The 72,089-nt window shown below is 37.8% G+C and overlaps 1 protein-coding gene and 2 long non-coding RNA genes across 7 annotated transcripts; 1 reads left to right on the plus strand and 2 right to left on the minus strand.

The window, feature by feature from the left end:
- Positions 1-23,320: 23,320 nt before the first annotated feature.
- On the minus strand, positions 23,321-25,304 carry LOC113772341. The gene is made up of 3 exons (XR_003468524.1): positions 24,202-25,304; positions 24,017-24,112; positions 23,321-23,819 (listed from the first exon to the last, which is right to left on the minus strand). It is a non-coding gene; the product is annotated as an uncharacterized LOC113772341 (long non-coding RNA).
- Positions 25,305-26,872: 1,568 nt separating this feature from the next.
- On the minus strand, positions 26,873-28,532 carry LOC113772597. Its single transcript, XR_003468575.1, has 3 exons — positions 28,120-28,532; positions 27,935-28,026; positions 26,873-26,923 (listed from the first exon to the last, which is right to left on the minus strand). It is a non-coding gene; the product is annotated as an uncharacterized LOC113772597 (long non-coding RNA).
- A 1,147-nt stretch (positions 28,533-29,679) lies between these two features.
- LOC113770164 (protein ENHANCED DOWNY MILDEW 2-like) lies at positions 29,680-49,583 on the plus strand. 5 transcript variants are annotated; one of them, XM_027314551.1, is made up of 20 exons: positions 29,717-29,766; positions 30,673-30,702; positions 30,996-31,408; positions 31,491-31,587; positions 33,005-33,058; positions 33,145-33,290; positions 33,801-33,897; positions 34,016-34,114; positions 35,777-36,024; positions 36,141-36,230; positions 36,312-36,803; positions 36,947-37,091; positions 37,185-37,286; positions 41,716-41,808; positions 44,163-44,204; positions 45,287-45,397; positions 48,330-48,401; positions 48,487-48,605; positions 48,719-48,782; positions 48,899-49,583. In XM_027314551.1, the coding sequence occupies exons 2-20, from the start codon at positions 30,700-30,702 to the stop codon at positions 49,322-49,324; spliced, it is 2,913 nt and encodes a 970-aa protein (XP_027170352.1). In that variant the 5' UTR covers positions 29,717-29,766; positions 30,673-30,699; the 3' UTR covers positions 49,325-49,583. The 5 variants fall into 5 exon arrangements, with proteins under 5 accessions (XP_027170354.1, XP_027170356.1, XP_027170352.1 ...); XM_027314552.1 differs by having other exon boundaries at positions 41,719-41,808; XM_027314554.1 differs by having other exon boundaries at positions 34,025-34,114.
- The last annotated feature ends 22,506 nt before the right edge of the window (positions 49,584-72,089 follow it).

Here is a 72,089-nt window from a genome sequence, read left to right on the forward strand (position 1 = left end):
CCGGTTTTGTATCTCATGGTTAGAGGCCGAATTGGCCTTGGCTTAAAACATGAAAGTTGTAGGTATTCATGTGTTTGAGGTACCTGTAAAATTTCAGGTTCATCGGAGTTGTGTAGAGTGAGAAAAGTCGATTTTACTGTTGCTGTTCTGGGTTCTTCAGGATGGCCGAACTGCGCCTGTAATTGGCTGTTTTGACTGGAATTGCTTTGGATTTGGTTGTTGAGGTCTTCTGATGAAATGTATCTTGATGTCCTAGCTACCATATGCCTTTGGAATCAATGAATTTGGACCTGTTTAGACTGAGTTGTACTGATTACAGCATAGTGTAATTTGTAAACCTGCAATTAAGGTTCTGGTTTGGTATTTTGCATATTTGACCTAGTTGTGCTAGGATTTGGACTGAGTGGTCTTCTACATTGTCGTAGCCCTGTCTTTTAGCTTCGTGATGGTGGGTCTTGTACCCTCATCCGATAAGCGTAGCGCAATTTGTGCCATTACCGCATAATGAGGACAAAACTGTTTTTGTTGTTAGGGCCAAGTTAGTTACATTTCCTGATTTTCTGGTTTGCTATAATGCTTATATATGCATATGAAACCCTATTGGGGTTGTGATTGGCATGGCTTTATGACTCGTTATCGAGTCTCATTGTATTTGTTTACGTGTTCTAGGGCGTGACGGTGGTTCACGACATTCTCTTGACGGAAGTGCATGAAACAACACTTAATTGATAAGTGAGTATACTACTCACTTGAATGTTACAATGTGGCTTTGCTATATGTGATTTTGATGCCTTGAAGGCTTATTTGGCTATTGGAATTGATTGAGGTGAGGGTGTACTTGACCGCCCTCACCCCTTGTGATACCGTTAATGACTGTTTACCGCTTCACTGATATACTGCACTTGCTATATGAGATATTGAATTCACTTCATGAAAACTGATTTGGTGTCGTTTGGACGAGTATCCAACGGCCTTACTGTACTACTGAACTCAACCCCGTTGGTAGTCAATTGAATCGAGCCGGCGAGGGCTTGGTCGTGAAAATTGACATGCCACGGGGACTGTACTGGGGAATCTTGTAGTAATGAGACTCTTGATTCCGGTAAACTCGAGTATTACCAAAAGCTACTGATTGGAGTGCGGGCCCGGTTGGGGTATGTTTGGTGGAAGGGATGGGAGTGAAGTGGGTTCTACGGTTGGTACTCATAAACGTTGACGGAGAGTCAATGAGATTGGATCAAGAATGTACGCGTGGAAATGGGCTCTTGAGAGCCGTCCGTATCCTTTTACCGACTTGTTTTATTCTTTCATTGTGTACTTGAAATGAAAGGTTATGCTATATGCTCTTTGTTGCTTATGTGGTAGTAACTCACTGGGCTTAAACTCATTCCGTTCTATTTGTTTTCCTTACAGGAAATGACCACTTTTGGAAAAGGTTGTGTTAATTGGTTGTCAAGTTGAGCTCATGTAAATGTCTTTTGAATAGCTCTTTGAATGAAACCCTAATGTGTTTTGGGTTCAATTTCTTTTGATTGGCAAACCGAACATGTATATCCATGATGAATCGTTTTGATATGCCGCTTTGGCTTTTGGCTTGTAAATGCTACATTTCAATGTATATATGTTTGGTTGACATTTGGTTGGATTTCGGATTAAATCGTATTTCAAACGGCAAAAGAAAAATTTGCCTACTCTCGGCCTAGTATCCGGATTCTGACATGGCTGGTACTGTTCATCATCGGTTTCGATTTTCATATTTTTTTATTTTGTGATTTTGACTTGTTTGCGCGCGTTGGTGTGTTCCGGAACGTAGTAGATCGACGTAAACTGATCCGTTAGTCCTGGCGAGAGCTGGGCAGGCAGTCTGCTAACTCCTTTGGTTCGCCTTAGGGGAAGGTGGGGCTGTTACAAATAACACCTTCAAAATTACCTTGGAGTTGTGCAGCTTTTTATGTAATGAATCAAGCTGAAAAAGAAAGAGGAGTTCCAAGATTAGTTATTAATTATAAACCATTGAATAAAGTTTTACAATGGATTACATATCCAATTCCAAATAAAAAGGATTTATTAAATAGATTATATGATGCAAAGATATTTTCAAAATTTGATTTAAAATCAGGATATTGGCAAATAACAATAACTCCTGAAGATAGATATAAGACAGCATTCACAACACCCTTTGGTCATTATGAATGGAAAGTAATGCCATTTGGATTAAAAAACGCATCTTCAGAATTTCAAAATATAAGGAATGATATATTCAACCCTTATAGTTCATTTAGTATAGTCTATATTGATGATGTGTTAATATTTTCAGAATCATTAGAACAACATTTTAAACATCTAAATATATTTTTAAAAGTAGTTAAGAAAAATGGATTGGTAGTATTAGCATCTAAAAGAAATTATTTCAAAATAAAATAAGATTTTTAGGACATGACATAGATAAAGGAACAATAAAGCCAATAAATAGAGTTTTAGAATTTGCAAATAAATTTTCAGATGAAATAAAAGAGAAAAATCAATTGCAAAGATTTTTAGGATGTTTAAATTATATTGCAGATTTCTTTCCTAAATTAAGACATGAATGTTCCATATTATTTAATAGATTAAAGAAAAATCCTAAACCATGGTCAGAAGACCATACTCAAAAGGTTAGATATCTTAAAGAAAAAATTGAATCGTTACCATGTTTATGTCTTTCTCATCCTAAAACTTTTATGATAGTTGAAACAAATGCATCAGAATTAGGATATGGAAGAATATTAAAACAAAGACTAGATGATTTGAAAGAGGAATTAGTTAGATTTCATTCAAGAACATGGTCTGTTCCACAAAAGAATTATTCTACTATTAAAAAAGAGGTTTTATCTATAGTATTATGTATATCAAAATTTCAAGATGATTTGTACAACAAAATTTTTTTACTTAGAATAGATTGTAAATCGGTAAAAGAAGTTTTACAAAAAGATGTCCAAAATATTGTTTCAAAACAAATTTTTGCTAGATGACAAGCAATTTTATCAGTATTTGATTTTGAAATAGAATTTATCAAAGGAGAAAACAATTCTCTTCCTGATTTTTTGACAAGAGAGTTTCTACAGGGAAATGGAGCAAAGTAAGCAATTGCTCAAGGCAATTCGAAAAGGATACAATGATAAAAATAATACGAGAAAATATCTTCGTATTATTTCGAGAGATACAATACATTATGTAGTTCAAGGGGAAAAAACTAAGAGAATTCAAGTATATGATATTCCTAAATATGATGAAGTGAAGATGAGACCTTCAAACGCTATTCTTAGCATTCGAGAACAGTGCTTTGCAAAAAAAAGATTGATTGATCTCACTATATTACAAAAAGAATGGGCCAAAAGAGTTCATGGAAAAGAAGATGAGTCAATAGAAGGATATAATTATGAGATCAAAGAGAAAAAACAAAAATTGAGTTGTATTATTTGTTAAATTTTGCAGGATCATGGATTCAAAAGCAGGAAGTTCTAGACCTAAGACTCCTCAAGACTATGAGATGAGTCTTACTCCTGTAACTCAAAATAGATTTCAATTATTGCAAGATTTTCAAGCATTGACTTATAGTCAAGCTGCTCGTACTCCAACTTCTTCTCAAACAAGACCAATTTAACAAATTCCAAGAACTCTTGAGAAATCCAATGAAAATCCTTATTTCACCAAACTATTTACTCAATATATTACTTTAACTAGATTTCAAGAAGTGCCTCTTTACAATGTACTCAATTCCTTTACTCAAAGACTTTTCCCTTCAAAATGTTTTTGGCAACCAGATGACCCATCCAAAAATTTAGACTATTATGAATTGATTCTCACAGATACTCAATCTGTGGAAATTTTTCCTATTTCAGATAAAAAGAACCCAGAAATAATCAGCCATTCAAAATGCATTATAAAGAAAGTTTGTTCTCCTAATGAATGGACTTCTCTTTATTCAAAAAAGTCCTTCTCAATTAGATTGATTCCAGATGGATTTACTTATCAGGATTACAAAATGGCATGGTATCGTGCTTTTTTGTATAGACCTTTTAATCATTCATGGTTTTTCACATTCAAAGAAAGTTGCAGCAGAGAATTCCCAATTTGGTTTAATCATTAGTGGCAATGGTTTGGGTCTCAAAAAGAAATTCTACCTCCAAACGTTTTAATGGGATTCCAGACCTATCTCAAAAAAGCAAAGGGGGAAGAGTATACAAGGCCAATTTTATTCCACATGAAATTCAAAATACCATGGATTTTTTGCTGAAGTTTCAAAATTCATCAAGAACTAGAAAGACCACTTCCAATGTCACTAGTCAGAGAATTCAAGATCAAATGGTGGACAAGATTCAATCAAGGATTCTGTGATCAAAAGAATGTTTTAAGATTTTTAGAAACAGGAGAAAAGCTCAAATGGACAAATCCAAATCAACAGAATGCAAAAAGAGTTAGTACCCCAACAACTCCACAAAAGAAGGAAAAAGAAAAATCAAGCAGTCCAGTCTCAGAGACAATTGCAAATGATTTTTTAATGAAGAAGATGATACAAAATCTGGAAATGCTTAAAGAATATTTGAATTATTTGTAGAATCAAGACAAAAAAATGAGTCAGCTGGGTCATCGTCGGAATCTACTTTTGATCCTTTCGGTGGTCCTTGTGCTCAAGACCCGACAGATTTTTGATAAAGTTGTCGGCAAATTTCAAAAATAAGGATAAGAATCTCAAAAGCAACCAATCAAAATAAAGTGTCGGCAGAAAAAGCAAATGAAATTCAAATAAAAGTGTCAGGAACCAAATGAAGATGAAATTAAAAAAACCTTTATAAATAGAGTTCAAAACCAGAAGAGGGGGCATAGAGTGTTTTAGCTGTTCTAAGAAACTCTCTGAAAACCTCTTACTTCCCTTTAGTTTTTAAATTCCTCTGTACTCATATTTCAATATTTTAATAAAGATTTGAAGTTTGATTTCATCTCAAAGGCTCTACAATTAAAAGCTTCTGTTTCAAAGATTACTCTGATTTGCTGTAAGTTCTTTATTATGCTTATCCATTTAATATCATTAATTAGATTTATTTTATACTTGGGTTGGTTCTGGTATCAGAGCCCATAGTTCTGGCAGTCTTGGATGTCGTAGATTGGTTGACCCATGGGAGATTTATGGGTTTTCTGGTGTGTGAAATTGTGGTATTGATGTGTGCATGGATCAGGGCCCGCGCAATGACCCAGTCCGAGTCCCATTGGGCCCAGTCACACGTGCACGGGCCAAACTTTTCAAAGAATCCCTCCAAGCACTTGTCCGAGTTGTCCAAGATCAACATGGAGCCCATAGAGATATTGAAGGCTTGGAAAGAGACAATCAAGCAATTTACACTTTGATCCAAGCTCATGAAGAATCGAGTGGGCCTCTTTGTGAGACGGCCGGGTAGGGCCTTAGTCATTGTTATTTATTTCTAGTTGGTTAGTAGAAGGCATGGGCCGGCCCATTTGAAGTCAAGATGGCCGACCTTCCGTTTAGGGTTCCTTTAGGGTTTTTCTTGTTACCTTAAGCCTATAAATAGGCTAGCTTTGTAAGGGTAAAGACACAAGTTTTATGAATAAAGTTCTTAGTATTTTCGTTTTCTTCTTAAGAGAGAATTCGAGCCTTTAACTTTCTTTGACAAGGGTTATTGAGCAATCTTGCGTCTTGTCCATGATTGTTCATCCGACCTATCCCTTGGAGTAATCACCTTCATTGGAGTCGTCGTTCCGCCACTTTAAACCAACTCGTGTCATCCGTGTTGATTTAAGGTCCCGCAAACCAAGCGTAGGACAACCTCGCTAGATCCTTGGGCAAACGTGCTACGTGTCTCGAAACAAGTTGATCGAGGAACGTATCAGTTGGCTTCAGAGCTTTGGTTGAGGTATCTTCCGTTATATCCGTAGCTTTATCTTAGTTTTTCTTTTCTTATTAGATTCCGCTGCCTTTGTTACAAAATTCTGTTTGAGTAGCTACATCTTTGTTGCGTCGTTTGTCAAAAAAAAAAAAAGAAAAATTTTCTGTCCGTTAGTTGCTTCTTGTTGTTGCTTGCGTTGAGCCTTTCCAAACCTGCCCGGAGTTGTTAGTTGCGTCCTTGCTGTCCAGTTTTGTGTCGTTGTGTTCTATCCTGTTTACAAAAAAAAAAAAAAAATCCTGCTCGTTAGTTTCTTGTCCTTGTCGCGTCGCTTCATTGAAGAAAATTCTGTCCGCTACTTGTGTGTCGTATTGCTTCTAGATTCTAGTTTTCGTTTGGTACTCTTGTTGCATCAACTCTGGTCAGCAATTGGTCTTAGCCGAACTACAAAAAAAAAAAGAATTTTTGGCCGTGAGTTGTTTCTTCCATTGTCGCGTCGTGTATTGCTCCAATTCTGTCCGCAACTTGCTTGTTGTGTTGCGTCGTAGTTGTTCACAAATCTGCCCAAAGTTCAAGTCGTGTGTAGTGGATACCCCAATCTGCCGTGGTCATCAAAGAACAAAAGTTCTAGGGGCGGCTAGGGTTTCTATCTTCGCGGCTAGGGTTTTCTTAGGTGCGGCTAGGGTTTCCTTGGTTGCCAAATCTGTCCAAGTGTTCAATTGTTTAACTAAGTTGTTTTAGTTAGTTTTCTAAACTGATTTGTGGTTCAAACTTGTTGGAGTTGAGCATCTTGAAGGAAACTACAAACATCTTGAGGGTTCTTGAAGTTCTTGATTACTCTCTTGAAATTTTTGAAAGTCTTGGAGAAAAAAAAACTGCTAGCTTGAGGAAGTTGGGTTGTGTGTTTTGCGAGTTGAGGGCTGACCTCAATTCTGGAATTTTATTCCAGCTCGGCCAAGTCGTGATATTCGTTTGATATATAGAGGAAAAAAAAAAGGAAAACAGAAACGAAAACAAGAAAAAGTCATTCGGGTGGGACAAACCAAACAAAGAAGAGCCGAACAAGAAAGAGGAAAACTTGGTTGCTTATTGCCAACTCAGATTTGTTACATCTTGGGGTACCAAACCAGAAAATTACACCAAGGAAAAGAAAAGAAATTCAAAAGTTTTGACCTACCTCTTCTTGAAATTCTTGATCACCTTGAACTTTGATCACTTGCACTACCTTTTGAGGTTCTTGGAATTCTTGATTATCTTGGGTCTTGAACACTTGCACCTCCCTTCGAACAAAAAGTTTCTTGTAAGATCTTGCATCCATACGAGGCTTCCTTGGCTTGGGAGTAAACCTTTTGGAGGGATCTTGAGCAACCCGTGGAGGTGAAGTTTGTGTGAGGTCGCTTGAATCTTCTTGCCGCGAAGCCATAATCCAAATCTGTCTTGGTTGTTGCGCAAGAGAGGAAGGCCGAATCTGGTTGGTGTTGGGGATAGAGTGTGCGGCTGTGGAGAGGGTTTTTATAGGGAGTAATAGCCGACTTTGGGAAGGATTCAAGAGGAAGAAATCTGGAAATTTCAGAGTTCCAAATCTGGTTTGTGTTGGGTGTGAAGTGTGTGGCTGCCTAAGAGGGTTTCATAGGGGTTCCTTAGCCGACCTTGGGAAGAAATTAAGAGGAAGGAATTCTGGAAATTTTCGGTTGAGGGAGGAAAGAAACCAATCTGTTTTGAGAAGGATTAGGAAGTTGCTTACGAAAGGTCTTCAAAGGAAGTTTCCAGCTCCAACTTGTTTTCCACACTAGTTTAGGAGACTAAGTACAACACTTGGATAATTATTGGACACTTCCCTATATTTTCTCATCTACTTTAGGACGCTCTCCTACTTTCTCTCATTTATTCTAGGAAATCCTCCTACATTCTCTCATCCACTTTCGGAAACCACTCCTATATCTTAGGAATCCTAGGGTTTCTTTTTTTCTAGCATTACTTCCAAGTCTATCCGCCACATTTCACCTTCCCAAAACCATCCTTACCAGTCCAAGTCTCACCCAATCGTGTCCTACACTCTTACCTACTCTTACGGGGAAAAAGTTGGTGACGATTATTGGACTTGAGCACGATTCCTCAACTACCTACTCCAACAGGTAAGGGTACTTGGTAAGTCTACTAAGAGTGTTTTGAGTGCTATACACGAGCGTGAGTGAAACACTAAGGGAGTGAAGTGAGGACACATTTGCACTATTCTTGTACTACTAACCTTTTGCAGGGCGTAAGGAGAGACATGGAGCAAGATCAACAACCGCCTTCCAAAGACTATTCTATGTTGTTCACCGCGATGAGGCATGAGCTCAAACGCATTAGTGAGCAACAAATGGAGGAGTTACACACCCGGTTTGACGAACTCGCCAAGAGTCTCACCCCAGGCTCTCGTTCTGGATCACACAATCGGAGTAGCCGTGGCCTCAAAGGAGCACTCAGTGAGGACTACTCCGCCAGTGAAGACGACGAGCCACCCGAGAAGCCTCGACGGGACACGCCTAAGAACGAACTCAAGGGGCTTAAGATTCAAGTCCCCGCATTCAAAGGCAAAAGTGACCCTGAAACTTATTTGGAGTGGGAAGGCCGTATCGAGATGGTCTTTGATTGCTACAATTACAGCGAGAAACAAAAGGTTAAAGTTGCCACCGTGGAGTTCACCGACTACGCACTAGTCTGGTGGGACCAAGTAAGGACCCATAGGAGGAGGATGGGCGAACCACGTGTTCGGACTTGGCGAGAACTCAAGGCACTGATGCGCAAGCAATTTGTTCCTAACTACTACAATCGCGATCTCCACTCTAAGCTTCAAACCCTCACTCAAGGCAACATGAGTGTGGAAGACTACTACAAAGAGATCGAGACGGCCATGATGAGGGCCAACATTCAAGAGGACAATGAATCCACGATGGCTAGGTTCCTTAGAGGTCTCAATCCTGACCTTCAAGAAGCCTTGGAGCTCCAACATTACTTGGACATGCACGACCTTCTAGAACTCGCTATCAAGGCCGAGCGGGGGAAGAAACTAAGACGATGAGCACGTACTTTCCAATCTTCTAACACCACTTCATGGAGGGGCAACCAACCACGAAGGGTGACCCACGAAGCTGGAAGTGCGGCAATACCAACCTCTTCTAACCGAATCCCAGGTAACGCCTCTAACCGCAATTCCTATTCTACCCCTAACAAGGTTTCCGATGCATCCAGGTCCACTTCAAAGGCACCGCATGAGACTCCTAAGACTAGGAGTAGAGACATCAAGTGCTTCAAATGCCAAGGGTTTGGACATATTCAGTCTCAGTGTCCAAACCAACGGGTCATGCTCATCACTCACAATGGCGAGATCGTGTCTGATGATGACGATTGTGAGGAGATGCCCGAATTGGTCAAGGGCGACTGCCTGGAAGAGGAGTCAGCTAAGGAGGATTGCTTGCCTATCCAAGGAGAAGTAGGGTGCTTGGTGGCACGACGGGTGCTAACCGCCCGAGTTAAGGAGGACGAGCAACTGCAACGCGAGAACCTGTTCTACACCCGTTGTAAGGTAGGTAACAAGGTGTGTAGCCTCATTATCGACGGTGGGAGTTGCACAAACATGGCAAGCTTACTCATGGTTGAGAGCCTAGGGCTTCCAACTACTTGACACCCACACCCTTATCGCCTCCAATGGCTGAGTGAGGATGGAGAGGTACGTGTCTTCAAACAGGTACGCGTTCCCTTCTCTATTGGAACTTACACTGACGAAGTTGTCTGTGACGCTGTGCCAATGCATGCTACCCATGTCATCTTGGGGAGGCCTTGGCAATTTGACAAACACGTCACATTCGACGGAAAAGCCAACAAGTACACACTCTTGCATGATGGCAAACGCAAGGTCCTCACACCACTCACACCTACACAAGTGTATGAGGACCAATTAAAGTTGCAAAGAGAGTGTGAACAAGACCGTCAAAGGAGGAAGCAAAAGGCGGTCGACCCTGGCAAAGGCTCCACTTCTGCAAGTGAGCCATCGACCAAGGGTCAAGTGAGCACACCTAGTGTTACACATGACAAATCACCCACTACACCTACCACTAGGAAGCAAAACATGATTATTAAGGCTAAGGACGTTAGGAAAGTTGTCAATTCTGATCAGCCTGTACTTCTCATGATTTGCAAGCATGTGCTTTTAGATGTTGCTGAACTCGATAAGGCATTGCCTTCGAGTATGGTTGCTCTTTTGCAGGAATTTGAGGATATTTTTCCCGACGAGGTCCCTGATGGCTTACCACCCATTCGAGGGATTGAGCACCAAATCGACCTCATCCCTGGAGCACCACTACCCAACAAACCTGCTTACCGCATGGGCCCTGAGGAGACCAAGGAGCTTCAAAGACAAGTTGATGGCCTCTTAGGTAAGGGTTGGGTGAAAGAGAGTCTAAATCCTTGTGCTGTGCCTGTGATACTTGTTCCCAAAAAGGATGGTACTTGGCGCATGTGCACTGACTGTCGGGCTGTAAATGCTATCACTGTCAAATATCGGCATCCCATTCCTCGACTTGATGATATGCTTGATGAACTCGATGGTGCTATTACTTTCACCAAAATTGACTTAAGGAGTGGCTATCATCAAATTAGGATGAAAGAAGGTGATGAATGGAAAACAGCCTTCAAAACCAAACATGGTCTCTATGAGTGGTTAGTCATGCCTTTTGGTTTGACTAATGCCCCTAGCACCTTCATGCGACTAATGAACCATATTTTGAGACATTTTATTGGCAAATTTGTCATTGTCTACTTTGATGACATCCTGATCTATAGTCGTAGTAAGCATGAGCACTTGGAGCATGTAAGATTGGTTCTTGAGACACTTCGACAGGCGCGTCCATACGCTAACCTCAAGAAGTGCACCTTTTGTACTAACGAGCTTGTGTTTCTAGGCTATGTGGTAAGTTCGTAGGGTATCAAGGTGGACAAATCCAAGATCGAGGCCATCGAGCAATGGTCAACTCCCACATCCGTCCCTGATGTACGCAGCTTTCTTGGATTGACGGGCTTTTACCGGCGATTTGTCAAAGATTTTAGCACCATTGCCGCCCCATTGACCGCCGTGACAAAGAAGAATGACAAGTTCCATTAGGGAGAATCACAAGAACAAGCATTTCTCGCCCTCAAGGACACACTCACACATGCACCTGTGTTAGCATTACCAAACTTTAACAAGACTTTTGAAATTGAATGTGATGCGTCTGGTGTAGGTATTGGCGCAGTCCTCATGCAAGACAAGAGGCCTTGTGCCTTCTTTAGCGAGAAGTTGGGAGGAGCTGCATTAAACTACCCCACGTACGACAAGGAGTTGTACGCATTAGTGAGGGCCTTGGAGACCTGGCAACACTATCTTCGATCTTGGGAGTTCGTGATACACACCGATCATGAGTCACTGAAGTTTCTCAAGGGGCAACCCAAGTTAAGCAAGAGACATGCCAAATGGGTAAGCTTCATTGACACCTTCTCCTATGTGATTAAATACAAGACTGGCAAGACAAATGTGGTAGCTGATGCCTTGTCACGTAGACACTCCTTACTTGCCTATCTTGATGCTAAGTTGTTCGGGTTCGAAATGATTAAGGAACTCTACACACATGATCACGACTTTGGTGACATATATGCTACGTGTGTTAAGAACCCACATGGAAAGTACTTTTTGCATGATGGATTCCTATTTCATGTGGATAAACTGTGTGTGCCTAATTCTTCCATCCGTGATCTTCTGGTTAGGGAAGCACATAGTGGTGGTCTCATGGGACACTTTGGCATTGTTAAGACTCTTGCCATGTTACAAGAGTATTTCTACTGGCCTCACATGCGTCGAGATGTGGAGCGCATGGTTGGTAGATGTGTCACTTGTCACAAAGCGAAGTCTAAAACACACCCATACGGCCTGTATACTCCATTGCCTATTCCTAACTATCCTTGGGTCGACTTGTCCATGGACTTTGTCTTAGGACTCCCTCGATCACCTAGGGGAAATGATTCCATCTTTGTAGTAGTTGATAGGTTCTCTAAGATGGCTCATTTTATTCCTTGTCATAAAACTGACGATGCATCCCATGTTGCTACTTTATTCTTCAAAGAAATTGTCCGCCTGCATGGCATGCCTAGGACCATCGTTAGTGACAGAGATGTCAAATTTCTGAGTTACTTTTGGAAGACTTTGTGGTCTAAACTTGGCACTAGGTTATTATTCTCCACCACCAATCATCCACAAAGCAATGGACAAACTGAAGTTGTCAATCGCACACTTGGCACACTACTTCGGGCTTTGATTAAAAAGAATTTTAAAACTTGGGAAGAGTGCTTGCCTCATGTTGAATTCGCCTACAATCGAGCTGTTCACAGTGCTACCCACTAATCACCGTTTGAGATTGTTTATGGCTTTAACCCGCTGACCCCTCTTGATTTGGTACCCTTACCTTCCTCTGAGCACACAAGCTTAGATGGGAAAAAGAAGGCTGATTTTGTGCGCAGGTTACACGAAACCGTTCGAGCAAACATTGAGAGGCGTACTCAACAATATACCCAACAGGCTAACAAGCACCGTCACAAGATGATTTTCGAGCCCGGTGATTGGGTTTGGCTACACTTGCGAAAAGAGAGGTTCCCCAATCAACGACATAGCAAGCTATCCCCAAGAGGAGATGGACCCTTTCGCGTGCTCCAACGGGTTAATGACAACACTTACAAATTGGAGCTACCTAGGGAATACAATGTTAGCGCAACCTTCAATGTCGCGGACCTGAGCCCATTTCTTGACGAGAAAGGTCCAGATTTGAGGGCAAATCCTTCTGAAGAGGAGGGGACTGATGTGTGTATGGATCAGGGCCCGCGCAATGACCCAGTCCGAGTCCCATTGGGCCCAGTCACACGTGCACGGGCCAAGTTTTTCAAAGAATCCCTCCAAGCACTTGTCCGAGTTGTCCAAGATCAACATGGAGCCCATAGAGTTATTGAAGGCTTGGAAAGAGACAATCAAGCAATTAACACTTTGATCCAAGCCCATGAAGAATCGAGTGGGCCTCTTTGTGAGACGGCCGGGTAGGGCCTTAGTCATTGTTATTTATTTAGTTGGACTAGTTGGTTAGTAGAAGGCATGGGCCGGCCCATTTGAAGTCAAGATGGCCGACCTTCCATTTAGGGTTCCTTTAGGGTTTTTCTTGTTACCTTAAGCCTATAAATAGGCTAGCTTTGTATGGGTAAAGACACAAGTTTTATGAATAAAGTTCTTAGTATTTTCGTTTTCTTCTTAAGAGAGAATTCGAGCCTTTAACTTGCTTTGGCAAGGGTTATTGAGCAATCTTGCGTCTTGTCCATGATTGTTCATCCGACCTATCCCTTGGAGTAATCACTTTCATTGGAGTCGTCGTTCCGCCGCTTTAAACCAACTCGTGTCGTCCGTGTTGATTTAAGGTCCCGTAAACCAAGCGTAGGACAACCTCGCTAGATCCTTGGGCAAACGTGCTACGTGTCTCGAAACAAGTTGATCGAGGAACGTATCAGGTATAATCGAGTATTGCCTTGTAGCCAGTGATGATTGAATTGCTTATTGAATGAAATAAATCGTTGGACGATTGACAGTGGATGGTACGGTAATAGTGAATTGGCTTCCATAGTGAGCTCGTATCCTTTAGTGAATTGTGCTATTTTACTTCAAAGTTGTTAATGAGACTTGTGGGATTTGCATATATGTTATTATAAATTGATACTTTGGTTGGCAAATACTTGTTTCTTGTACTATTGCTTGCTTGGGACCTCACTGTACATAAATTCATCCATTAATTGTTTTCCTTGCAGGGATGGCGGGTAAGGGAGACGAGGAATGGTGGATTTAAGTCTCGATGTTTTAAAATTGTAATAAACTTGATTTGTAGTTATGATCTATAATTATAACTTGTACTTCAAGTCCTTTTGAGTTGCAACTAGGATTATTGAAATTTTTTTTAATGATAGCGCTTTTTACAATTTGATATTTGTAAGATAACAAGGAGGTTGCAAAAATGAAAATATGATTGAAAAACATGTTTAGATGCAATAAAAAAAATTTAGAAATCCAAATAAATTTTAATAGCATCTAAGCATGGTGTATTGAAAGAGCAACTCTATAAATTTTGAACTCCAAATCAACCATGTTTCTCTTTTTTAGCATTATCAACAAAAAAAAATGTATACTTCTATGAAAAAAAAGAGCTACTAAAAGAAAAGTTTAGACATATGCATATTACCAAAAGAAACTGACAATATCCCGATCATTTTTAGACTTTAAAAATATTTTCATATTTAATTTTTAATAACAATTTTACCCATTATTAAGTCAAATTAGCAAGATAGTCTTCTCAATCTAAAAAAAGTGCAATTATGGAATGAAATTTGGCTGAGACCATATATATAAAATATATTTTTATTATTATGTTAGGAACATTTATTTTTTAGATATTAATTGCCCTAGGTGTTAAATATTAAAGTTCACTAATAATTTTAATAACAAAAAACAAATTGATAAAAACTGACATTAGGGAATAAAACACAAACAAGGTATACTTTAAGGGGATTTACCATAGTTAACTCTTAGGGGTATAAATGTCTTTTTAATATCATTATTACATAATATTAGAATTAACTGAGAGTTTTGGGATAAAGTGAGAAAAAAATGATACAAAGTGCAAAAGTGACTATACCTTAAGGGGAGTTTTTGTTAGGGGTAATTCCACTTTGTCCACTCAAATTATATGTAGAATCTCACTTCAGTCCCTAAATTTCAAAATGGAATACTTAAATCCCTATACTAAAAAATTCGTTCCACTTCACTTTAGTTTTTGATGAAATGTACAAAGCCTAACAGAACAATTGTCAATACTGTTAGTTTGTTATTTATACTATATATAATGTTTAAGCATCATTGTATGGTATAAACACATAATGTCATTTTTTAAACTTCCTAATGTACCCTTAATGACAAGGGTAAAGTTGTCCTAGTTTATTAGAAAAAACTTCCCTTCAATTAGGAGAGAGCTATTTAAATCAGTTTTTTGTTGAGATTATTCACTTTTCCACACTAGCTTCCAACTATCACGTAATCTGCTCAACTTCCATCATCTTCCTGTATAAGTATCTACATTATAAAATAATTTAACCAATAAGAAAAGTATTATAAAGAGATAATTTTGATAAATATTTTTTTATTAACTGCACACATGTTAGGGTATGCCTCAAACACTAGTTGTAATTAAACTAAACCAAATCTAATAGGGACATAAATGTAATTTCGTGAGTGCCAAAAAAGAACTATAGAGATTTGTAATTAAGCAAAAATTTTCTTTTCTTCTCACTTTTCCATTTATTTTTCTTCTATCTTCTTCCTCATTCCTTTCCTTCTTCTCTAGGAGCACATCATCAGAGGTCAAAAACCCATGTTGTTCTTCCCTTTGAGCAAAACGCCATATTCTTGGGATTTTTCTCTAGGGTCAAAGCATAGATAGTCATACTCTCCTTCTTAAAATCTTCTCAACCCATAATAGCCATTAGATTCTTAAGATTTTTGGAGCAGAATAAACCTTAAACTGCCTTCAAGACAAAATACGTGTAACATGAATTCTAGTGGAGTTTGTTTACTTGAATATTGAATATAAATTGACATGTTAGCACAAGTTAATCTTCCTAATTGCTCTATCTCTCTGCTCTAGTTTTTGGAATTTGGGTTTGTAGAAAATAGTGGTGATGCCTTCAAGAGGTTAGGTGGTTTCCTGAGATTCGTTGTAACCATCAAATGGAATTTTTTTCATTTTTTGCTGTTATTCTTTTCTCATCTTCCCCAAAAGACATAGAAAACATCTGTAAGGATCGAAGACAACCTAAGAGGGGGGTGAATTAGGTGGTTTAAAAACTAGCCAAGATATGAGTCACTTTTTTTGAACTTGCTCTCTTTTTCTAAAGGACCACACAATGGAGCAATTGATGAATAAGCACAAGTTCTTAGGAATAGAAGAGCAGACAATTTATATTGCAAAACAGCAAGTAAAAAGATAGAATAGCAAACCAAGTTTCAAACTCCACTTGAGTTTGAATACCACTTTGTATAGCAAGCTTCTTCAAGTTGACCAACTTACAACTAATCTCTTGTGTACAAAGGAAGGATCACTTCCTCCTCGCCCCAAGCCGCACTTGGTCAAGCAAGGAAGTTTTACTATCACTCGAATAACCCTCACAAAGCTACACTGTTGAAGAAATAGAAACACACTTGAAAAACTTATTGAAAATTCCACAACTAAGAGTACAAATCTTCTTTAAAGAGTATTCTCACACTTGAATCACTCAAGATCTGATGTAGTCTCAATGTGCGAAAGTTGTTTGAAGTGGTTGACTTTTTCCATTTTATAAGGGATCAAAAAATTCTTCAATTAATGCTACCAACGGATAGAAGGCAGCTGAAAAGTCAACTAGCCGTTGGTGGTGTCGAACGTCCGGTAGGCTAGTTTTCTGCATTTGAACGCAACCAGTGAGTTCAAGAAGTTTTCTTGAAATGTTTAGGACGTCCGGTACCTCCAGAATATGCGTCCGAAGGTATGATGTAAAATTGAAAATTCTCCTTCAGTTCGTTCGGACGTCTGGTGCCTCCAATGTTTTGCGTCCGAAGTGTCACAACATTTATCAGACGTCCGGTACTCAGGTGTTGTACGTCCGATCGAGGTCAATTAGCTTAGAGGACTTGGTTTATCATCTTCGGACGTCTGAGAGTGGGTTCTTCATGCGTCCGAAGTTACTCAATGGTTGTCGGACGGCCGATGCAGTCTTTATGTGCGTCCGACAGCTATTTCAGCATATATTAGCCTTTGAACCTGTTCTGCTCCAATTCTGAAAAGATCTAATCAGAGAATATTAGTAACATCCATTTTTTGTAATTATCAAAAGTTACGGATTGAGATAAACAATCTCCCCTTTTTTTATGATGACAAAAAAATGGATGGAGTAAAAAGGTTTTAGGTACAGCTCCCCCTAACTTAATGCATTCAGGGAGTATTCACAACTTTCCTTCAGAATAATCACAACTCTCCCTTAAAATGACTCCCTCTCACATATAGATTACATATAAATGACTCCTCCTCACATATAGATTACATATCCATATATCTCCCTCTTTTTGTCATCATTGAATCAATCAGTAAAATTATCCATATTACCAATACATTGGCTCACCAATATTGTCACAGGTATTATCAGTAACACACATCCAAATTGAATTTAGCAAAACTAATATTGGCAGAACACAGCAACACCATCCATTCAGAACTAAAACCAAAACATTATCAACCAGAAACTAATATTTGCAGATAGACTGAAATAAGCAACATTCAACATAAAGGATAACAAAATAGTTTTACAGACCAGTAGAGGAGTAAAATCCTTAAGACAGAGCACAATAAATGTTTTTAAGTGCAAAAGATGCAAAAACCTAATATGAACTATTATCCTAATCATGAAGTGCAGTAGCCTAGTAGTGCCTATATGGTGATCTTAGAGGATCCAAGCCTTCTTATAACCAGGCGAAACTGGGCAGGGTCTTCTTCTTCAGTGTCCTCATCCTCATCCTTATCATCCTCTTCCGTCTCTTCTTCAGTTGCCGGAACTTTTCCCTTGTCCTGTGGTTGAGAACTGGAGGCACGGTATTTTGGGGTAGTCTCAGTGGTTGGCTCAGTTCTAGGCTTCTTTCGGTGTGCATTTTCATTTTCTGGAGGAATGGGAGGTACAAGCAGATTCCTTTTGGCAACAAAGGTGACTTGTTGATCAGAAGCCATGGTCATCATCAAGCCATCTTCAAGAAACAGGATATGTTGTTTGAGGTCATCAAGCAGAGAGATGATCTCAAGGTTGGATGAAGTATGTATAGAGACTGACCTTCTAGGGTGAATGGTGAAGGGTGTCACATACATAGACTGATTTCGAGAAGTCCTAGGGGTTACAGGAGTTTTATGAAGATTTTTTCTCCTAAACTCGAGACAGTTTCTTTGTAGCACCAATGACTCTAAAAAAATTTCAGATTTTTTCTTTCAAAGTAAACCTTTGAAAACACAGTTGATGCACTCTCTTTTGGAGATTTTCCAGTAAAGGGAATTTCAAAATGAGTAAAAATAGGAGTCAGAAATTTTTCATAAGACAGTTTCCTACGACTGTCAGCGCTGATTTTGAGCAGAAATTTGCACATGACAAAATCAAAATCAATTCAAACTTTTTCAAGAAAACAGTAGAGCAGATAAAGTTCCATTTTGTTTGCATCAGTTCTGTGACCATCAGTGGGCACTAACAGATTTGAAATTATGGTAAAAATGATAAGGTTTTGAGGACTAAGATCTTTCAATCTTGCCTCAACAGGAGTATTAAAGTGAGACTGAAAATAGATCATCAATTTTACAACATGAAAGTGATGGTATGCAGAGAGAAATTCTTCGTAAGAAAAGAAATTTGTAATTTTGCCTTTAAAATCATCTTTAATTTTGGTTTCCAAAACAGAGTTGACAATTTCAGGATTCAGTTCTATGTTAACAGAATTGACATGTGAAATGAGATCTGTATGTGATTTACCCTTTCTAAGGTTTGCAAAAAATTGATGAAGCATGTCAGGATAGTAAGTGTTTGGAATGGTCAGAAAATGGGTCCATTTTTGGAATTCAAAAAGGTTGAGAACAGATTGAAAGTCAAGTTTACGGAATTCGTAGGGAATGATGGTCCTTTGAGTGATGAATCCTTTCTGCAAGATCCATTCAAACATCTCCCTAGCTTCATCATCGATGAACTTGGGCAAGGGAGTTGTTCAACAGCAGTTTGGGTCCCTGGTTGTTCATTTTCTGGATGCTTTCTTTTTCCACTGCGCTGAGTAGTTGATGTTGTACCTTAGACACCAGACCTTGTCCTTGGTGACTTCCTGGTAGATGGTTCATCAGTCTGCTATTTCTCAGCATTTTTCTCTGCATCCTGTTGATTCCTAGAGGGATCAGCAGTTTGCCTTCCCTTGGGTTGAGCAATGCTCTTCCTTTTGGCAGTCCTTTTTCCCTTTCTGGGTGATTTCGTGGTGGTTACATCTACATTGGTAGGCTGCTCCAATTCCTCTTAATTGCCACTTCCTGAATGCCCTTCAGATTGATGCTCCTCCATCTGCTCATCGGATGGTTCAACAGATGGCTCTCTGGTTTGCGCATTCTGCTTTTTCCTTGCAGATTGCTTCATTTTTTCACCACGATTTTCAGTTTTCTTTTTGGGTGATTTGATGGAAGGTTCGATAACTTGAACATCTTCATCCTCCTCATCATGAAGCTTGAAGGTGCGTCCGGCACTCACGGATCCTCCTTTAATCCTCACCATGATTGCAATGCAGTGTGATTTTGTTGTGTAATGTGACACAAATAAGTATCAAATGATGAGGAGTGCAGTATGAACTACAGTGAATGCACGAACTATCCACAGAGGGAGAAATTTTGGTGGTTAGGGTTTCGGGTAAGAATTGAGATTTATAGTGCAGTTGGCGCTTGGGGGAAGTTATAATGCACAATAAACTCGCAATAGGTATGTGAAGGTGTCGGTCAGAGTGATTTCTTGGTACTTGTTTCGAGAAGAGATGAATTTGAATTTTGAAATTAAGAGAATATGAAGAGTTGCATCCGAAACTAAAGGGTAAGAATGAACTAAATAACGCAGAGGGTTTCCTTATAAGATGCAATTTTTGAGTGTCGGACGGCCGAACGAAGTAGAGCGTCTGACACTTCAGTCCGAACCAAAATTTTTTGAGTAAATGATCAAGAACACTGTCGACGTCCGTTCTAAAACATCGGACGTCAAATAAAGAGTGACCAGAGAATTTTTTTTGAAACGCCCAATTTTGTTCTCAAAGATATAAATTGATCCATTGAACATTGGGGGTCTAGTGACGGATTGTCCTTCAAAAAACATGGCATTGTTGGTTGTCATTTTTATTCCAAAACCGATTGAGCTTAATCTCTAGGAGACCAAGCTCTGATTCCAATTGTAAAGATCGAAGACAACCTAAGAGGGGGGTGAATTAGGTGGTTTAAAAACTAGCCAAGATATGATTCACTTTTTTCGAACTTGCTCTCTTTTTCTAAAGGACCACACAATGGAGTAATTGATGAATAAGCACAAGTGCTTGGGAGTAGAAGAGATAGACAATTTATATTGCAAAACAGTAAGTAAAAAGATAGAATAGCAAACCAAGTTTCAAACTCTACTTGAGTTTGAATACCACTTTGTATAGCAAGTTTCTTCAAGTTGATCAACTTACAACCAATCTCTTGTGTACAAAGGAAGGATCACTTCCTCCTCGCCCCAAGCCGCACTTAGTCAAGTAAGGAAGTTTTACTATCACTCGGATAACCCTCACAAAACTACACTATTGAAGAAATAGAAACACACTTGAAAAGTTTATTGAAAATTTCACAACTAAGAGTACAAATCTTTTTTAAAGAGTATTCTCACACTTGAATCACCCAAGATCTGATGTAGTTTCAATGTGTGAAAGTTGTTTGAAGTGGTTGACTTTTTCCTTTTTATAAGGGACCAAAAAATTCTTCAATTAATGCTACCAACGGATAAAAGACAGCTGAAGAGTCAACTAGCCGTTGGTGGTGTCGGACGTCCGGTAGGCTAGTTTTCTGCATTCGAACGCAGGCAGTGAGTTCAAAAAACTTTTTTGAAATGTTTAGGACTTCCGGTACCTCCAGAATATGCGTCCGAAGGTATGATGTAAAACTGAAAAATTCTCCTTCAGTTCATTCGGACGTCTGGTGCCTTCAATGTTTTGCGTCCGAAGTGTCACAACGTTTATTGGACCTCCGGTACTCAGGTGTTGTACGTCCGATCAAGGTCAATCAGCTTAGAGGACTTGACTTATCATCTTCGGACGTCCAAGAGTGGGTTTTTCATGCGTCCGAAGTTACTCAATGGTTGTCGGACGACCGATGCAGTCTTTATATGCGTCCGACAGCTATTTCAGCATATGTTAGCCTTTGAACCTGTTCTGCTCCAATTCTAGAAAGATCTAATCAGAGAATATTAGAAACATCCATTTTTTGTAATCATCAAAAGTTACGGATTGAGATAAACAACATCTTGATTTGGTGCTCCACCATTGCCTCAGCCCCTCACCTCATGTTAAATCCTCACCCATATATATTGTTAATTGTTTAATCCTGACTTGGGTATTAACGCTAATTCCAGCAAGAGCTGTATCTAACCACTAATACTTCAACCCAAATTCTGTAAAATCACATGGGAGTCATAACTCCATCCATTATAATATATCTACTCCACATACCACTTTCCTCTAGTTTGAATTGCCCTACAACAAATAGAGGAAAAAGGAAAGAATTTAGTTTCTAGATAAATCACAAAAAAAAAAAATTTATCACCCCAAATTTGATCTTGATTGGTAACCCGTCTTCCCTGTCTTGATTGGTACCCCAAATTTACAAACCAAGAACCACTGTCCCTGGATTTCATTGGGCCTCTCCCCCTAGTGTAGGTTAATATAGCAGTAGGAGTAAGAGTAAGCTAGACTAATTGTTACCATCAGATTAAAAAAAAATCATTGTTTCCCTATTCTCCACTATTGGCTCCATAGGTACAACCACTAGCATAATTCACTTCATCCATGTCTTGGGCAAACGCCGCCACCACCAAGTGCATAATGCCGCAGGCATTGAGCACCAAAGCAAAAGTCTCCCAACCCCTTCACCATATCACGATGTTGGTCCTCACAGACATTAAACCCTCCAAATCCAAGTCCACAGATTCTTAATTGAGCCATCCCGTAGTCTGGTTTCAATATCTGCTATTTCAATGTCATTGCGTGTTTCATTAATTTGTTTGTAATTTGTACTTTTGTATTGCTTAAGCATTTAGCTCTTCAACCGTTGCCGTCTTTATGTAGATTTGTTGGAAGACTAGGAGGCATAAAACGTGCGTTGCGCGTTGGGATAAATATAAAATATGCCCCTTTAAGCATGTGGATTCATGGAACAAAAATGTTTGTGGGTTAATAATTTGTGTACACAGCTAAGCATAAATATACATGAATAAGTAGACGGCAAAATCATTTCACAAAAATAGTACGAATATTTATTTAGATTTATAGAAAGGTACTGCTAAGATTTAAAGTTAATACTTTTTTAGTTAATATTTATTACTCGTTTAGCATGAGAATAAAGTTCAATATTTTTCATGAAGTGCAGAAGCGTAGGATGTGATGATTTGAATATATCGTACTCGTACGTCATAAGAGAGAAAAAGTACTGTCGAGATATAGAACTACTTTTGTAGGAGCTTGGGAAATTCTTCTTTTATCTCACTCCATTTCTTGTTTAACATGAAAATCAAGTTTACTATTTTTCATGAAGTGTAGAAACATAGAGTGTGACCACAAGTATATATTATGCTTCACAGGACAAAAAGGGAAATACTAAGCTAAATTTGAAGGCATTTTCATTATATATAGCAATATTGATCCAATTGTGATTATAGTAGCTTGAAAAAAAAATGATTGAATTCTCATATTAGTTGACTATGAGTTAACCGAGTTGAACAATGAAATTAAAATGATATGGGTACAGTTTTTGAATTGCTCTTTAGTTGAATTGGATAACAATAAAAGAGTTCTAAAATTGTGAAATATTAAAGAATATCTCGCTGACGCAAAGAGTTCTAAGATTGTTGAATTGTTTTCAGATCTTTCCGTAATTCATTGATGGTGGCATATTTCTTTACGCACAGTCGTTTCTCTCCTACTAATAAACTGGAAAATATCGTGATTTATGAATTTCTTTTGTTGCTTTGTATTTGCAGGACTGGGAGATTGTAGCAGCTTTAGAAAAGCTGGCGAAGTGCCAAGAAACTATCTTAAATTGGGAGATTGTAGGACTGGGAAGTAGTTAAATGCATTGGCTTCACCCATAAAGGCTGCTCTTTTTGATAAGGTCCTTTTGATAAACTATTCTGTTGTTGCGGCCATGACAACTCCTGAGAAGAATACTTGCCAACGATCATCTCTTCTAGGTAAAATGCTAGCTGAAGACAAATATGAGACCAAGGATCTCAAGTCTCCTAAAGAATATTTATTCTTGATAAACTATAAAGGTTACTATCCACCAAACATTCTTATTTCATGAATCTATGTTTAATTGGGCATGTTTTTTATTCATTCCAATACGCATCGCGCGGTTTATGCCTCCTAGTAATAATGCATTCATCAATCACATTTCAGATGCTCAGCAAACAAAGGAAAAAGGAAGCCCAATATAAAACTCTCCAATTTCAGAGTCGGGACATAAATTTTGCAACAAATTCAATCAAATCATCAATTAAATCAATTATGGTTCATACACTTCCTGAGAATCACAATATTACAACATCTTTAAGTTACAATTTTTGGCCTATCTCTTCTACTTGAAGTTGCTGTGAGTTAGCCTAGAACTCTGTCATTTGTACATGATTGCATGAGGACTGTACTTTTGGAAAAAAAAAAGTCATAAGAAGGAGGGTCCTATTTTACATCTGACTGCTTCAGAAGCCCAGTCAACTTTGAACTACTTCTGCAACAACATGGATGTAAGGAGGAGCTACACAAGACAAACTCTTTTTTAATGGTTGTATTTCCAAAAAGAAAGCACGCGGACACCAGAATTTGATTATCATCAATGAATGATATAGGACATGTTGCCTTGCCTCCAATACTACCAGCAGTACAAAATCATTGAAACTCCAAGCTCTACATGTCTAAAATGATATCCCTGCTAACTTATCAACTCCCGCGCGAAAACGAAGGCCAGAACCAATCTGCTCTGAGGTGGGACATACCCAGCAAAAGATATGTGGTCCTAAAACCTGCAAGTCAAGTAAATCACGTATAAATGCCTAGAAAGCTAAGACCATATCTCGGAGAGCATGTTGTACCATGATATCTACAGTATTAGTTAGTAAACTTCTATGCACAAAGAGCCTAATTTGATCAGCCAAATGAAGTGCCTACTCTAGACTCTCTTATTTGCCACTAAGAACAAGAGAAGAGAGAAACAACTTACTGATATCATATTCTCATAAGCACCAAGATCATATGGATGTGAATACAGATAACCTCCTTTTTCAGCAAGCCACATAGCTCTCACACCTTCATGGTACTGTATGGTAAAAAAGGTAGGAAGTGGTTATCAGACTTGATCAGATGCCAGATAGATGAAAAAAAATTACTATCACTACCAATGCAAACCTCTATTGTGGTCTTGTTTTGCAGAATAAGATAAACATGCCAAAACACAACGATGGTCAGCACAAGAGTCAATGGCACCAGCAGGAGCCCTGAAATGACCTGAAGGCTAAATTGTTCAGGTTGAATGCAAGGATATGCAAAATTATAACTTGTTGAAATATATATACAGGAAGAAATTTATACACAAGATGCGCGCTAGCAACCAAACAGTACATGCCCAATTAAACATAAATTATAAAAGCACTCGTCAATGTTTCTATGTCTGTACATCTTTATCTATAGTATATACATATTTGTTCTTCATGCAAGTCACTGTAGCAAAGCATTGTGAATTTGATACAAACATTATAAACCAAAAGTATAATGAAATAGTATGTTTTGAGAATAAAAACCTAATCCCTGAAGCAACTTTTGTCACGAGCATATAGTTTTCTTAAATCAGGATCAAACAAAAGGATTTGCCATTTGAAAATATATTTATCTCGGCCATCATCCAAATATTATACTTGTTTGTGCTATTCTTTTCTAAAACATCTATATTTTCTTTTCCAATTGAAAAAACCATGACACTGGCATGTCTGCATAGCTGCAAAGCAACCCCAACCAAAGTCTCTAAATTTTCCAAAGCAACCACAATCGGAGACTCCATAGTTTGGATGGCTAGCCATATCAAAAGCTCTCTTATCAGTGAGCAAGCAAGGGACCGAAATCTCTTGTACATGGTCAAAAATTAGCACAAAACTTAGCATAAATTCAATAATAATCAATAAGAAGACAAATATGCAACAATAATGCTGTCTTCCAATCTTTCAATACCATTATCCGGAGCACTTTATCACTAATTGCAAGCAAATGCTCAAAGCACCGATAGTGAAGAATGCCACTAACCCATTATACCTCCTAGATACAAAATTCATGACCTTAATTTACTGGAATTTAGAGTCAAAAGTGAAACTTAAGCAAAGGCAATAAGTTGTCAACTCTATCAACTTGATCTTGGTGGTGCCATGGTCAATTAAAAGATGATGTTCTCAATGGTCCTGCATTTCTGACTTGATGCATTTACCAATACTGCCTAAAAATACTTTTATCTGCATTTTTCAAAACTCAACATTATCAGTACGTAGAACCTCATATCTCTATAACCAAACCCCTAAAATGCAGATCCACTGTCCCCAACCTGCCACATAGAATGATGAGACCAGCATCCTAATGCTCAAAAACTAAACAAAAATGATACTAAGGGTGCCTATTTATGCCACATGACTGCAGTATACAGGTTAAATTTTCTTTACTTTCTAGTTAAAAGATATGCAAAAAATTGAACTCGTGCAGAAGTAAAAGTACAATATCTAAATTCACAAAAGTTTTGTATCTTTTCAATAACAAGAAACATCAAGAACAATTGTTCTGAATCAGTACATGAAAAAACTTTTGAAATTAACAATAGATGTTTAATACCTTAGCAAATGGGACATAATTAGCATAGCCACATCCATAAATCAAATCAAACATCAAGCCTCATAATGAATATAGATTCTACTGTCTAAAATCCTAATGTAACATTGTTCAACTCTAGATTAAACTCCAAAATGTAAGATAACAGAGCCAATTTGCAAAACTTTCATCCTCTGTAGATTCGTCAGTCCCACAAGCTAGAATACATCATTCAATTCTGATATCAACTGTACCGGTTAAAAAGAGAAAAATGACAAGACCAATATGTTGCAGCGAACAACCTCAAACACTTTTTAAGTTCTTAATTGCGATTTTCATGACAACATAAGATAGAGCAAAGCTACCACCTAAGTAAAGCGATTAATCTTCTCATGAATGTGAGCAAGCTCCATCAGCACTTGTTCAAAGCCAACAATGGTGTTGCCCTCGCCCTTGGTATGCGCAACTTCCCATCGACAAACCAACCACAACTTCAAAATATAGAGAAACAGAACCAAACATATTAGAAATTATGCTTCACAATTTATAAAAAACCATAGGTTCAAACAAACAAAAGGAAAAATATCAGCCAAAGGAGAACAATGCTTAAAACATTTGAATAGTTATTGCAGGAAGAGAAACAAAGAAAGATCTCCCCTATAAGACTTACAGTCACTACATTAATTTCAAATGTATTTTAGAAAAGCCAAGCTACTAAAATCTCAGGAAAAAGAAGCAAACAAACCACACAGAAGTAAGAGCATCTCTCCCAAATTTTTTCATCTCCAAACTGGTGAAATAAAGAAAATAAGCATGCTAGCAGAGGAAGATCTATAACAAAAATAAACAGAAGGAAGGTAAAATAATGTTCAAGGTATTTTAGATAAAGTAGAAGCATGGAATAGAAGACTACATGCATGCATAACCATATTCATTTTAAAGTTTAGGATTTTTTATGCTGTAAATAAGAATATAAAGGTACATGATAGCAAAGCCATTTGTGGAGAAACTAATATTGCCTCTAGGCTGTCTGAACTTAAGTGTGGTGCTTGAATCTGCTTGGAGCCATCGAATAAGTGTTTGTAGGGCAAAAAGGTGATTTACAACTCTACAATCACTTCATATCTACAACAGAAAGAAAGGCAACACAGGTATTAAAAATAAAACAAGAAGCTAGCTGGATAAGGAAGAATTGGAATAGATTGTTCAAACAGAGAAGAAATACAGAAAGAGACAAACCTAAATCTAGGTGATTCTTTCTCATGAAATGCACTCCCAAGTATCACTGCCACCAACCAAAAATCCAAACATTAGAACTCAGAAAATCAACCCAAATAGTTACAACAAAGACTCTTAGAAAAACCTTCAAACCCAGTTAAGCATTCAACCTGCAAATACATTAGTTTCTTAATTAAAAAATTACACACGATTACAAGAAGACAGAAAAGTATTTCACAGGATTCAGGATTATCCCTTAAACTTGCTTCAAAAGTTTCATCTTATCAATATTCATTAACAAATATATAGCTTTCAAATCATATCTTTTATACCAATTACCCTAACACTTACCTTAAGAGTTAAGAATTTACAAAAAAGGAAACGGGTTCCACCATAGTTTCACAAAGGCCTCATTAGAATCTATACCGACTTTTCCAAATAGATCACTTTCATATTTTTCTAACAAAAAAAAAAGTGAAATAACACATTACCAGCTTCCAGTATTATAGACAAATTCATAATTACAAAAAATATCCTCAATATAATTTGGCAATTTAAACTTTATAAATAAAAAATAAATTGATCACGTAAAACCAATGCTTTGGGAAAAAAGGGCAAAAAAGTAACTGTTGTTCGATGGTGGCATTACTTGAAATAATCTATCTTTCTTTCTGGGATTACTGTTTCTGCTAATATAGCTATTAGGATTGTTACAGTCAAACCTACAATAGTAAAGTTTAAGCACTCAATTTATAACAATACCAATAATAAATAAAGGGAAATAAATGAAGATGATCAGATGTTCCATACAAATTTATAAAAATAAGTAGATCCTAGTTCAAATTAAGGGAAAAAAACCTTAGGAAATAAAAGGGAAAAAAGAATGGCTTTTTATTTTCTTTCCTTTTCAAGAAAATTCAGGGGAAAAACGGATACGAGGGAGTATGGTACTCTGATCCCTGTAGGGTTTGAAGCTTTTCATTCAGATCATCTCAAAGAGGGCAAAAGAAAAAGGACAGATTGGTTAAAAATTAGAAAAAATAGAAAAGAAAGTAAATAGACAAATTTAAGGAGGTACCGATGTTGGCTAGCCTGTGGTGGGTGTGCAGCTCTAAAAATGCATAGTATTTGAAACTCCATGTTTGAACAGAAATATAATAGCTGTCCAATCTATATAGTCAAACACAGATTTGTCAATTATGCATGCAACTTTGTTGGAATCCTTGCGCACTACAAGCACAGATACAGAAATTGAGTGACTACCTTGATGTTTCACCTAGCTACCCTTTTGTTTATGAGATTCGAGCATATTGATAATGGCAATAATGAAGGGATCATCGATGTTTTTGGCATTGAGTTGGATTTCTGCGATGCTGCCAACTCAGAGGAAGAGGTCCTCGAGCTGCTAGACATGCTTGATTGGAAGTGAAGGGTTGGGTAGTTGCTTTCTAGTCTGAACACCTTGCTGCTGAAGATCAAATCTGGCATGGTTGGTGTTGGTTCTTTCGAATCCACAGTTTGTATATACGTTCCTGTCAATGGTCAATAAGTATCCTGGAAAGCTTTTGATGTTGATCTCTATCTCTTGTTTGTAACATGCCGAACTCTTCCCCTTCGCCTCCTCATTCCATTTCTACACGTTTCCTCCACCAAACTAAGGTGCTCGTCCTATACCTGTCTCTCTCTCTCTCGAATGAAGAGTGGTTGCGCTCAGAGATTATTGTTGCTTCGGGTTAATTGCTTGCCGGAGCAGACCACTATAGAAACTGAAGAAAATTCTGAGACCCACCTGCAATAGGAGGAAAGAAAGAAGAGATGAGGGCAAGATAGAAAAGAAAGGAAGACAAATGCAGGAGAGAGGAAAAAATAAAAGAGAATAAAGAAGAAGAGATCAAACGTTCTAGAGAGGAGGAGTTCTGAGGCGGCAGAGTTCTAAGGAGAAAAGAAAAAAAGTGAACCCTAGCAGAGTTCTGTTTTAAAAGAGGCGGCAGAGTTCTGTTGACCCGCCCATGTTTGGAATGGAAAGGGTTGTTTGAGGCCAGATTTTAGAGAAAATGAGAAATTTGGTGGCCTTCACAAGCGAAATCACCGGCAAAAGTTAAGAGAAACAAAATCAGGGGTAACATCGAATCAAGTAATGAGATTCCAAAATGAACTACTAATCTAGACTTGTGCGGATCTTCACTCGTCTGGAGGTTTTATTGAAACTTTTAGAGGTCGTGGAATCAAGAATAAATACGAGAGAGAGAGAGAGAGAGAGGACAGGAACAGAGAGAGTCTGAGGAGAAGAGGTGAGAAAATAGAGAAGAAAAGGAAGAGGAGAAGATGAGAAGCGGCGCCTCAGAGGTTGGGTTTGATTTAGGGTTAGAAGAAGGCCTAATGGGAAGCTAACGCGCGACGCGCGAACAACATGATGCTTCCAATCCACATGCCGGGCACGTGAGAGGACGACGAAAACCTCCAGGTCATCACAACCCTTCGGCTCTTTATCTACTTATGTTGAGAAGGGAACAACCAAACAAGAAAGGAATTTGTGAAGAGTGCTTCTTTTATGAAATAACATGTATATCCCTAGTTTATTGGTATATTTGAGTTGCAGTGGTGAGTTAATGAAGAAGGGTAATTATTCTGTTAACTTTACACATTCCATTACCAATTGGATTAAAATGGCACAAAATTAAGAGTTTAAGGAGTTAAATGTATCAACCGCCCACTACAATGGACGGCTGGCCCAATCTCCTACCGTCCATTGCACCCATAAATGATTTCACCGCTTCGTTTCTCAACTCATTTCTCTTACTCACAACAGTCGCATTGTCCTTTCCTCTGACAAAGGCGCAGAAAAAAGCGTGACAGAAACAGACAAAATGCTTGAGTGATCGTCCCTTCCATCTTCATTCCGAGCTAGTGGTAACCCCCATTTTCTCTCTAACCCATAGTTTCTTCGTTTGGGCTCTGCTTATTTTGTTCTTTTCTTTGCTCAATTCTTCTCTCCCGCTGAATCACGCTTTCTTGTACAAGTCTTCTTAGCTACTTTCCCCACTAAATCAAGCAAAGTTAGAAGCAATTTGGAAATTTTTGAGAATGTGGTTCTTGTTTATCACTTAAATGTTCTAGGATTCTTTTCTTTGCAGTATTCTGTTCCTTTGGCTGTCTTTTGCTTTTCTGCAGACTGCAGGTCTAGAGTTTGTAAAGTTATTTCCTTCTTTGCTATCATAGTTTGGATTTTACTGTGTTTATTATATGGTGACTCCTCATAAAACTTAAGACAAAATGGTTAGTGTTACTTAGCTGAATTTTCCCCGAAACCAGGACGTGACAAGAAAAGTTGTGCAGATTTATCCAGATATTGTGTTGGCAAATATTCTTTTAATTTAAAGAGCTAGTTATTGAAAGAAAGCAGCTGAGTTATAGGTGTAAAGGGTCAATGTTACTTAGCTGCCAGCATGTGGACATTATGAGAGAAGAGTTCAAGAATTGTGTTGAGATGTAGTACTTTTTTTTTTAACATTTTTTTGGTTTAGGCTAATAGTTGAATGGAAATCAAATGATTGAGATTGCAAGTTTTGGCATTAAACTGAACAAGTTGTTGTCACGAGTCATACTATAGAAAATTTGTATTTGATGGTTTTTATGTTCGAAAGTTAGGAGTCTTTAAACATTAGTGCAAATTCCATTAGATGGTAAAATGGTAATCTGCCACTTGCGTAATTGTCATGTTTGTTTGTTGAACAGATTTTTCATCTTTATTGTAGCAGCCAGGAAAAATGCTTAGCTTTTGAGGATTTATGATCTTTGATTTTTTCCACTTTTCAGGTACTCATATGCCTCTTTTTGACAACTATGGTGAAGATGCTTTGTCTAACTGCACAGATTTCCTTGGTTTTATGTTGTTTTCCAAGTTGAAATTTTATGATACTTGCATTACTGGTTGCACGAATTTTATATTTAATTGTCATACTAGGATACAATTGATTGGTTGTTGGCCTGATCACGCTGTTTTGGTGCATATGTGCATGTCTACAAGCCTATATACCCAGATATGCCAACATGTAGATAGTTATGACATTTTTATCTGACCATAGTTTTGTGGTAAATATTGATGGAAGAACATTTAGATATTCTTTTGGTGCATACAGGTCATGGCCTCATCTGATGAAGAAGGTGAGATTGTACCAGATTCCGTAACGGAATACTACTTTGTTGACCACATTGGGGAACTGGTTTCCTTTTCCACGCTGCCGCTTCAGTGGAATGATGGAGAGATAACAGAGGAGCTCTGTACACAGATTTATGTATGTGGGACTTCTGATGATGGTCTTCAGCAAATATATAAGAAAGTCATTGCATGGAAATTTGATATTTCTTATGTCATGCCTGAAGTATATGTGCTTTCTAAGGAGAAACTGTGGGTAAAACTTTATCGACCAAGAAAGAGTTATGAAGAGACGATTAAAACAATACTGATTACAATTCACTTTCTCCACTTTGTTAAAAAAAATCCAAGTGGATCTCAAGATGCCCTGTGGAATCAGATACTGAAAACCTTCAGGCATGCGTAATTTTACATTTCCTTTCTAATCTTGTTGGTTAGTTTTGTTTGTTTCTTTTGCTCACTAAATCATGTAATGTAGTACATTTGAGATTCTGCCATCTGAGAATGATCTATTGGGTCACATGCCATTGATCAATGAAGCTGCATTGAGGGATAAAGATCTTGCAAAATCTGAGGTTAGTTATATTATCATTACTCTGAATACACCAGTTTATGGATCCGTCTTATCCATCAATTGGTTTTTACTCATCTTCTCTGACTTCAACCAAGATTAACAATGCTATCTATTCAATTTGAGAACCTCACTCTCATTGTCATTTATCAGATTGTAATAGATTTGCTGCTGTGTTTTTTGCATAACCAGTTTACTTGCATGAGTAATTGGTAAATTACACTTCTAGAATTGACCACTATTATCACTTTGTTGATCAACTGCTTTTATATGTAACTTTGGACCAAAAGTCACAGTGCTTCCTAAGTAGCACCAGTTACTAAAACATCTAAATAGTCAAATTGTACTTGACTATCTAGTTGGTAGACAAATAAACCTTGCCACTATACTTTTTGTTTCCTTTCTATAAGCCCTTTCTATTGGTAAGAAGTTGCACCTTTATGGAAAGTATTTAAAAATATATATATATATTGAAAGGAATACATTGTAGCCAAGGTGAATTGCTGGAAAATTATCAGCAGTTATAAGTATTGTAATCACCCGTTGACTCGCTTTCTGCCATGTTGTTCCTTCCCTCAGTATCCAATGCATGCTTTACTTTCATTTCTTAGACTTGAGTTTTCCATAATGATGTCAATCTTTTTGAGTTTTTAGTAGTGATTGAGTCACAATAGCAATAGGCATATGGACAATAATGTCTTTTGCAAAGATTAAATTAAAGTCAACATCACACCAAATCCTTCCCTTCAGCATTATATGTATTAAGAAAGTGCGATATCTGTTATCTTGATCCTTAACCAAGAAAGCGTTTCTTGGTAACACATCTTACTACCGTTCTATGTACTTACATTAGATTAATGAAGTAGACTGTCCATTTTGAAATGGAGGTAGTAGTAAACTACATTAGCTGGAAAACCATCGCTGCACCAAAAATACATCTGCCCAATCTACTTTGCTGACATAATCCTAGTTCTCTGAGTGACGCTTCAGATGGCCTCTCATAATCAGCATTCCTATGCAGTGACATCCTATTGCTGTAATGGGACATCAGAACATGCAATGGTTGCTCTGGATATCAATGAACTAAAATTCTTTCCTATGATACACCAGAAACCCGAAGAGATTGCCACAGAGAACCATTTTAGGATAGTGATTCTTTGTTCCTGAATTGCACAAGTTAACATGTAACCCTCATCTTGATGTTTGCCATCTTTTTCCCCCTCCATTTTGAGCTATAAACTGTAATTCCTGACTCATCAAATTCTACATTCAATTGTGTGCATTTATACCGCTGCATTATTGTGATGGTTGTGGTTAAATACTGTCAGATTATTGATACTCAACAAATGTGCAAAGGTATTCTAAGTGTTTCCCAAAATTGTCTGCTTTTTTGCTGCTAAATTTTACAATTTTTCTGACAGTATATGGCAACTTTTATTTCCAAGATGCATGATAAGAGAGAAACTGCCAAGGAGGTCTGTGCTACCTATATCCTCCTTTTCCCTCATTTGGTGCTCATTAGATTTCTCTACACCTACAACTTACTTGCTTTACGTTGCAGGACACTCAAGCTTTAAAGAATCTCAAGTTTGTTATTGATGATTGTGATGATGATATTGATGTTGAGGATGATGATGGTGATGAAGACAGGAAGCAACTTTTTGATTCTGTCTGTGCATACTGTGATGATGGTGGTGAAATTTTGTGGTATGCAAGATTTTCCTAGTCTCTTTGTCATTTAATCCTATTAGGAGATTGATAATCAAAATGATTAAAGGATGTCATATTCTGGTTCTTTTCTGCCAGTAATGGAAGGGAAAAGAACTAAGGTGATTCTTGTAGAAATGCGTTGGATACACAATTTAGCAGTTTGCTAGTCCTGCAACTTTGTTAAATGGATATTCACCATGATCCTACCCAATCATCCTTTTCCTTTTCCTTGGTCAACATGCTGACCTGCCATTGGATTTATTATTAAGCATGTCTCTTTCTTCCTTCTAATATTGTACTCACTGTTGGCGGACAGTGTACACTATAAATAACTGGGTAAAACCTTTATGTTTTCATTCACTATGTAATCCACAAGTTTTCTCTTCACATGCCTGACATCATACCGGGGTTAATTTAATGTTGTTATTCTTCCCTTTTAGCTTGTATGCTTTTACCAGAGCTGTTTCTGACTTTTTATCATGTCATTTTGCGTTACACACATTGCAGTTGTGAAGGAAGATGCATAAGATCCTTTCATCCTACCAAAGAATCTGGAGGTCATTCATTTTGTGAATCTCTTGGCTATAGTCACGAACAAGCAGAAGTAGGAGCACTTTTAAGCTCATAGCCTCATTTTTGTGCTGTTGTAAATAGTTCCCTGGCACTTGTTTGGAACTAGCTAACTCAGAATTTTTGTGTTGTGAATTCCTTTTTTCCAACAGGCAATTCAGATTTTCCTTTGCAAGAATTGCCAGTATCAGCAGCATCAATGCTTTGCTTGTGGCTCATTGGGTTCTTCCAATAAATCTTCTGGGGCAGAGGTGAGAATCTTACATATGATTACTAGATTACATATGATTACAGCATAACTGGAGGGCTTCTTGATAATGCATTCAAATTTGTTGGAATATTATAGTTGTGGCCTACGTCCATCGAGTTGTAAAGATAGCGTACATGTCTGTAAGTAATCTGGCATTATTGGAGAATAAGTACATGCCTCCAATATGACTACGACATTGTTGGAGAGCACTTGATAATGCAGTCAAATTTGTTTGGATATTCTAATTGGGGCCTAAAATGATGCTTTTGCTTGGATGAATAAGTAATCTGTCATGAATTATTCTAGCTGCACAAGTGCAAACAACCTGCTGCTATGTGTTCAGTAACTTTTGGTGGTATCTTATGGTAGTTAATTTCAACTTCCTCAATTAGACTAGCTCGTTTTGTAAAAGCAACAGTTGTCTTATTACACTAGTAGCGCCCTTCTGCAGGGTATATTTGACTCTGATATAGAGTCAATAAGTCAATTGCATCTATTTACCCACTAAATTTTCTAATTTTTCAGCATTTTCTCTCCTATGTCTCTCTGGATCACCTAATACAGGCAAACAAAAATCCGCACACCCTTTGGTAAACATGGGGTGGCATGAAAGTGGGTATCACTGGAAGATGCAACGTAGGGGTTATGAGGAGTGGAAACGAGGGTATTGCTGCTGTAAGAAGTGGTTAGAAGTAGGCTAGGAGAGTTAAATAGAAAGGACAAAAGATACTGCAAAGAAAGCGGGGAGTGGAGACATCTGGTTGTTGAATGGTTCTGGGAGGAAAGAGGCTGCCTTGGGGGGAGTGGGGACAGCAGTCTGGCTGTTGAATGGTGCTGGGAGGAAGGAGGCTGCCTGGATAAGGGGGATGTGGATGGATCTGCGAGGTGTTTGGGGGTGGTCACTGTGCATTTAGAAGAGGTGGGGGGTGGCAGTGGGTAAAAAGAGGATTGGTTTGTCATGACTGGAGCTTGTAGTTGGCCTGAAGGAGATGGCTACTGGATTTGGGAGGTGAGTGTTGAGAGGATTGTAATAGGCTGCAAGGGTACGGGCTTGGAGGGGAAGGGAATTTGGTAAGGTTGTATTCTCTTGAGGACAAATACATGTAAGACTAAAAATTAGATTGATAGGTTGTATTAAAAAGAAAAATTTTTGAAACATTGTGGAGATAGATTGATGAAATTGAAACATCAGGGGACTAGGCTGCACATCGATGATCCTCTCATCTCCTTAAGTTCTCATCTTCAGTTTGGCGTTTACTCAAGACATGATGAGTGCTTGGCGTTTACATTTGCAAGAGATGTATAACAATCACCAAACATGAAGCATTGTTATGTAATAATAGTAATTTGCACTAGATAGAGGGAAGCCCTCAATTCTTGTGTGGCTAGAAAGTCCAGCATCATGATTCAGAAGAATACACAGCTCAGATTTTAGTGTGAAGTTTACAATTTCTATGGTAATGGAAATTGAAAGGTGAACAGATTAGTTGCTCTTGAATATTCTCTTTCCAGAATGAATTCTGTGGTTGACCTGCATTTAGTTTCGGTCCTTATTCTGTTGGATTGTGAATATGTTTCTAAATTCTTCTATTTCTTTATCTTCCTTTGACTTGCTGGAGCATTTAGCTTGAAGCCTTTAACCAATTTATCTCATCTTTTCAAGGTCTTCCCTTGTGTTTCTGCAACTTGTGGGCACTTTTATCATCCGAAGTGTGTTTCAAAGCTCCTTCATCCATCTGATGTTACAAAAGCAGAAGAACTTTGCAGTAAAATTGCTGAAGGAGATTCATTTACCTGCCCTGTACATAAATGTTTTGAATGTAAGCAAGTTGAAGATAAAAAGGTCTATGAATTGCAGTTTGCAGTTTGCAGACGTTGCCCAAAGGCATACCACCGTAAATGCTTGCCCAGGTTTCCAAATTTAATTTTCCTATTTGAGGTTTCCATTAATGCTGTTTGTGAATTTGCCCAGAAGACTTCAGTTTCAGATAATGGTAACTTTTTCTTTATGCAAATATTCTTGTCAGGACTATAATGTTTGAAAGTGACAAAGAAAGAAAGATTTATCAACGGGCTTGGGAAAATCTTTTGCACAATCGTGTCTTGATTTATTGCATGTAAGTTTCTTTGAACTTACTGCTTGAGTTTTTGCTCGTTTAGTGATTCACTTGTAAACTGCCAAGCACTTCTTTGTCTAGGGACCATAATATAATTCCTAAAATTGGAACTCCAAAAAGAAACCATCTAGTCTTTCCTGATGTTGATACAAAGAAGCCGCAGCATACTTCAGGGTCGCTACCTGCTCAAGTGCAGGTTGTGTCTGGAAGGAGAAGTAAGGTTCTTGGATCTCTTGAAGAAAAACCTGTAGCAAAAATGAATTATCAGTTAAAGGGAATTCATAGCAACTTTAAAGTTGGTAAATTTGTTGAAAATGTTGAGAAAGGAGTTCGCAAACAAGTCCTGGTAGGAAAAATTGGATCCTCTCCAAACTGTTCCAAGGATAATTGGATGCCCGTCAGGGACAAATACAGGCAATCCATAGCGGATAAAGGCAAGTCACATGTAAAAGATGATCAATTGAAGTTTAAGAATGTATCGAGTGGCAATATTGACAGCAGGCAAACAGCGACAACTGCTACAAACAAGGCACAAAGGATTGAGCCGTCAGGAAATGCAGAAGCAGAAAAGAGGTAATTGTCTTGGTCTTCTTTTTGCCTATTATAGAAGCTGCAATCTTAATGCCTTTCCTTTCTTTCAGCATCAAAAGAGTATTCTATTGCATTATACCTCTTTATGAAATTTATTAGTTTAAGTACAACTTACCACTTTGCAGAGTACTTGCATTAATCAAAAGGTCCACTGCATCATTTAATCAAGAAGAATTTTTAAAGCAGAAAAAAAACAAAAGCATGGATGTATACTCAAAATCCATGGATGACAAGAGCATGACCATGGGAAAGGTAGAGCGCGCTGTAAAGGTACTGTCTTAGCTTACATCTATTGCTGACAACAATAATTTAATAAGAAACTGGATTGAAGGCCTTGTTTCCTCAACTGATAATCCTTCTCAGGCTGTTCGCACTGCATTGAAGAAACTAGAAGATGGGGGCACCATAGATGAAGCAAAAGCAGTCTGTGAACCGGAAATTCTTCATCAGTTAGTCAAATGGAGGGTATGTACTTGAAAATTTAAAGTCTAAATATGTACCAGGGAAGCAATTTTTTATCAGCAGACCCATTTCCTTAAGAAACTTTATACATCACTGAATATAACAAGTTCATTATAATGGCTTACCTTGATGTTTTTACTAGCTTCATTCTGAGCAAAAACTGTAGAAGTGTTTCAGAAGATAATGGATTGAAAATGACAAAATAAACTGGAGGGTGTCTAAAAAAATAAGGAATGATTCCTTGGGATCATGTTTGACATCAAAGCTCTGTGAGCTGAATATTCTTTTGGTAAAATCAGCTTATAACAAGCTCATCATATCCTGTTATAGGCAGGTTGACATTAGATTGGCCACAAATTGGAATGACTTATCTATGAATTAATTAAACTCTAAGATCCTAGACATATACGTAGACCTTTACTTGAACTAAGTTTCTAGTAGTCAAATTGGATGAATGGCCTGACGTATTCTCAGGCTTTATAGTTAAATAATTTGGCCCCCATAGACACTCTAGTGAGGTTTCAGCACTCTGCATCATTCTCCCTTGGTCAAACTTGATCTTGAGCTTTTCAACATGAGATTTAACCACTCTTTTGAGTGATTCTTGTGGCTGAATAACAGGGCAGGACAGCTAGCTGATTTGACTTGTCTTCAAATCGAATGAGTTATTGACTTCTAACCTTTCAAAATAGTTGCTGGAATTGCTAAATCAATTTCTGCAGTAACAAAGCATATCTGTCCTTTTCAAGTTATCTTAAATGTATTTAAGATCCTCTACTTCTCAATACTTTACCTACCTGCACTACATTTACTTTCAGCTTTATTTTTCCTGCCAGATAAGCTTATCTAGAACTCTCTGTGTGTGTGTAGTGTTTTTCTTTTTCTTATTTTTTATCCTCATATTCTCGACATTATATCTCTGTTGTGAAGTGGGCTTAAATATCCTGTGATTTTAGCTCTGCTTTAAGCTAAAAGCTGTTATAAATATAAGGTGTTCTCAACTGGAAAAAAGCTGATTCTGAATCCCAGCCAGTACAGTGCGCATGAGAAAGCTTTTGACTTTTTCAAAACATTTGAGACAAGTAAATATTATAATTTTGTCCAACAAGTTTTGAAGGAGGAGAAGCTGTGAAGAAAAATCCCTTTGTTGGAGAACAATCATTCTCAAGTCCATTAGTTGACATCTTCTAGTTAAGAGTTTTCCTTTGAGAATCTTTTGGTGTCTCAAAATAGACGAACTCATCAGGTAGCAGCTTCAAAGTGATATTGCATGCAATATTTTGGATTTTGCTGCAAATTGTCCTTGATCTCTCAAACCAGCTTTTACCGGGAAATTTCAACAACTTGACTAGTAAAAAAGAGCCCACCGGACTCAGGAATCAAGTAAAATACCTTCTTTTTTTCCCCTCTCTCTTAATTGGCTTAAATCCTTTTGTTCTAGGATCATTGCATCTCTCTCCTTCAGAGAACATGGTGGTCAAACTTTACGTTCTAGTGCCAATATTCATGCAGCAGGTTATGCATGTTGAGAGTGGCATTTGAATTCAATAATTGCAAGAACAAGAAGTAAAGGAGCAGGAAACAAGGAATTCTAGTTCTACTTATGATTCACTAGCAGTAGCCTGGTAGCAACAAAGGATATCTGAGAATATAGTTACTCAAATCTGCAAAAGGTTAATGCTACGAAATCATTGTAGAATAAATATGTCATGCCCTGTTGCTGAAGATGGCATCCTATAGATTTCTCGGCAATAGATTAAACTCCCTAAGCAAGACTACTTTTGGTTCGATGCATTATAGTTAACTTCAGTTAGATTTATAGAGTTTAGACCCAATCCACATTGGAATAATGTTTCAATATCCTGCAGTCAATGTAGCCTCAGTCAAATCATCAAAGTTCCATTTTTACATGTACCAATTCACACACAAGACCTGTGGAAATTTTAATTGCAAGTCCTGATGGTTCAAAGTTCACAATTTCAATATTAACCTAATGTCAATTCTATTTATTCTTCCACTTAATGACTTAAGTTCATAATGACTTAAGTTCACCACTCTTAAGTTTTACCAAGTAGTTGATATGATCTTTGGAACATTCGTATGTAGTACTTGTGAAGTATCTTTTACATTCTTTAGTTATTTTGCCTTCATAATGCAGTTACCCATATGCTAACCTTTTGGGTTTAAGCAAAATTTTCCTTGTACCATGAATGTGATCCCTTATGGTCAGGAAATGACGTACAATGGGCCAATTGTTGCCACTGACCCTGTTGGAGCCTTTTACACAGATAATATGAGACCCTGAATGTTTTTGTGTAGCTTGCGCCCACTGCCTAATCCTCAAGACTAAATTTGGGAGTTGGAGATTTGAAAAGAAAAGAAAAGAAAGTGAGAGAAAGTTAAAGTTTCAACTGCTTGGGAGTTTCTTAAAGAGAAACAAACTGATTTGGGAGGATCTGTAGTTGTTGTACAATTAGAAAGAATTTTCCGTCAAAATTGGGAAGAGAAGGGGAGAGAGTTGCTGGAAACTAATAAATCTTTTTAAAATCGTGATTTTATCCTTAAATTTGATGTGATACAAATTTTTATTTGACTTATATATCTAATACCATTCCACTTCTTTCCTTGACTCCCAAACAATATTAGAATTTCTCCCTTGTTTTCTCTCATAATTTAAGGTTTCTATTCTCTTCTCCTCTCTCCTAAACTCCCAAACTAGGCCTAAATATGATTATATGCATAGACACAGCATAAATTGTTCACCAAATTTTTTGCAGCAATTCATTTTAAATCTTTGCCTTTTCTATATAGCCTCATTTACCTCATTTACATTGTATAAGTGTTCCTACTGCTGACTTTAAATACTTGATCCAACATAGCATTTCAATAAAGTTTTATCTTCCAGAGGAAAACTCGGTTCTTAGTTGCCACACAATATAGTATTCTTATTTCGGCTTGACAGCTTGGGATCCTTTATTTCTTAACTTAAGATTTGTCCTTTCCAAGAAGAGGGGTGGGGAGAAGGAAGGCGAGAAGAGAGAAAACTACTAGTACATTAAAATATTGTACTACTACAACATTAGTTTAGCACCCAGTGGAAAGACCTTGTGGCCATGCCACTGTTCACAACTGAAAGACTTATAAATTTGACTTTCCTTTGTCCTAATGCATTTTTTGTATGGAAATAGGAACTAAACATTTTACTCTAGGAACAAGGCTATAGTTCTTGAAAAACCATTATGATCATCATCTGCAACTTTAGCATCTTCCAATTTGCTGTATGCAGAGTTTGAAGGGGGAAATTTCTTTCTGCTTCATTTGGCCATTATTAACATCAGAGCAATTTATTGATATTTAGATTCATACTTAGTATCCATTGGTTTTTGGGAATTGTAAGTGCTTTATTGAAACATTATGATTTACCAAGATAATTGCAAGTAGTTTTGGTCAGGAAAACTACCATCATGTTTGCCCCTCTTGACCTATTCTCAAACATTTGTTCACGTGCTGACAAGTTGATTTGGAACATTATCAGGTGAACCATTGGGAACATTAACAGTGTCAAAGCTTTTATTCAGGCATTTCATAAGCCATTGATGGAACACAATATGCAAAGAGTCCATTAGCCAATGACTGCAGCTTCAATTCTGCACAATTAGGTTGCTTGAGTTCACAGACTACACTGACAAATGAGTCATCTCAGAAGGACTCCTAGGCTCTTAATCCATTTTAAGGCTGTGATTCTGCTTTTTTGTTTGCTCTACATAATTGATAAGATATTGCCGAGAGAGAACCAAAAGAAACTTACAAATGTCCTTATTGAGGGCCAAGTAGAAAAAAATTATGTGTCAGGCTTCATATTGCCGTCCTTCAAAAAATTTCCTTGTGCCCCTGGATGGTGTAATTTTATCCTACACATGTGGGATAACACGTTCTAGTGGGACTAGTCATCCCTTGTGAGAGATTCCATCAGAAAAGGGATAATACTGGATTAATCAAGCCGTCGATTGTTGCCTGCAAAGTAAACAAACAGTAACAGAAAGTTGAGCTGAAGACAGCACTTTTTTATTGCTGAAAACAATTAAGTGAAAATCATAGAGCAAAGGGTTGAGAACATTTGAGTGCTTATGTCGGAACTTATATGCTTTTGTTCATGTTTTATGGGTAAATATATGAGATTGAGATGGTAAATAATTTCACATGCCAGTCATAATTTTCCAGTTGTAGAAGTCACATTGTAATTTTCAAATTTTGGTATACTCAAACTACATACCATTCAGGTTGAGTGACATGTTTGAGTGATGATATACTCCTATAAGATTATGAGAAACTCTTCAATATTCCTTCATGATTTGTAATTTCTTGCATAGTTTCACAGCTATTTGACTAAGAGGTAAAAACACTAAATGCATGTTTTGTTCAAATTATGCAGCGGAAGCTGAAGGTTTCTCTAGCTCCTTTTCTCCATTCTAAGCGCTACACTTCATTTGGTCGTCACTTCACCAAAGTGGATAAGCTGAAGGAGGCAAGATAAATTTTGTCCCTTTGTATTAGGACATCTTTGTTGCTTACTCTTGAAATGCAATGACAATTAGGACGCCTTTCTAACTCTGACTTGAGGCTTTTGAAGTTCTTTCCTGAATGACAAGTGGATAGGACATAGAAAAGTTAATCAGATGCATGTCTTAGAATTGTGATGTGTGAGAGAAGATTGTTTTATTTGTCTGATTATTGCACGTACTCGTTCATATTCTGTATTTGTAATCAGAAACTTCACACTTATGAAAACTATGAAAATGAGAAGAAAACTATAAAATGAGAAAACTAGCCGAAAACTATGAAAATGAGAAGAAAGTATAAGCTTACTAGCCGAATTTAGAAATTAAAAAGGCCTCAATGTTGTTGGAGAAAAATGTTTGGGCTTTATTATAGTAGTTCTCTTCTTAACTTAGAATATTTTGAAAGACCAATTACATTTCACTGATGAGGTTTGGTCATATTATAAGTTAGACCCTGAAGTTTAGGTAAATCAAATTTATCTCTTAGAAAATAGTTAGAATAGAATTCTCATGACTGTACTGTTTAATCATTTGACATGAAATTGTCAAAACTTGTTGGAAAGTAATCATATTCCCAATTGATTAAGAAAAGGAAGTAATTATGAGATGAAAAGCCAAAAAATTGTAGGAGAAAAATTCTATCCCCTTCCCCACCAAGCTTCCTCATGTGCCACACATTGCACAGCTTCATTCGTCTTTCCCTACCTCAATCTTGTTTCCTTTCCCTACCCCAGGATGTGCCATATATCTCTCTCCAACTACCCACCTCCGCTTTTTCTTCCCTTCTACTCCTTGTTCTCCTTGATATACACAGCCATGAAAGCTGGCCGACAGAAACACATGATGCACATTCAAAAGATACATTATACATACACCAGAAATAGAAAAGAGATGAACAGCAATGGATGTAGACCATGTATGAATAATCAATATGATATACAGGCAGAGAACTTTATTGTCCTTGTCTTTTGTGTTGTACGTTTGTACTGTTAGGCAGTTTGCCTTGGAGTGATGATTGTAGGTACTGGTAGGTGTTGTCAAAGTGATGGCTTTAGTAATTATGGTGGATCTATTTAGATGTGGAATTTGAAATATTGGTGGAAGGAAAAGGTACTTGGGATACTTAAATGTTATGTGCAGAGCAATAATGTCCTTTAAAGTACTGTATGGGCATTTCAGGGAGATTTATTTAAGCATGTTGTTATTGTCGTAATTCGTACATGACTAATGTGGACTTAAAATTTTAGGCCTTTAACTGCTTTGGCTATGTCATTGCAAAAGGCCTGTTAGTAGTTTGTCTAAACTTGAGCATTTATCTTGTCATTTTGTCTGAATCTAAGGTGAAAATAAATTTAACTCTTTGTGAAACGATTATGCCAGTACCACTCTTGGAACTCTGGACTTTCAATGCCTAAGCTCAGTGTTTACGTTTTGGCACAATTTTCCAATGGTGTCATTGGGTAGCTTTCTTCATTCACATCTCTGTTCTTGAGATCAACATGCAAATAGTTAAAGAATTTTTTGTTAATCTTATAACAAAAATTACTGCATATTTCAAAGCAACTTATCATTTTACTTTAAGAACTCAGTTTGATATGATACAGCAAGGGTACTTTTATGGGATACTTGTTGGAAACAGCAACTTTGAAGAAGGGTGAGAGGAAGAACTCATGTTGGCCAAGTTTTGCACCTCTGGATATTATAATGCCATAAATATTATTACCCATAGAGAGAATGAATATTGGGACTTTTGGATGGTCGTCTTACATTGCCGTTTTATTAATCTTCTCTTACTTATTGTGTATATGTGTAGTGGAAAGGGTTTCCTTCATGGAGATTTTGGGACAGCAAGCACAGCATGATGTGCTTCTATCCTATCATGTTTTGACTTGGATGTTGCGTTCTAATTGCTGTAATCAATGCTTACTTTATTGGATTTCATACTGTTGATTGTTAAGGTTCAGCATAATTAATACTTTTTTCAGATGTTTCATATACAGCAGCCAAGCTTTTTGGACCTTCTATTATTTGAGATCTTAACTAGAGACCTACGTGTATAATTCATCTTTCTGGAAAAGGAAAACAAAAGCCGCAGTATGATTGTTTATGTGTTTGTGCATACATGAAAGTACTCCACACTTTTTGCATCTTCGTTTGTTTTTGCATTTTAATATTTTCTTACAATTAGCAGTATAATGAACCATTCTTGCTCCCATCAACTTATCAATTTTCTGTTTTTATGGAATAGTTAGCTATATGTGCTCTTTCCTTTTGTTTGAACATAAATACCTGCTGATAAAATGCTCAATTTCTTTTCCAGGTAGTTGACAGGCTCCGGTGGTACGTTGAAGATGGTGATACAGTAAGATCAAACTGATCTCATATTTATCATCTACTTTGATTTTGTGTATATAGTGGGCGGAACTGTAGGTAGTGCAGAAATGATTTTACTCCTTTACATGAAAGAATTAGGTAGTGCAGAAATGATTGTGTTGTTCTGCATGGCCAAAGTTCTCTGTTTCAGCAATTTTGTCTTTGGTGTAGACTTAATCCTCTGGTTTTATTAAACATAACCTATATCCTAGGCACCATTACTAAATAGAACATGCTAAGTTTGATTGCTTTTAGCCATTTGCACTATGGAATGATTGCATTGGAAACAAGAAGCAAAATGTGCATTTGCATGGTCTTCTTAAATGTTGTTTATCTGGGTGATGTATGAAGCATAAATCTGTAGATATCCATTTTCTGTGGAAACATGCCAAATTCATCTACCATAAAATGTTTAAGAAACTATTGAACTTTTGCCATGCTGGATATCATTTCACCATTTTAGCTTGGCATCATACTCTGAGACATCATGGGCTGCGATTGTGGCAACTGAAAATGAGGTCTTTGATTATTTTTGTCCGTTGATATGTAGAAGATTTATGCATCTGTATAATATAAATGTACAGAAGCTTTTTGTTATAATACATCCGCCTTCACATCTAAAATATCACCATTTTCTGCACATTCCTAATCCTCGTGTTTTGATGTGCTTGGCACTCTTCAAGTTTTAAATTTCTGACCATTTACTGAAATTCGCTACATATCCGCACAATGAAGTAGATATGTCTGACTGATGGAAGAATTCAGGATGAAAATGGAAGTTTTCAACTATGTGCTTTCTGGTTTTATGAAACATGTACTTTCTTGAGTTAAATAGTATAGTGAGTTAGATGATATGTGCAACAGGAAGAACTTATTTTGGCTGTCATGGTTTTCTTTGAAATGATTGGTTTAATCTTCATTGAGATTGCCTTGACAATCTGCAATTGGAGAGATTGCCTTGTTAAATTATTAAACTGCTGGGGGAGTCTTTTGTATCCTTGGCATCTGTAGTATTATGGTTGTTCATGTTCTTTTGATTTCATATCTGATTAAATTAACGCTGTTGAGCAGATAGTCGACTTCTGTTGTGGCTCAAATGATTTCAGTTGTTTAATGAAAGAAGCTCTGGACAAATTGGGCAGGAAGTGCTCCTTCAAAAACTATGATATTATACAACCCAAGGTGCAGTTTTCATCATATGTTCTTGGCATTGCATTCTGAGAATGTAGCTTGAGGCACTTTTTGCTCACACAATCTAGATGCAAATTCTCGATTTTGCTTCGCATAATGACAGCTTGCCTTAGTTGAAGACTAAGGACCTTTGAATTATGTTCGTGACTGCATCTAGTTTTATTCCTTGTGTTGTTCTGTGTCAAAAACCAAACAAATCTTTATCTATGTTAATTTGATTTTACCATTTGCTTTTGATGTTAGTTAATAAGTAAACTCTCTACCATAAGTATCTTTATTTAGCTTAATCATTATGAGAATAGCTTATTGTGCATTTAATGCTTCATTGATGTCAACCTGCCACGTATTCTAACCCTGTTTATCATGGTTTGCAAAATAAAAACAGTTCAAAATCTTCTGCCGAACATTTTCCGAACATTTTCTAAGAGATCTAAAGGAAAATAGCCTCTGGGTAAGTATAATAACCACTGAGTATGGTACAGAAAGTAGGAAATCATAGAAGGTGTAATAGATATTCTTCTGAACCTCGTTTAAAAGAAAATAAAACTAGTTATGACATGAAACAGAAATGAACACAAAAGCTTGCAACTTCTCATAGGCCAAGAGAACTGGGCCATCTAAAGGTAGTAGTGATCTTGGTGGCCCAAGTTCAAAGTACATACAGGTTCAAAATTGCCTTTCCAAGTTAGATTAATGATTTTTAGCTTTAGCTTCTACTAGCTTGGTCCAGCATTTGTTTAGGATTTTAAAAGATCAAATTATTTCAGACCAAGCAATGTTCAGTAATGGGGGATCTTTGCATATCCATACAGGATAATCTATTACTGCAGTAAGTGCTGCTTAGAGATATATTTGAGCAAGTAGATTTTGCAAAGAAAGTTAGGGTAGACAAACCTGATCTTAGCAAAAAGCCATGGTTGAGCTGTTGTTGATTGGCTTGAAATATTTGAAGAATACTTTCAGGTATGACTTCCAACAGATCGGGTGAAACTAGTTGATATATTAAAAGTTGAGCATTGAAGTTCTGAAAGAAGGTTTAGGGAAAAAGGTGAATGACTTGTGTCTTTGGGAGAAACAGAAAGATGCATCTTATTGAAAGTTTCTTTTTCAATTTTTTTTCCAAGACAGTTTAAGGTTTATTTGTCTTAGCAGTTAAAATCCCTTGGTTCTTTTTACTCTAGTCCTTGTTCTTGCCATTGTCAAACTTAGAGTTTCCTCGACTGACAAACCCCTGTATTATGATTCATGATTCTTGGTGAAGGATGTTTGTGATCAGTTTATGCTCTAAACCAGGTAATCACTTCTGAATATGTGCTTGATGGGTAGTTATATGTGATACAAATAGGAGTCACAATGTTGATCTGACAATCTGTCAGATCTGTTACAATCGTCCAAGATTCAATGCATTAGAGATGCAGTTCATTGCTCTTTGGTGTAAAGTAGGTTCAGAGGGATTCAAAAGGTATCCTTTCCATGGGTCGAACAATCACAGACGATTAACACTTCTTTCAATAAACAAGTCAATTGCTTAAGATGGTGGGTTTTGAATAAGAATGCTTTGTTTATTTTATAAAGGTCAGTGCTAGTGAGGCATGTCTCCTATCGACCAATGTCATTGCTGGGTTTGCTCTTTTTTCTTCGTGCTGCTTGGAAAGCAATATAAATATTTTCTGGAAGGTATTGAATAGAACAAGGTTGTCGGGCAAAATACCAATATTCCTGTGCAAGCTGCTTTTAATTCCATGGTAAGTTTGTGTAAACTTTAAAAAAGAAAAGGAAATAAACAAAACTCTGCTTTTCTTTATTTTCCCACACACCGAATATGCTTACAAGGTACGCATTTATAGGACAACCCTATCACAGTTCTGCCACAAGTTAAGGTAATAGAACCATGATTTTAGGGATTACGTAACCAACTCATATCCTATCTTTTATTTTAGTTAATCTATTCAAACTTGATTGATCATAAGCAATAAAATCCCATAATCATGGGAGATAATATCTTCGACAGTTTGGATTGTTGCTTCATGTGTCTTGTACATTAGGTTAGATCTGACATATACATCTCCGTTTTTTGTTCAAAGACAGGCGTTAGAATCCATGCTGAGGATAAAATCTTTAATTGAAGAAGAATCAGTAGCCAGGATTAGCTTTTGCTTTGTTTTTCTAGTGAGGGATCTTCTTATTTTATGTGCTGTTATAATTTATTGTTCTCCTATGGGATGATACTTATCTTTCCGTTGTTTTTTTTTTATATATATTGTATCTTGTAATATTGAGATAGGAAAAAGGAAGTGCTGAAAGGGAAAGTTTCTTTTGCTTAGGTTTAGGCATTGAAAAGAAATCATCTTCCATAACTTTAGAAAATGTGGATGGGACATAAGGCTTGTTTCACCGCAAAGACTAACTTGGTTAACCTGAGTATCATTAATTTTCTCCTTCAGTGCAGCTAGAGCTTTAATATTTGGGGAAAAGAGGTAATGCATGCATCTTCATATAACAACCCTTCCTTTTTCCCTAAGTTTACTGCAAACCTAACAAGAAACTACTGGGGACATGCATTGTCAATTTGCTTCTTAGGCAGACATTAGAAAAAAGTATATTACTGGAAATTCATGATATTCGCATCTCTCCTGCAGTCTTTCTAAGGTAGTAGCAACTTAAAGTGAAGAAGCATGTCCTGGCCCAATTGTTTTACGTTCAATGGTGGATCATTTTTAAGTATATACAAGGCCGTAGCTGAAAGTAATAAACCTAAAACTGTTTAGGCTATCAGTTCATGATCATGTTCAAGGTCATTGCTAATGTTTTGGTTTTCATCCCACATCTTTTGATCTGATAAAGATTGCGTTTATTGCCACTCATGAGCAATGATTTTTAATGTTGAGTTTTCTCCTTTTAATGTTTTACTACTGTTCTTCAGAATGCTTTCAGTTTTGAGAAAAGGAATTGGATGAGTATTTGTCAAGATGAATTACCTGCTGGATCAAATCTTGTAAGTTGCGAAATAGGTGGCTTTCTGTGACTTTGTCTATGTTGTAGTGTTATATTTGAAGATCCTCACTATTCATCGTGAACAGATCATGGGGCTGAATCCTCCTTTTGGCGTCCATGCATCTCTGGCTAATACGTTCATTTCAAAAGCTCTGACATTCAGTCCAAAGCTCATGATTCTCATTGTTCCTAAAGAAACTAAAAGGTAAAATTTGTACTTAAAGAAGCTATAAGATAAACTTTGTACTTCAGAAATTCCAGAAAGTATGATTTACCTGCTCATTATTATTGTTATTATTTTCCTTCTGGCAACTACAGACTTGACAGGGGAAAGTTGCCATATGATTTGATTTGGGAAGATGACGAATTACTTTCTGGGAAGGTAAGAAAATTAGCAATTAGCATCTTCTCGCTCTCCCCTTCACTGCCTGCCAACCCCCACATAGTGATCTAATTTGAGGATGAAGTAAATCACTTACTCAAATAATTTTTTATCAGTCCTTTTATCTGCCTGGGTCAGTGGATGTGCTTGCTCAGCAAATCGAGCAGTGGAACGCGGAGACACCACCATTATATTTATGGAGTCGCCCTGATTGGACTGTCAAGCACAAAGCAATAGCTCGAGAGCATGGCCATATTAGCATGGAACTAGATGTTGACCGTATCAGGGAAATCAATGTCGAACCTTCTGTTTCCAATTATCTAATGGAAGATAAGCATGACTGTTACCATGATTTTTCTAGTGTCATGAAAGGCTACAGTGACATTACCAGTATGCTGGATGATTTGCCTGATGAATTTGATGGGACTCAACCTAATCAGCTCAGGGACACTCGTGCTGAGATGCAGTTTGATCGCCAGCTGAAGAACAGACGTCCTGATGCTGAAGATCATAGTGTCGACATGGATTGGGAAATTGTGTAGGCTCTGTTAAAACTCCTCGCCATGATTAGACAAATGGGTGTTCCAAGTGCAGTTTTCTGCTGTGTCCGCGAAAGTTCAAAAGCAAAGTTAACAATTACTCAATTCTACTGTTTCCAACTTGAATGAGCTTCAAAGCCTGTTAAAGTGTTGACAACTTCTATTTGCCTTGGAATGTTTCGGTCGGTAACTTTCTACCAAAATTGTATGACTGAAAAATGTATAATCCATTACCTTGGGTAAACTGTTCATCTTCGATGAATTATCTTGCGTTACTGAATGTGTTCTTTTTCCTATATTCTAGTTTCTTTTCTTTTTTGAACTTGTGACAAACAGTTTATGTGCAACCTGAGCGTCATAAACTAAAGCAGGAACCCAAAATTCAGGAATCAGTACTTAAGAAAGAATAATTTTTTTTCTCCATACCGTTAGTCTCATGCGTCATCTTCTCTTAAAGTTTTGTGAGGTAACGCTTTGCCTGTGGAGGGCCTTGGTATTGTCGCTTTTTTGTTTCTTTTTTTTTTGTGATTATTATTAATGTATAATACATTTTAGTTAGGAGCGTGGTAATTTTTTTATGGTCTGTTTTTTATTTTTAAATTGATTTTATTTTAGTGAGAATAGGATTTGATAAGGTTAATGATGCATCTATTTTAGCAATTTGAGATTACATTACAGCGATCAAATAAATTATTACTTTGTTGGATTAATGGTTGTAGGGATATAAACATGTTGGATTAATGGTTGTAGGGATATAAACATGTCGTGTTGTGTTATTTTCTTGTGCATGTCAAAATACATATAAACTCATAAATTCCACATTTAAATTTTATGCCATGGTCTTGTCATATTCTATTTGTTTGGTAATATGTCAGTATCGTGTCTTAACTCGTTTTGCTCATTTAATTTTGGATTATCTTTTTATATACTGAAAATGTAGTAATTTTTTTCTACACTACTAGTCATAAATTAACTTTTTAAGTGAAAATTAGTAATGAAACACCACAAAATTTTGAGAACGTAGAGCATAAGCATATAAAAAGGAAACAAAGTGGATTAACAAGTAATAGTCCAAAACAATAAAATATTAAAATATTATAAAATAACAATCATTTTGTATTCCAAAAGCCATAGAGCAGACTAATCTTCATCAACCAAGAGAATGTAAATTGGTGAATGTCCCAATCTGCCAAGAGAATGTAAATTGATGAATGAAGTATCATACCATGACTGGTTAGTACCCAAGCTTTATCCTTTTAGCTAGCAAGTTAGTTTTGAGTCTTTTGAATTTTGACAGGTGGTAAATTTTGACAAATCTGCCATGTTTTTTACTAGAAATACTCCCATGATGCTTAGAGGGGAAATTAGTGAGGTGTTGGACAATATGAGGGAAGCTCATAGTGGTAAATATCTAGGTCTTCCGATGACCATTGGGAGAGCTAAAAACCCGGTTTATTTGATGAGTAACATTAGTAGTAAACTTCAAGGATGGAAACAAAAGTTGCTTAGCCAAGGGGGTAAAGAGGTTTTGATCAAATTAGTCATTATGGCAATGCCTACATACATTATGTCCTGCTTTAAAATACCCAAAGGTTTGTGCAAAGCCATTAGTGCTAGAATCGCTAGGTACTGGTGGGGTGGTGGGGAATCTGAAAAAAAAAGTACATTGGATTAGGTGGAGTAAACTTTCAGAGGTCAAAGGGAAAGGGGGGATGGGTTTTAGAGACCTGGAAGCCTCCAATATGGCCCTACTTGCAAAACAAATTTGGAGAATTGTTACCAATCCAAATTTGTTAGTAAGCAAAGTCCTGAAGGCTAAGTATATGAAAGAGGCTGACTGGTTGGGACAACAACCACCTAACAATGCTTCTTGGTGCTGGAAAAGCATGCATAAGGGGGGAGAACTACTTCAACAGGGGCTATGGAAGAGAGTGGAAGATGGAAGGTCAGTGAAAATTTGGCATGATAGATGGATACTTGGCTTGGTTGATGGAAGAGTAACAACGGTTAAACCAATAGGATGTCAACTCGAGTTTGTCCACGAGCTAATAGAGGGAGGAAAGTAGAAGAATGATCTCTTGAAGCACTGGTTTAATGTTGTTGATGTGGATCACATTACTAATATCCCCCTTAGTTTATATGATAGAAAAGACAGATTGTTTTGGAATTATAGCAAGTCTGGGATTTACACTGTGAAGACTGGATATGTTGTTGCAAAGGAGCAAAGTGAAATGACGAATCAAAGACTTGCATCTGATCCGGAAACCAGCTGGGAAATTAGAAAGCACATAGTATGGAAAAGATTGTGGAGCCTAAACGTTAAGATGAAACTGAAACATTTTTTATGGAGATGTCTGCAAAATGGAATGGCCACAAATGAAGCTCTCTACAAGAGATTTGGAATCAGTAACAAGATATGTCACTGTTGTGGAGAGGAAACGGAAACCATTGAGCACATTTTCTTCTTCTGCCCAAAAGCTAAAGTGATATGGAAGTTAGCTCCTGTAAGGTGGGAGGGCTTAGTTGCACTACAAGGTAACTTGTGGAGATGGTGGGAAGCTGTGATGCAATCAGCAAAGGAGACACAAGGAGCAGATAGAATCAGGCTTACGGTGAACCTCTTATGGCAAATCTGGAAAGCTAGAAACAAGTTAACATTCCAGAGTGAGTTAGTGGATGCAAAAGCAATAATAGACAAGGTACAGCAGGAATGGATCGAGTTTGAGGCAGCGTATGAATCAGACACGAGCAAATTCAGGTCTAGAAATGGAAAGACAGGTCCAGCAGCGATGGGAGCCTCCCAAGGAAGGAACAATGATGATCAACACGGACGCAGCAATTTCAGCTAAAATGGTCAGATCAGGATCGGGGATCATTGCAAGGAACTGGTGCGGGGCGATAGTGAAAGCGAAGGGAATTACTAAGAGGAGGAAAGGGGAAGCAGCCACAGAGGAAACTCTAGCAATCAGAGGTGCGCTGGAAATGGCTCAAGGTGCAGGATGGACAAACATAGAAGTCCAATCTGACTGCAAATATATTGTGAACCTCATCAATACAGACAATGTTCAGGAATGTAGACTCCAAACACTCCTGGATGACATTGATGTCCTGAAGAAAAGATTTGAAAGTTGCACTTTCTCTTTTGTTCCCAGAACTGCTAATAGTTGTAGCCATGAATTGGCTCAATTCGCAGTCAAGGCAACTAGAAATTTTGAATGGGAAGGTACATTTCCAACTTGGCTTTCAGCTTTAGCTAGGAAAGATATGGGGGTAGTTACCCTTTTTTGTAATTAGCCCTTGTACTATCAAGTGTTAATATCTATAAAAATATTATTGTTTGTCAAAAAAAAAAGAATTTTGACTTTGAAGCAGTTTATTTATTTCTTTTAAAGATATTTTGGCGCCAATACTCTCTTATTGCTTATTAGCCTTTAGGAGGGAAATAATATTTATCACGAAAAAATAAAACAAAAAAGAGAGAAGTAAACTATTTTTAGTCTTGACATTAAATTGGTAGGAATCCAAAAGAAATTTGGTAATTAAATATAAGACCGAATATTTATTTTTAATTTTTGAAGCCACTAACACAAAATTTTTGTGAAGTAAAATATGCTCTCAAGCTTCTGGGATCATTATTCTAATGCTAATGAAACTCATAACACAACATTATTGAAAACTATCAAGCTTGCTTTTCTTTTATTTTAAGATAACCTTCGAGTGATAACTAGAACCACAAAATGAGTCAAGTGGAGTAGAGTTTTGATCTAATCGAACCAAGTCTCAACTTAGTTTTATCAAGCTCAAAGTCGAGTTTGAGTTTAAAAAAATAATTATTTTATTTTTAAAAAATGAATAAAATAATAATTTTTCTTAATAAATAATAAAATATTAGGGATATATACGTAATTTTACTATTAAAATAAAAAATAAAAAATATAATCGAGTCAGCTTGTGAGCTAATAAGTTGACTATCTTTGAATTCGAATTCGAGTTTGAATTTGAGTTCGACTTAGTCAACTCGAGTTCGATATTAATCGAACTCGAGTCGAACTTTGACTCGAGCCGCTCATTTACTGCCCGAGTAATAACACCAAAAAAAATTCAAAATAATTCATCAACAATATTAGTCAAAGCAAGACAAAAACAACAAAATAACATAGGCAACTATATTTAATTAGTCTAATTGTCGTTGCAACAAATATTCATTTAGACAAAAGCTTAGTCAAACTATAATTAAGCCTGAATAACCATGACAAACATAAGATGGCATGAAGTTTATGGAATCTTTTGTGAATAAATGGTCGAAATTCCCTAATCACTCATTTAGCTCAAAAGCCCGCATTCAAACAATTTCATCAACATTCAATTGCTTACTTAATTGTTAATGCCAGGCATTCTTGAATATCTTGCTAAGAATAAGATATTCAAAATGATAATGTATCGTTCTCAGTGACTCAAGAAGCTCCCAAACCAACAACTAATCGAGTGTCTCCGACAAGATAAAGCCATAGAGGTATGAAACTGCGACAATAAAGACTTAAAAACCTTCATTTTTATCACAACAAAAATAAAAGAGAAACAAAATTAGAGGCAGAAATCACTAATAAAACATTTAAGAACCAAAAAAAAAGAGCACCAATCAGTTTGAAGATGCATTATGTACAAAATATTTTGCTGTAATTCACTACACACATAACGTAATTATCTTCTTATCATATATATATATATATAAATATCATATTAAATAAGTATTAAGTAAATAATACAAAAAATATATACAATGATCTTCAATCAAAATGCAATACAGAAGCTGAATAAGTCAATGCCAAGTCAATCAGATGTAGATGTGATATGAATTCTGCTGATGAAACGAAATTCGCATTAACAAGCCTCGGATCTTTGATGATTAACACAAGTTTGACAGTGAAATTTCTATATGGGCCCCTCAAATCCCCGTAGTTGCAAACGTTGACATGATCTTAACCCATAACCAAATGAACTATTGAACCCAAGGAATGGTAGGTAGGTGCCACAATCAAGGGTGATGTCTTAATTGATTAGCAGAATGAACACCAAGACATTTCTAAGTGTTCAAGGGATGCTCATAGAGTTAAGAAAGCGCTTCTGTCAAGAATATTTTCTGAAAACTATGTCATATGTTATTCATGAAAAGATTGCAACGATGTTTTTAATGTATCTTGACAAAACTCCTAACGAAACAGCGAGTTGGACCTTTAATCGGTCCATAAACCCTACTTAAGGGATGGATTCAAGATGCTAGTCCATGATGCAATAAGCTGGAAAATTCGGTCTTTAATCACTTTCTTCCAAATGACTTTGAGTAGCCCCTGTAGTGAAGAAATAGCTCCATACTTTGAGACCTCATACTCGTATCAGTCCCCTCCTCTTGAAGGCGATTTGCCCTCAAATCATTGGTGCGTTTATAGGACAGCAATGTTGGAAATAGATGAATTGCTATGAGCCAAGTTGCATGTTGTTTGGACAACCTCTTGTTGTTCACGAACAGACACTTTCCAAGTCATCAACCATCTCATATAATGCTCGTTAAAGTTCCATTTTGCACTCCTAAGCTCTCGAATCTGCCTTTCTACATGGTTTGTCAAATCTAGACGTACACAGGAAATCACACAATAAGTATCTGTAGGTATAAAACCACTCGAATAGCAATGCTCCAATGGACTAGCAAAGTCCCAAATCTAGTTGTTCAAAATTGTAAAATTAATCATAGGTTGTTGTTCGTCTGGCACATCTTGCATGGGTAGAGCTAGACAGAGATGGACAATTTTAATTCCTATAAATGAAATAGCAAAATCAGTTTTTCAAGAACCAGAAAATTGACAAAGAAAGAATGGAACATCATCATCTAAATACTAAGTATAGAACAAGGTTTAAGTGTAGTTACTCCCTTGGAAACATCACTAGGCTTCTCAACAAGCAAATCAGCCCTAGGTAAGAAATTGAGCATTTGTTGATAACAAAGAGATATAACACTTAAGACACAAACTCCATGAAAACTCTTCAACTTTCCAATGGATGTAAGGATGGAACACTTTAAGATCATGGTAATAACACCTTGCTTAACCTGCACACAAGAAGAAACACTAAACAAAGAAAAGTTCAGATACTTAGTAAAATAATAAGCTCTCTTACTATCGTTAGTAAAACAATAAGCTCTCTTATTAACTCCTTTGGATTTTACAATCATGCCGTCATTCTTATGATCATTCAAATTCAACTCTTGTTCTTTCTCTTTCTCACTCAGCTCTTTTGAATGCTCACTCTCTTTTTCTTTCATGCTCTCCTCAAATTTTGCCTCACCCCTCACAGTCTCATTTTGCATCTCACACAATATCTCTCCAGCTAACTCTTGACTAGTAGCTAGTTTAGAACTTCAAGCACAGCTTGTTCTTGGTCAAAGTTTGGATGTATAACAATGGGTTTGTTTGGATTGTAAGTTATTTGAGATATTTTTACTGTAACACTTTTTGTGATGTGATGTATGTGAGATAAAAAGGTAATTGAAAAGATAAAAAGATGTATTGAAAATTGTAATGATGATGTAAGCAAATATATTTGAAAAAATAATCAGCTGTCCAAACAAACCTATTAATGTTATCCTTCTCAATCAATGGTGCGGCAAGGTCCTGAGATGATCCTTGAAGATTGCAGTCTGTAGACACCAAATTTTTAAATAATTTGTATGCTGCATCTAATTCATGATTTTGTTTTAGATTGTCTGCATTTTAGTTGTTACCTTTTTATTTGTCTTTTATTTGCTAATTATTTGTCATATTAATTTTGTTCACGTTTTAGTTTTAGTTTTAGTTTTAAGTTTTAACGTAAAATTTGTGAAAAAAAGAAGAAGAGGAAAATGATGAAAAATGATGAAAAATGAAAGAAAAGATCGAAAATGGTAATTTTGTTATTTTTAGTTTGTTTATTTTGATGTGTTTGTAATTAAAATTGTTGTTTTTATTATTATTTAGTTTTACTATTATTTTTGTTAAATTATTAAGTTGAGAAAAGAAAAAAAAAAGAAAAAAAATCATCACAATTCTATTTCTGCCGAATACATTTCCACTTCACATTCTAGTATTTTCTATCCTTAGTGCCGGTTTCTTTCTCCACTACCACACACATCCATTTTCATTTTTTGCTGCCGTGAACTAAGGAGAGAGCAGGGTCATTGGAATTAACGACTGAAAGAGAGCCGAGCCTTTTGTTTTCTTTTCTTCCTGTCCGTGAGCTAAAAAAAAAAGAAAAAGAAACCTGCTGCCTTGTATCCTTGTACCCGTGAGCTGGTTAAGGGTCTGAAAACCAGGCCTCCTCCATCCTAGTCGCAAGTTGGAGCAAGGGAGAGGAGGAGCTGGCAGGCGGCATTTCTGGATAGCCGAGAGGAAGAAAAGATTGCAGCTGCTAGTCGTGGGTTTTAGGCTTCAAGCTAAGGTAAATTCTGGACTTAGATGAATTGTTTATAGGTTGATGCAGTTGTCTATACGCATGCATGTGGGTTTGTGAGGTTAGATGAGGAATTGAGACTTAAGAAATCTGGTTTGGAAGAATTGGAGCTGCCGAAAGTTTGAGCTGGAATTTGTAACTCTAATTAGCTAATCTGTGATAATCTGAGTCTAGATGCACATTTAATCAACTAAAACCTGGATGATCAGGATTTGCATGAAGGTAGTTAACCTTGATTAAGTCAGAAAATTGAAAAGATACAAAATCAGGTTGCATGCAAGCCAACCGGGAACAGGATTGTTTGAAATTCTGGTTGAGTAATGTTTTGATGTTGTCCGAATTTGCTTATGGATCAAAATTGATAGATAGTTTCTTACCAGCCCTTTGTCAAATTCATAGCCTCCACGGATCATTTCTTTAGCCATCATGACACTGGCCTTTGATAGAGCTCGCTCCTCGTTTGTGATCCAACTTACAGAGACGATATCAGCCGTGCTATGAGGAGTCATGATGACGTTTCGGCTTCCATCCTCTTTTGACCCAGAATCGGTGATTACAAGGCAATCCTCTTCGGCAAATATAGTTATCAGCTTGTCATTTACTACAAATTTCAGCAACTGATGCAATGAAGACGGCACAGCTCCGGACTTATGAATCCAGGGCCTTCCAAGCAAGACGTTGTAAACACTAGGAAAGTGCATGACTTGGCAGGTTATTTGAAATTGTGCGGGTCCCATCTCGACCACTAAGTCTACTTCTCCTATTGGCTCTCTTTGTGCTCCATCAAAACCTCGGACTACGGTCCCTGAAGGCCTCAGCTTGATGTCTTGCAATCCTAGCTTCTCCAAGGTGCTCCAAGGACAGATATTAAGCGCAGATCCATTGTCAATCAACACCTTCGGCAGCATTTTTCCGTTGCACCTTACAACTATGTACAGGGCCTTATTATGTCCAATGCCCTCCGCCGGCAATTCCTCGTCAGAGAAAATGATTTGCTTGGTAAATAACACATTTCCAACTACATGAGAAAAATTATCAACTGAAATGTCCTTAGGGATTTGAGCTTTGGTCAACACCTCGATCAGCGCGTCCCTATGCATGTCTGAAGAGAAGAGTAGATCCAACATGGATATCTGGGCAGGCGACTTACTCAGCTTCTCCACTACATTGTACTCACTTCTCTGAAGTCTCTTAAGGAAATCCAAGGCTTCTTTCTCGGTGATTGTTGGTTTGACGAGCGGCTCGGAGTTATTTGCTTGAATCGGAATGGTATTTTCAAATGGACTCGCAACCTTTCCTGATCTGGTGACCACTGACACTTCCTTTTTTGCAATTGACTTTTCCCCAATCTGTACGTCAGGTTCATCATAATTCCATGGCACTTGTTGCAGGCTTAAAACAGGCTCTTGCTTCGGGAATTCAATAACCACTGGCTCCAAAGCCTCACTTTCGGCTGGCGTGAGATCCAAAATAAAGGGCTTTTCGTCCTCTTCAAATGGCAATTCTATGACAAAGGGTTGGTCTGTGACCCCAAACACTTCAGCTTCCCTTGTCAATTCTTTGACCGGTTCCACATACTCCGTATCATCCAGAATAATTCCAATGATATTGGCGTGTTCCGGTAAAGGGTTCCTATTTACGTTCGGCCCTTGCGCCTCCCTTTTCCGGATTACAATCTCCCCGGCTTCAACCATATCTTGGATTTTATGCTTAAGCGCCTTGCAATCAAAGGTGGCATGTCCGGGGGCCCCAGAATGATAAGCACAGACAGCTTGTGGATTATACCACGCGGGCATGCCATATGGGTAGGTAGGAGGGGGTACTGTACCAATTTTCCCGGCGGCCTTCAACTGGTCATACAATTGGTCCAGAGGCCTGCCTAAATTGGTAAATGTACGGCTAGGGGGTCGGTTGTAAGGTTCAGGAGGTTGAGGATGGTTGTAAACAGGTCTATTTGGTGGAGAAAATCTTGGGTTATATGGAGGGCGAGGTCGGTTTTGAGGTGGATTTGGTTGGGAAATTTGAAAAGGGGCTGAAAGTGGGTTAGGATAACTTGGGCGAGGTCGAGGGTGGTGGATGTTGGTGGTATATACAGGATGCGGGTTTGAGTAGTAAGGGTAATGTGGTTGGTAGGTTGGATTGTGTTGGTATCGGGGTCGGGGTGAAGGGTTTTGGTTCCAAATAAAGGTTGCATCCCCCTCCTTCTTTTTGAACGGCGGCTTTTTCACATTGCTTCCTTGACCTTGTAAAGCATCCAACTGGGATTTGAGAGCAGAGACATTGACAATCTTCCCGGCTCTTACAAAGTCATCAAACTCTTCCAATTTATTCACAATGGCAGCAAATGAACAACCAGTCATACGGAAAATTTCTTCGAAATATGGAGGATCATGCGCCTTTATGAATGTGCGAATAATTTCATCCTCAGTCATCGGTGGTTCCACCTTCGCAGCTACTTTTCTCCACCTCTTGGCATAGGTCTTGTGGTCCTCAGAAGGCTTCCTTTTCGTTCCTTCCAGAGTAGTCCGGGTTGGCGCTAGCTCGCAGTTGTACTCATATTGTCGAATGAAGGCATTGGACAGATCGAGCCAGGTCTTCACTTCCTCTGGCTTTAGGTTGGAGTACCAATCGAGAGCATCCCCTTCTAAGCTTTCTGGAAATAATCTCAACGGCAAATTCTCGTCATCCACTGGCTTGCCCAACTTGTTAGCAAACAAGCGCAAGTGCGTCTTTGGGTTGCCCGTGCCATCATATTTGTTGAACTTCGGAGTCTTGAACCCCACCGGCAGTTGTACGTTTGGAAATAGGCACAAATCATCGTAGTCCAGCACCCCTTGCTTGCTTAAACCTTGGCTTTTCCGGATAAATTCATCAAAACGATCCAAGCGTTTAAGTAACTTCATATCAATCTGGGCAGACGAATCTCCCATTTCTGGCTTATTTTGAAAAACGTGCTCCGGCACAACGGGCTCTGCGGTAGTCTGAAAGAAAGTCAGTGGAGTTACATGCATGTTTGGATCACCCTGAGGCTGGAATCCTTGCCCATAAGGGGGATAAAAAGGAGGATTTTGAGTATAAGCATATTGCGGATTGAAAGTTCCCTCAAACGTGGTTTGAAATGAAGGAATAACAAATGGTTCGGATTGTGGTTGTGTAGCGGGTACAGGTTCAGGTCGCACTCCGCTACTAACGAGCTCGTCAATCAACTTCTTCTGAGCGGCCATTTCTGATGCCATTTCCCCAAATTTAGTGAGTAACTCAGTCAACTGAACCCCAGGACTTGCGGCTTCCGGCTGGGTAGTTGCAACGAACTTTTCGGATGATTCTGGTTGAGTACTCATGTCTACACGATTCCTTTGGGCTCTACTTCGGGATCGCGTAATAATGGGGCTTTTTCGAAAAGCTATTTTGAAACCTTACCTGAGAATGCAAAAGACTTCTTTAGATAAACCAATCGTTATTAGATTTCTGCAATTTATTCAAAAGGGAAAAAGAAAATGGCATGAGTTAGTAATTATTTAAACAACTCGGATGCATGTCCTACGGGGGGACCCTTTTTGTGCCAAGGGTAGGCCTAGCATGATGCAACCTTCGGGGCAAAATCCCATTCCCAAACCTGTAAGTGAATTTAGAACCTTGAAATGGAAAGCTTCTCATAAAAATGTGGAAAAGTTCAATCTTTCTTTACAACTTCTTCAATGGTCTTAATAACCATGTTTACAAAATCCCTATGTCTCAAAAGACTTGTACTTTGTGATTCCCTAGAGCTCCCTAAACTGAGTTTACGAGCTCCTTCCCTAATCCTATCAAAGGCATCTATGGCATCCTCTAGCTTCTCGCTCTTCTTTTTCTCCCTCCTCAGCTGCACTTGAGTATTTTCTAGAGCTCGGTTGGCCATCATAAGCTGGGCTTGAGATTCCTCCAACTCTTTCCTTAGCTTCTCCATTTGCTCTTCGGGACTGGCCGATGCTGATTGCTGCCTTGCCCTATCACGTTCCACCCTTTGTCTGATCCATTCATTGTACCCAGGCATAACTGCAGGTGCCACCTTATTTACCAATTCCAACGGCAGATTCTCAAGACCTTGCAAATTTCCCCAAGCCTCTAATACCATGCTTCGACTCTCGGTCACCGTACTTAGTCGGAGATCTTCGATCCCTTGCACCATAGGAATGCTTTGCGGGTATCCAAACTGTCTCGTAACCCTTTGTGGAATATAGGCGACTAGACCATTGACTCCAGCCAGAGGGATGAAGCCATGTTGAGTGGTCCTAAAAGCAGGGTCCCTAACCTTGGTCCAATCTAAAACCCACTGTACCTTTTCTGGTGTCAAACTGTTGAATTCCTCAATAAACCGGCTTGACAACGTCACGCGATAGTAGCGGCCGACTCTCTCTCGATGTGAATCAATCCAATTCTCAACTGGAAGGCAAGAACCCAAAGGGTTCAGTGATCTCTTCGCCAAATGTTCCATGATCCACATTTGAAGCAGCAAGTTTGAAGCATAGAAGAAGCCACCTTTCCTTTGGCAATTGGTAAGGGCCGAGAAGATGTCCGCTATAACAACGGGTATCAAAGTTGGTGTTGTTCCACGAATGCCTAGAAAAAGCCCTTGAATCATATTGATTGTTGCAAACGTCACCTTTCCATGCCTTTGAGGGAAAAGCAACAAGTTGATCAAAACCAAACCAAAAGCTTGCACACGCTTTTCCTCCCATTGCCCCTTCGTTACAAAGAAATCGATCTGATGGCGTTCAAAGGACTCCTTTTCCCCAAACCGGTCGTATAGAAACTTCAGTGGACAAGATCCAGCGTCGGGGTGTTGGTCTAAGCTATTGTTTCGCAATCCCAGAAATCTGCAAAACTGCTCTTTCGTTCCTCTGCTCGGGTATATCATAGGACTGCCTTTTCCTGGTACTTGCAACAATCCCTCTAACTCTTCTAGTGTCGGGGTGAGTTCGCACATTCCAAACCGAAAAACCGAGGCATCTGGATCCCAGTAATTGATCAATGCTTGGATAGCAGATACATTGGGTATTATATCAACCAAGCTTGGTAGATGTCCCACATATTGGAATAATCCCCCAATTTCATAGGACAGGTTGTTCCTCCACTGATTCAGCTCTCGGGGAACTTGGTTGAGCATTCGACACTGCGTCATCTGGTCAGGAAATTCACTTAGATACCATTACCTTGGGATTTTACCCCTTAGGTTAAACTTGCAAAATGTAAACGTGCAAATCCCAAAAATAGGGTTAAATACCCATGGGATGAGGGTTGGCTTCCCTAATATGGAAATTGCCTAATTGGCATTCCTTCTAAATTTTAATGCATGATGCTATTTATTAAAGCGATATAAACATGTGACAAATATGGCCTAGAGGATATAAATAATGCAACGGGGAAAAGGTCTAAAAATGACATGTATTTATTGAAAGCTAACTGCAAAAAAAAAAAACTGGAGTTTAAACATGCGAGTTATTTAATAGGTAAGTCGCTAGAAGAGTGCCAAAGGGGCCTCTTATTACTAAGGCACATGAATGCAGATCAAGAAAACAATGAAATGGTTAGTGCAGTTGATAGTACACATAACACATTGGGAGCAGAAAAGAAATACAATAAAACAAGTAAAAGGGGCGGAACCCCCTTCCCTCGTGCCTAATGTACTTAAAAAAGGGTGAAGCTGACTCTATCCTAGGGAAATACTAACATGGATGCATGAGGTTGGGGTTCACTAATGCGACTAGACTCGATAAGGCTTAAAAGGTCCCCAAGCCTTCAGACCTAAGGGAATGGGTCATCAATCCCAAGACCCTCGGTCGGTGGCTCGAGCGGTCCCCTAGGTATTGCTATGGGCGCAAAGCACACCATCCACATACCCAGAGAAACCATTCCTAGTCCTACAAGGCGGTGTGAGAAAGAGCCCACGAAAAATAAAATAAAATGGGATAAAAGCAAGTAAATGTGCACGTATGAAGTGTTTCCCCTATTTTGAGGGAAGGGGTTGAGAACCACGCGAGGCTCTAAAGGTGACACACACCCCCTCCCAAATGCAATGCAAGCGCGAGATAAAGAAGTAAATATACATCCAATCAACCAATCATACGTACGTGAGTGAAGGAATAGTTGAATACGCGCGCGAGGCAAAAGGCCCTAAAAATGGAAAATGCAACCCTAATATCCAAAATGCAATGCATAAAAAGGGTAGAAAAAGGAAACGAATGGCTAAGTCAAATGCTTGGACCCACTTAGGAATTCCCCAGTGGAGTCGCCAACTGTCGCGCCCCATTTTTTTTTGGAAAAATAAAATGATTGCTTTTGGGATTTTATTGATTTGGGAAAAATGAATTTTGTTGATAAAAACAAAAATGGGTCTAAATGGGATATTAGGGTCTAAATGGGATATTAGCTCTTAATAAAAACATGTTCTCATAATTTGGCTTCCACGTGCCCGAAACGCATTTGCCGATGCTTTGGCCACTTTAGCTTCTATGATCCAATATCCTGATGAATTGAGGATCGAGTCAATTCCGATTCAACTTCAAGACAAACCTGCCCACTGTTGGGTTGTAGACAAGTCCTCCGACAATGTTCCGTGGTATAATGATCTTAAGGAGTTTCTCAAAACAGGATCTTACCCTCTGCATGCTAAGACAAAGGACAAGAATTTTCTGCGTAGAATGGCTTCAAAATTTTTCTTAAATGGAGAAGTGTTATACAAGAGAACCTCAGATTTGAACCTTTTAAGGTGCATTGATGAGGATGAAGCTCAATATATGATGAAAGAAGTGCATAGTGGCGTTTGTGGACCTCACATGAATGGCCATTTGCTAGCGAAGAAAATCATGAGAACCGGATACTTCTGGCTTACTATGGAGCATGATTGTATAGATTTTGTCCGGGGATGTATAAAATGCCAAATGCACGGTGACATTATACGTGCTCCACCCACTGAACTGCATAGCATGACCGCCCCATGGCCCTGTTCAATGTGGGGTATGGACGTGATTGGTACAATCGATCCTCCCGCTTCAAATGGACATCGATTTATATTGGTGGCGATCGAGTACTTTACCAAGTGGATTGAAGCAGAGTCATTCAAACATGTCACGAAGAAGGTAGTGGCCAATTTCCTGAGAGATCACATCATCTGTCGCTTTGGAGTACCCGAAACGCTTATCACGGACAATGCCAAGAATCTGAACAATGACATGGTAGATGGACTATGTGAGCAGTTCAAAATCAAACACCGCAATTCTGCCATTTATAGGCCTCAGATGAATGGAGCTGTAGAAGCCGCAAATAAGAATCTGAAGAAAATTATCCGCAAAATGACAGAAAAGCATCGCGATTGGCATGAAAAGTTGCCTTATGCATTGATGGCGTACCGGACTTCTATTCGGACATCGACTGGGGCAACGCCATATTCACTTATGTATGGGATGGAAGCTGTATTACCAGCTGAGGTTGAAATTCCGTCGCTACGAATCCTTATGGAAGCTAAATTGGAGGAGGCCGATTGGATCAAGCAGCGCCATGAGCAATTGACTTTGATAGATGAGAAGCGATTCAATGCTATCTGTCATGGGCAATGCTATCAAAAACGTGTGGCCCGAGCTTACAACAAAAAAGTCCATCGGCGGGCATTTGAAGAAGGTGATAAGGTACTGAAGCGAATTTTGTCAATGCAAGATGAAGCTAAAGGCAAGTTCGCTCCAAATTGGCAAGGGCCGTTCATTATCCAAAAGGTATTACCTGGCGGAGCTCTTATTTTGGCGGAAATGGATGGACGGGTTTTCCCTCAACCCATCAACTCAGATATGTGCAAAAAGTTTTTCATTTGATCATGCAAATTTTCTTTAGAAATTCATGCAAATGGCGAAATGCAAGTCAGGCCATCTTCTTTTACACTAAAAAACATTTTATCTCTACTTGTCCCCTTTGAGCCATCAGAATTGACAAATCTCGTTTGATAACCCTTGAGAATTGCAAACCCCACACTGGGGCAAATTTGTTTCGAAAAAAAAAAAACCTACACTGGGGCAAATTTAGTTTTCAAAGAAAAATGCAAAAAGTGAGGAAAATACAATGAAAAATGCAAAGAGAGAAAATCTGATCAAACTGGGGCAAATTTTCCTCAGTTTCGGAGTTGTTCTCAAAAGGGTGCAATCTCAAGTTATTTCACCCCTCGTATCAAATCTGCTTTCAAGCCTCAACCTTTCTTGAAAAACACCCCACCTGACCTCATTACAAAAGCCCAAAGTCCTGGTTTTCGTCACTTGCTGCATTTCTATAAGAAAATTTGTTAATCAACTGGCAGGTGATGTCCGTAATGTCTTCGCCTAATTTTACAAGGGAAGTACATTTTACTGATGCCAGAAATCTTTAATTCATGTTTCTGAGTCGATCATGGTCGAGATATTTCATTCTTCTTTAGGTGAAAACCCGAAGGGGCACCTCGAAAGAAAAAGAAAAAGAAAAAGAAAAGAAAAAAAAGGTGGGGGCAACCTTGGTGAAAACCCGAAAGGGCGCCAAGGTAGGTTTTCTCAACAGACAAGCTCAAGAAGGAACAGCCGGTGACCTGGTTCATTTGGGGTTTTCCTCATATTTGTGATACTTCTGCCAATATCGGATTCCGAAGAGAAAATATCCAAAGTTTTGAATATGATATTCGTTGGTTAAATTTGTATTTGTTCTTTACAAATATTCTTTTGCAAAATGTATCTTTATAAACCTCTTGGTTATTCTCAAATTATTTGTGTATGAATGCTTATGATTGTCTACATTTTTTTGCATGCTCATCTTTGCCTAACATAGGAAATCATCTTGCATATACATTGATTTTTATATGACTAATTTTCATGCATTATTCTTTCACCATTAAATTCAAATGAATGATAAACCCTGAGGTTTGTGCAAAGATAGGGGATTCAATCATCAGTTACAGGGAGTAACATACAAAAAGCTACCACCTGGATTGGGTGACGTGGTAAATCTGCATTTTATCAGTCTCAGAAATTGAAAGGTTTAAGCTAGACACCGCGGAACAGAGGCAAAAGTGTCACAAGACTCATGTCTACACGATTCTCAAGGCAAACCGGATCAAATAATGGTGGCAAATCCATTATCATTTATTCTTTTCTTGCAGGAACACTGCGTTCACAAATGAAAGCGATCATTCTCTTTTTCAAACCTAAAGCAATGTTATTTGCAAAGTTGGATTATAAGGACCAACGTCAGCCATCGCTTCAACTACAGAGATCCAATCTCTCTTTAGGTACAAAAATTTGAACTACTCTCAGGTAAAAATTCAATTCTTCGTCTCAAACTTCCCCAGTGAGTCGCCAACTGTCGCGCCCCATTTTTCGATATGTGTGAAAGTGTGATGGTGTGTGAGTGTGTGTGATATACATGTGAACGTGTGCGGAATGAAAAGTAAAAGGCCATGGGACTTAGAATGCGACGATTTGGCCAAGTGAAGTTCAAAAGGGTTTTGGTATCAAAAAATGGAGTCGCCACTTGGTATAGAGTTAGGGTGTACCAAGTCACCCAAAAATGATTTTTGTTTTTGAATAAAAAAAAGTAAATAAACCCTTTTAGAGAACTTTTGGGTCTACGTAACCAAAAGGGGGATCGGGGGTCACATTTGACGAAGGGGAAGGCAAGGATAAAAAAATCCAAGGCACCCCTTCGACCTAGCCAAGGCTAGTTGCGTGACTTAAACCAATTTTTCCTAATTTTTCTACCCAAGGTATGCATCGCGTGTTTGGATATGTCTATATGAATGCAAAAACCTAGACCTAGGGGGACATGGGGGAAATTTCTCTTCAAAGGTTGAGTGATGCCAATCACATTAATTGTGAAGCCCAACAATGATCCTTTTGGAGAGGTCACACCTAAACCTAAATGACGTGAAAAAATGAGTGGATGAATGCATGCCATGAAAAATGTGAGTTTGTGTGAAAAAGTAATAAAAACAATAGTGTGAGTGGAAGTGTGCAAAGAAAATGAAAGTACTCGTGTGCGAGTGAAGATAAAAGTGTGCGTGTGCAAGTGAAGATAAAAGTGTTCGTGTGCAAGTGAAGATAAAAAGTGTTCGTGTGCAAGTGAAAGTGAGAAAGAGTGAAAGTGTGATGATAGAGTGGATTGAAAATGCATGAGCCTAGGGAATTCATGCATGTTGGGTACGGGGAGACCTAAATCGTGACTCAATTTGCCCTTTGATTAGAAGGCGAAACTAGCGTGCTAAGGCTATCGAGTAGCCACACTCGCTCGTTTCCCTTATCGGAAGGGGACCCTCAAGCAAATGGACCCTACAACTATCATGATATGCAAAAAATTCCTAAAATGAAGGGAAAGGGGGTTCGAGGAGCATGCCAAGTGATAAAACTAAGAAAAATGCATGATATGTAGTGGAGCATGCGAATGTGAACTAGCGAGGAGGGTCCTTAAGGGTCTAGCGTTGGACTAGCCCATATCTAGGAATTCCTATTAGCGTTTGGACTAGAGGAATACTGGACAATGAACCACCACTAGCGTTGGACTAGTGTGGTGACGTACATTCCATTCACCATATTCATTGATAAATATAGAAAGCAAGTAGACATGCAAAATCATTTATAACACGTAGCACATAACACTTGTTCATGGACCCTTGTTCATTCTTGGACTTTCAAAATTCCATAATGTTTGTTTGAATCTTGTTATTTACTTGGGGAGCTTTTTGTGTTTTAAAATGTTTCAATTAGGTTCAAATGATTGAGTAGTGCTTGCTTTTGGGTTTTTAGTAGATGTTATGCTTGGGGATTGGATGATCATGCCTTTTGCCTTGGTCTTTAAGTAGTTTTGACTTCATTGAGTTGCAATTGAGGGAAAGTTTGATGTTTTGATGGATTCAAATTGTTTAGTTTATATCTTATCACTAAATTGGTGCATTAATCTTTTGTTTTTGGTGATTTTAGCCTAAGTTAGTCTTTTCTTGGGTGAATCTAACCAAGTTGAGTTTGTTTACTTCCTTAGTATCACCAACGGGGAGGTATAATCTCTTTTACCCCTTTTGTTTCTCTCCTATGTGGACTAATGTGCTAATTGAAAGTTGCATGTCTACTTGCTTTCCTAGCCTCTCCTTATTTCCTTTCATTTATTTCATTTACTTTTGATTTTTATTAATGGGGTATGTGTACACCTCTTGGCTTGTAATAGATAGGGCGTAGCAAGTAATTTGGTCCATTTTCCCTTTCCCCTTTGTTTTAGTTAGCAAATGTAATGGTTGCATGCCTATGTGTTATATGTTAATTGCTTTATTAGGACATTGCATCTAGTCGAGCATGCTAAATGCTATGTGCTATGTGTTTACGAGTATTTTGGCATGTCTGCTTGCTTTCATAGCCATGAATGAATGGAATGGATGAATGTACGTTTCCGCTAGTCCAACGCTAGTCGGAATTCATAGAATGGGCTAGTCCAACGCTAGACCCTTAGGGATTTCCCCTCATTAGCATATCATTTGCTTGTTCACCACATATCATGCATTTTTCTTAGTTTTATCACTTGGCATGCTCCTCGAACCCCCTTTCCCTTCATTTTAGGAATTTATGAATTGGATGAAATTTGATTTATTCAAAATTGACCAATCTACCCTTTTTAGGGTGATTCGGTCAATTTTGAATAAATCAAATTTCATCCAATTCATTTTGACCAGTTTACCTATTTTTAGGGCAATTCAGTCATTTTTGAATAAATCATCAATTTAATCCAATCCATTTGACCTGCTTTTTCCCCTTTTAGGGTTTAGGTCTATGGTTCACTGAATAAATTAATTGAGACATTGCAATCTCTTTTACACATTATTTCATGCGTCGATCAAAGCAAGCAATCCATTCGGACTTTGCCCTCATTTTTAGAAAAATGCTTTTTTTCACTCCAATGGGCCAAATTTTTTCAAATCATTTTTTCACCCAATCGGTTGATCGGATTCATCAGGTATTGTATGGTGCCTACCCTAGAGGATTGCATTTTCATGCTAGGCCTACCCTTGGCATAAAAGGGTTCCCCCATAGGACATACATACCGATTTTACAATTTTGCTTACTAACTCTGGGTATTTTTCTTTTATTTTTCTCCCTTCCCCCCTGCATTCATAAAAATATTTCAATAAGGCGAAAACATTTTTCTATATCTGATCTAATAAAGTTTGAAAATTACAAGTATTACTTGGTTTTTGGGCAAACCCTACAATGTGAAATTGAAAATTCATCTGAAGGCGCTCGTGCAAAACATCTAAGGGATTTCATTGCTCAAAGAAAAAGGGGATATTAAGAGAGAAAATGTGTATACATGTGCAAAGGAACTTTGTAAAATTGCTTTTAAAATTTTCAAACATTGGCAATAATGAAGCTTTTGTTCAGACAATTATTTGTTTTGTATAATACTCGTGTACATTTCATTCTTTATTGAGCTCATTAAGAGATTTCATGATGAATTTTAAGAAATAAGACCGAATTGAGAGTTTTTTCAACCTCCAGCCTGAAAATTCGCAAGTGTATGCTTTCTAAAATCCTTGCGTACACTAGATTGGTGATCCAGACTGTACAATAAAAGTCCTCAAAAAAAAAAAAAGACGTCACTGAAAGGCCCAATGAGATACCTTTTTCTCCTTCATTTAAACCCAAAATAAAATCAGTCACATTGATTGATAAATTGCAAATTGGGGCAACCTTTGCTTGGAAAAATGTCCATGGTGTCTAATAAGATTCAATTCACATCTAAGTGAAAGCAAAAATGTGCATTATCCTTGTTTATTTTGAAAATTTGGAATGATACTTCAGGCGTTCGTTTCTCTATCCATACAGATTTTATCATTTGCTCTCCCATTTGAGCCTTTAAAAGAATAATTTCGTTTCAAATGAGAGCCTTAATGATCACTGCCCTTCATTGAAAAATTTTTCAAATATCAAAAGGGAATGAATTTTTCAATGAGCAATTCGTTACTTTGGTTGTCATGAGGTGTAAGAATGATACTTTGGCCATCATTTCTGCAATCTAAACACTGTTTTACCCCTTGCATCCTCATTTGAGCTAAAATAGGTGTTTCTTTTCAAAAGCACTTACGATCGCACCCCACATTGGGGAAGAAGGTTGGAGAATTTTCCAAAAAGAGAAAAAGCAAAGAATGCTAAAATTAAAAGAAAAGAGGGAACAGAAATTTGGGGAAATTTGATTCTACCCGAGGTTCAATTTTGAGAAAAAGAAAGAGAAAAAAAGGGGAAGAGTTTTGTCCAGCGGATCGCCTATGTTTTCACAGATATGATTGAACGAGCGTCTTCCTCAGTCAGTTAATTCAGATACAGGCAAGAAATTTCGCATTAACGAAAGTTTCCTTTCAGAGTCAATGTAAGGAACGGAATAAAAGTCAGGCCCTCTTCTTTTCCAATCGAACATTCTATCCCTAGTTATCCATTTTGAGCCTTCAGAATAAAATACTTCGTTTGGCAACCCCTGAGAATCGCAAACCCCACACTGGGGTAAATCTGAGTTAAAAAAAAAAAGAAAGCCCCAAGAGGTGAAAAGTGACAAAGCAACAAAATCAAAAGAGAAAAAGAAAAGAGAACCTCGGTTGAGCATAAACTGGGGCAAATTTTCAGGAAAATTCAAAAGAACGGCAAAAGGCCGAGAAAAGAAAGAAAATGAAGAGAAAAAACCTCAATTGAGCATAAACTGGGGCAAATTCTGATTTAACCCTAAAATAGGGTTGGCACAATAATGCGATCTCAGATCATTTAAACTATTTTTGAAATCCCGCTTTCAAGCCTTAACTTTTCTAAGCACCCCACCTGACCCCATTACAAAAGCCGAAAGTCCTGACTTCTGTTCTTTGCAATGGCCCTGTCAAGAAAATTTCTGATGCCTGAAAATTTTAGCTGTATTTCTGAATTGTTTGAGTATGGGGTTGACGATACTCACCATGTGAAAACCCACCAGGTTGAAGAAAAAAAAAAGCAGAAGCAAAGCAAGGAAAATAAATGCAAAAGAAAAATGCAAAACATTCGATGCTCAAGTCCCTGTTGAGTAATGATGAAAGTCAAATAAAATCCAGGATCTTCGAGTTCAAAAAATGAGTAATTTTGGAAAGATGCGATCTTCGGTGCAATGGCCTTGAAAATCTTATTTCTTTAAACTATCGCTTTCAAGCCACATTACAATCTTATAAAGTCCATCGTTGACTTATCCTTCATGACAACTCGAAGTGAGGGCTATGCTTCTAACGAATCCCACGATCATTCAGGATCATAAGGGTATAACTAATTTTCACATGTTTAGCTATCGTTTCCATCCATATTGTTGCAAGCCTATAAAGCTTATATGTGGACTACGTTTTCTTAAGAAATAAGGGTGACAAACTCTTTGCTTTCACTAAAATGTGATGAGGAATGGATTACAATTTTGGGCACAAGAACCAAACAAATCTTGACTTCTCATTTCCCTTAACCCCCTCAAAAATCAGAAATAAGATCACTGGATTGCTCCTGAAAAATAAGCAAATAAGAGGTGGTGACCCATTACCCTAAGCATTTATGCTAAAGTGGGAAAGAAATCCTTTGTAATTTGGTATTATTTCGAAGGATTCATCATGAAATTTTCTTTTAGGAAACATAGTTCTTACAGTGTTCAAATAAGTGGAAAGTCATCCAAACAAGTTTTTGCAATTACATGGCCCATACTGGGGCAAATTTTTGTTATGAGAATTCGTGAGAATAAGCCCACACAGGGGCAAATATTTTTGTAGTCCAATTGAAGATTTCGTCCAAGAATCAAAATAATGCATTTTTTTTCAAATCAGTCACGCTCATTTGAGTGCATGTAAGCCCTGTGCAGGTATTCATAGTTGAAATCGACGAAAGAGCATCTGGCGATGTGGAAGGCCGATGCCGAAGAAAGAGAAGAAAGAAGGGAAAAGGGCCCTACACTGGGGCAAATTATTTGTGAAAAAGATTCTCTCGAAAAATCAGAAAAATTCAAAAAAAAAATCAAAAAAAACAAGTTCAAAATTTTGTTTCTTGGAAAATCAAATTTAATTTTTTGTATTTTGACAAATCAAATTCAATTTCTTCACCAATTGGATGGCAGGATTGGGTCTTATCCCACTGACCATTCTAAAAATCACGTTGGGCCTGGACTAGGTGCCGCCAACATCACAAATGTCACGTTGGGCTTGGTTTTCGTGCCACCAACTTCACATCACCACGTTGGGCCTGAGTTTCGTGCCGCCAACACCACAAAATCACGTTGG

This window comes from Coffea eugenioides, chromosome 5 (assembly GCF_003713205.1).
Source record: "Coffea eugenioides isolate CCC68of chromosome 5, Ceug_1.0, whole genome shotgun sequence".
Lineage (NCBI taxonomy): Eukaryota > Viridiplantae > Streptophyta > Magnoliopsida > Gentianales > Rubiaceae > Coffea > Coffea eugenioides.

Excerpts from the sequence above, each read along its gene's own strand:
- LOC113770164 (XM_027314551.1), top strand. Across the intron at positions 31,588-33,004 it reads AAGATCTTGCAAAATCTGAG|TATATGGCAACTTTTATTTC; the intron begins GTTAGTTATATT and ends TTTTTCTGACAG. Across the intron at positions 37,092-37,184 it reads AGGTAGAGCGCGCTGTAAAG|GCTGTTCGCACTGCATTGAA; the intron begins GTACTGTCTTAG and ends AATCCTTCTCAG.